This window comes from Punica granatum, chromosome 5, assembly GCF_007655135.1.
Source record: "Punica granatum isolate Tunisia-2019 chromosome 5, ASM765513v2, whole genome shotgun sequence".
In the NCBI taxonomy this organism is placed as follows: domain Eukaryota; kingdom Viridiplantae; phylum Streptophyta; class Magnoliopsida; order Myrtales; family Lythraceae; genus Punica; species Punica granatum.
In genome coordinates, this window is record NC_045131.1 from 17577895 (window position 1) to 17648446 (window position 70552).

The 70552-nt window shown below is 36.8% G+C and overlaps 6 protein-coding genes and 2 long non-coding RNA genes across 25 annotated transcripts; 4 read left to right on the forward strand and 4 right to left on the reverse strand.

Annotated features, from left to right (window-relative positions):
* Positions 1-10986: 10986 nt before the first annotated feature.
* LOC116206911 lies at positions 10987-13308 on the forward strand. 2 transcript variants are annotated; one of them, XR_004156819.1, is made up of 5 exons: positions 11003-11191; positions 11266-11490; positions 11797-11866; positions 12410-12483; positions 12576-13308. It is a non-coding gene; the product is annotated as an uncharacterized LOC116206911 (long non-coding RNA). The 2 variants fall into 2 exon arrangements; XR_004156818.1 differs by having other exon boundaries at positions 10987-11191; positions 11266-12483.
* Positions 13309-15798: 2490 nt separating this feature from the next.
* On the forward strand, positions 15799-18747 carry LOC116206602 (peroxisomal membrane protein PMP22). The gene is made up of 7 exons (XM_031539375.1): positions 15799-16125; positions 16305-16403; positions 17304-17405; positions 17548-17623; positions 18108-18178; positions 18265-18350; positions 18511-18747. Exons 1-7 carry the CDS (start codon positions 16054-16056, stop codon positions 18560-18562), a joined length of 558 nt encoding a protein of 185 aa, XP_031395235.1. The 5' UTR covers positions 15799-16053; the 3' UTR covers positions 18563-18747.
* On the reverse strand, positions 18272-19749 carry LOC116206605. 2 transcript variants are annotated; one of them, XR_004156749.1, is made up of 2 exons: positions 18874-19749; positions 18272-18473 (listed from the first exon to the last, which is right to left on the reverse strand). It is a non-coding gene; the product is annotated as an uncharacterized LOC116206605 (long non-coding RNA). The 2 variants fall into 2 exon arrangements; XR_004156748.1 differs by having other exon boundaries at positions 18272-18476.
* Positions 19750-26540: 6791 nt separating this feature from the next.
* LOC116207842 (protein NPGR2) lies at positions 26541-33245 on the forward strand. 6 transcript variants are annotated; one of them, XM_031540943.1, is made up of 6 exons: positions 26541-26807; positions 27719-28002; positions 28985-29237; positions 29925-31141; positions 31759-31912; positions 32512-33245. In XM_031540943.1, the coding sequence occupies exons 2-6, from the start codon at positions 27745-27747 to the stop codon at positions 32826-32828; spliced, it is 2199 nt and encodes a 732-aa protein (XP_031396803.1). In that variant the 5' UTR covers positions 26541-26807; positions 27719-27744; the 3' UTR covers positions 32829-33245. The 6 variants fall into 6 exon arrangements, with proteins under 6 accessions (XP_031396803.1, XP_031396802.1, XP_031396804.1 ...); XM_031540942.1 differs by having other exon boundaries at positions 26542-26807; positions 27722-28002; XM_031540944.1 differs by lacking the exon at positions 26541-26807 and adding an exon at positions 26897-27030 and having other exon boundaries at positions 27722-28002.
* A 124-nt stretch (positions 33246-33369) lies between these two features.
* Positions 33370-35174, reverse strand: LOC116207843 (50S ribosomal protein L28, chloroplastic). The gene is made up of 2 exons (XM_031540948.1): positions 34888-35174; positions 33370-33750 (listed from the first exon to the last, which is right to left on the reverse strand). The coding sequence occupies exons 1-2, from the start codon at positions 35108-35110 to the stop codon at positions 33518-33520; spliced, it is 456 nt and encodes a 151-aa protein (XP_031396808.1). The 5' UTR covers positions 35111-35174; the 3' UTR covers positions 33370-33517.
* A 2004-nt stretch (positions 35175-37178) lies between these two features.
* LOC116207840 lies at positions 37179-46961 on the reverse strand. Of its 7 annotated transcripts, none has more exons than XM_031540941.1 (10): positions 46802-46961; positions 44179-45994; positions 43951-44088; positions 41224-41301; positions 40174-40215; positions 39426-39542; positions 38863-38970; positions 38677-38709; positions 38512-38591; positions 37179-38417 (listed from the first exon to the last, which is right to left on the reverse strand). In XM_031540941.1, the coding sequence occupies exons 2-10, from the start codon at positions 45946-45948 to the stop codon at positions 37742-37744; spliced, it is 3042 nt and encodes a 1013-aa protein (XP_031396801.1). In that variant the 5' UTR covers positions 45949-45994; positions 46802-46961; the 3' UTR covers positions 37179-37741. The 7 variants fall into 7 exon arrangements, with proteins under 7 accessions (XP_031396801.1, XP_031396798.1, XP_031396795.1 ...); XM_031540938.1 differs by having other exon boundaries at positions 38677-38766; XM_031540935.1 differs by having other exon boundaries at positions 38677-38769; positions 44179-45991; positions 46802-46960.
* A 7328-nt stretch (positions 46962-54289) lies between these two features.
* LOC116209039 lies at positions 54290-55769 on the reverse strand. Its single transcript, XM_031542603.1, has 5 exons — positions 55678-55769; positions 55474-55563; positions 54852-55242; positions 54591-54767; positions 54290-54334 (listed from the first exon to the last, which is right to left on the reverse strand). The coding sequence occupies exons 1-5, from the start codon at positions 55767-55769 to the stop codon at positions 54290-54292; spliced, it is 795 nt and encodes a 264-aa protein (XP_031398463.1).
* Positions 55770-63825: 8056 nt separating this feature from the next.
* Positions 63826-67025, forward strand: LOC116208129 (heterogeneous nuclear ribonucleoprotein 1-like). 5 transcript variants are annotated; one of them, XR_004157010.1, is made up of 3 exons: positions 63826-64269; positions 64665-65869; positions 66046-67025. XR_004157010.1 is itself a non-coding variant. In XM_031541384.1 (2 exons), exons 1-2 carry the CDS (start codon positions 64048-64050, stop codon positions 65739-65741), a joined length of 1299 nt encoding a protein of 432 aa, XP_031397244.1. In that variant the 5' UTR covers positions 63827-64047; the 3' UTR covers positions 65742-66827. The 5 variants fall into 5 exon arrangements, 1 of the variants encoding a protein (XP_031397244.1); XR_004157012.1 differs by having other exon boundaries at positions 64665-65842; XR_004157013.1 differs by having other exon boundaries at positions 63827-64269; positions 66343-67025.
* Positions 67026-70552: the final 3527 nt, after the last annotated feature.

Here is a 70552-nt window from a genome sequence, read left to right on the forward strand (position 1 = left end):
AATAAACTATTTAAACAGTCGATTGCATGTGCATAATATTAGTTGCATCATATCATTTTGTACGTAAAGCAGCCAACAGTACGCACAAGAGTTTATAAATTAGAATACGACACAAATTAATTGGACCATATGGAGACATATTGTCCCACACGGAAAAACTAAAGAGAAATTTACGGATTTATACGTGATTAGGTACCACAATCTATCAGTTCGAGCTTTGGATTGGAGATGGACTCAATCGCTTATAGGCCCAGTGGTATTTTAAATGGTATCAAAGCTGGTTATACTTTCACGCGCACATGTAGGCTCACACCATGCCAAGTCTAGTTTCGAGGTGGCCAAATTGCGCCTCAGCTTAGTCCAATCCAAGTGTGCCCGAGGTGTAAGAAGAAGTCCACCTCGCGCTTAAGTACCAAGCAAGCATCAAAGCCACACGTTGCCACGTGAGAGCGGGTGTTGAGACATATTATCCCAAATGGAAAAATTAAAGAGAAATCTACGGGTTTATAAGTGATTGAGTACCACAACCTATCAGCTTGAGCTTTTGGGTTGGAAATGGACCTAAACGCTTATAGGCCCAGTGGTATTTTAAAAGGGAATATAAAAGTCAATTGGAAAATGTTAAACCACATCGAAAACATAAAAGAAAATAGAATGGTTTATATGGGATTGGATTTCACAACTTATCAGCTCAATTTTTTGAGTTGAAAGTTGAGTCTAACCCCATATAAGCCCAGTAGAATTTAAAATGGTATCAGAGCTCATGGTAATGATCCGAGGGGCGTGTATGCACAGGAGCCCACACCATGCCCGTGAAGTACAAGCTCGGAAGTAGAAGCTCGGTTCGTAATAGTTGATCCCCCTTGCCCGAGTGTGGAAGAAAAAGTCCACCTCGAGATAGTTAAGGCCCAAGTCCTGAATAGAGGAGAGACGGCTTGAAGTAAGTTGTTGAGGGCGGGCGGTTAAGGTTTATGTGGCGCGTGTAGGCAAATCGTGAGAAATACCACACGATACCACATGAGGACAGGTGTTGGGAATATAAAAGTCAATTGGGAAAAGTTAATCATACACCGGAAATATAAAAGAAAATATAATGATTTATATAAGATTGGGTCTTACAATTTATCAGCTCAAACTTTTGAGTTGAAAGTTGATCCAATCTCATATAAGCCCGATATAATTTAAGACCATGATACAAATACGATTATGGAGGTCCGTGAATGAAAATTTTTCGACTTTCTCATAATTTCTTGTGACATGTTCTTTTGTGGTCAACTTTAAGTTGATGCGTAGAAAGTCATGGGGACATGATTTCCTTTGTTGCATAAAAGGCGAAAGAAATGAGTGGTCATGTCGTGTAATCCAACATCTGGTGTTGCAAGATGAACGAAAAGGCCAAATAGAAATTGCAATTTTTTGCACATGTAAAGTAAGAAATTGCATTATTTCACTGAAATTGTTATATAGTTGGAAATTTCTTGAAAAGATATAATCATAAAATGGAGGTAAATAAGTGGGCCTAGTGGCGATACTTTAACAGCATTTTTTTTTCTTTCTTAACATGGTACAATCCTTCACCTGAATTTTTTTTTTCCGGTAAGGTTTACCTGAATTTTTTTAAAAGAATCGATTTGCCATGATCGATTTTTTTTTTTTACCTTGCAGTGGCTATATATATTAGTGGTTGCCTATCTTATACTCTCAAAGCTTGTCTAGGTTGCCGATTATGGATGTACATTGCCATTATACATAAGGGCATAGGACAAGATCAGTTACAGACCAAGAGAGAATGGTAATGAATCGACTGATCGTTCTATTTATATTTTTTAGACTATGATTTTATTTCCAAATTCCGTAAAAGTAGAACTTAAAAGTTCTTTTCCAGTTTTAAATATCTCTACCCGTTACCCCAGAGATTGACTAAAAATTCATATATTATCCCATGGATTTTTCTATTTGATTGTATAGACCCGTTGTGCACTTAACACAAAATGAACAGTTATTCTATTTTCATAGTAGAATGATTATTCGATTCATTTTCCATTTTTTATCAATTATAATTCAATCAAAACTTCTTTTTTTTGGTGAATAATCAAAAACTTCTTGAATTAGCTTAATCCCTAGGATAAATTCTTTGATACGCAGCTAATGGGTGCAACTAGAGGTATATAAATGGTCAGGTCAGATATTATTTAGCTTACTTGAGGCGATTTTTTCAAGCCTTAGAAAATCATCCGAGAACAATTAGAAGTGAGAAAAGATCGACCACTAATGGTTTGAATTTATTTCAGGTTGGTTTCTCGGAGCCTGGAATCGATCAAGCTTGAAATTTTCATTTTGCAATAACAAACTATAAATGCAAACAAAATAGAAATAAGTTGCTACAATATGAAATCAATATGAATTTATAGACTAATTTAAATAAAAAAATTCCAGCAAAACAATTTTCTTACATTATATTCTATAAGCAGGAAAGTCACAACACAAACAAATCTAAAAACTACTGTAACACAATTATCTCATGCAAATAAAACCATTTCATCAAAAGAACACAATATTCATGCCAAATAAACATTTGAATGAAAGTATAAAATTAAAATTATAGCATACCTGATATAATATAAAATCATATAATAATTATAAACTTGAATATAATTATAAATTATGATATATTGAAAAATCCTACAATTGAACCTCTTTGTGACACCAATTATATGTTCATTTTAAATAGAAACATTAAAAAAAATAGTGAAAGCTAATAAAAGGGTACGAGAAGTCTTGCAATCAAACCCATAATCTCTTGACTCTAGCAGAAAGTGTGTGTCACGGTATCATATACCCTTTTCTCGCAATTAAATACATATATTTATTTCAATTTAAAATCGATACACATATACAATTTACAATTTGCCTTATGCTCTAATTCTTTTAAAGGGAAAAATAAGCGGAAAAATATTCAACGATTTTGTGGGTGGAAGTGTTTGGTAAGTGGGGTTAGATGGAGCAGCATTAGCCCAAGAGCAAAAACAAAAACTTGGTTAGTATTTGCTTGGCTTTTCCTTATATGTGTTGACCATTGTTCTTCACTTTATTCAAGTCAGCTCCAATTCACCTAGACACTCCATAAAAGATTCTAAGCAAGTTCGTGCACCCTTATCATTCAACAAAGGACCTTCCTAGTTTATCGTATGGGATAATGGAGTCCTAAGTCTGCTGTTGCACTCCCGCTACGAGCTATCCCTCGATAACCGCCCCTATCCGGAAATCCAAGCTCAAAAGGATGCATTACAAAAGAGAGTTACAAATATATTTTTTTTTCTCTTTTTGATTGTAATTTTTGAGGAAATTTCATGATCCTAATATGTAGGAGATAATGAAAAGTAAATAAATGGAGATGAAAGATTTGTAGGTGAAAATTTAACTTAGAACTGGTTCATTTCAGGTGAATTTCAAGTTGACGTAGATATCAAAAATTTAAGTTAGCCCCAAAGGATCGGGTCCAGTAAAGGCCCAATAGGCCACATATCAAAGGCAATATATAAAATAAGCCCATCATTGGAATAGAGGGAAACAGTTAACAGGGGTAAGTACAAACATTGTTAGGTTCAATTTCCTCAAAGGGCTTAACGAATTCTTTCCGATTAATAAACATCTTTGTCAAACAGGATTGACAGAGGGATAAATTGGGAATTTAATTCCACTCTTTCCCTTGTGATTGCGGATTTGCTTATTACTCGTGAAGATCTCCGGTTTGTCAGAGAACTCCATTAGTTGCCGAAGATTTTCCACGGGAACATCAGTCGAGGGTGAGTTTCACCGCACAAAAATCTATTTTTTTCCTTGCGGAGATAGGAGTGAGCCAAATCCAACATTGATCGCGGTAGAAATTGGGATATAGAATTTTGGATCATGAAGATTACACTTTTAACGGAGCCCAGCCTTACGATCCCCGTGCCCCTAGTCCCATGGTGAGGCTTAAATTTTCAGTGCAAATTAGGTATTCGGAAACTCAGTCGAACCTTTCAGCGTGAATTTTTTCTATTAACAAGACTTAAACCTAAGAGATTGCTTGAAAGAAATGAGCGTCGAATCGCTTAAATCAACGTTGGTGAACTCTAAACCTTCGGCTAAGAGGAATATCTTGCCAGCAATACTCCGGCAATACATCCAGGGTATAAATATCGTGAATATCGTGGGAGGAGATATGCCCCTAGATACATCCTACGCAATGATAAATAATTGGAGATATGTATCCGAACCCTAAAAGGCTATTTGAAAGGCCAGATAAAGGGGGGAATAGGTATCGAAAATCGTAAATTCATGTTTAGTAACAACAGGATCGGGATTTGCTCTTTTATTCATTGGTATATAATTATTCTATTAGGATTTTTTATCCACAATCACATTATTAACCCCGCTTTTGTCTCGAATTTGCCAATAGGCTGAGAAGAAGAAGAAGAAATTAAATTAACTCAGAAAGACTCATTAAAATCTTATAAGGAACTGTTTTTAGCCCTATGCAGTGCGGGTTTATAGAAAATATATATATATATATATATATATTAAATAATTGAATTTATGAATATAAAATGAGAGATTGTATTCGAAAATAATTGAATTCAAATATCCATTATTCTCTTTTATGAATAAACTTATCGTATTAATATTTACAGTGGATAAGTGAGAAAGTTATATAAATTTTATAAAAATTTCTAGAAAAAAGGTATACATAATCAAATTGTATTATACTCCACCAACATGGATTAGTTTGAAATGTTCGGCGCTTGTTCCGCTTAACCAAAGTTTCGGGTTTGAGTCATTGTGAATACAGAAAATTCACTCTGGAAGAACTTTACTCTCTAATAGATCGACCTGGCTCGACTCGATTAGCCGAAGACCAATTAAACTTTCGAATACCAGGGTTTATACCGAACAAAAATTGTATCATACTCTTTTTAAGGATAAATTATATAAATAAAAGTAAAAAAATATTAAAAAAAATTACCTAATTTTGGGAGAAAAACCCGATTGGCTTGGTGGATTAGAATTCTGATTCATGATGTACTTGATAATATACTTCATTTTCTGTAGAGCAAATTACAAAAAAAAATCCAAATTTTGTAAAATGTCTCAGTTTATCCTAAATTTTATTTTGTAACAGAAAAAATCATAAGTTTTCAAAAATGTCTTAAAAATGACATCCGTTATAAATTCCGTCAATTTTTGCCTACGTGTGACCTACATGGACGGTTAAGGGACCCACAAAGTTTAGGTAAAATTTGACGGAATTTATAACGGATGTCATTTTTGAGACAATTTAGAAAATTTATGGTTTTTTCTGTTACAAAAAAAAATTTAGGATAAAAATGAGACTTTTTACAAAATTTGTGTTTTTTTTGTAATTTTCCCTTTTCTGTAGGCCATTGTGGAAATATGTCAATCGAGCTATATACTTAAAAAAGAGAAATTAAATTAGAATTATAAATTAATTGGAAGAAAATAGCTATTGTATCTATGGTATATCTTTTTAAAAAAATATAATTTTATTTAGCATCTATATTTTACAAAAGTTTCCTTTTTAGTGAATTTACGTATTTGAATAATCCTAATCTATCGATATAAATATGTTTATATATTTCTATAACATTTCTTTTTTTATTTTATTAATGTGAATTAACATATGTATATTTGTTTTATTATTTTATTTATTTATTTGATAAATATTTTGTTAATGTCAACTAATTATACATATTTACTATTACGCCACCATTAAATGCACTTGGATTGAACTTTATATATACCCTATATAAAAATTTTATTATAAAATTTAAATATGAAGACAATAATTTGTATAAAATTATAATTTATATCAAGGTCTAGAAGTTTAGCTTTATATTGTATAAAACTTTGACGTTGTGAATTCAGACTTGTGATAAAAGAACTTATATCAAGTACATATAAAAATTTCTTAAGTAGGGAATTCGTGTAATATGTACATATATATAATTGCAATTATGAATTTAATTTCTGGTAAAATTTATTTAAAATTTGAATACTTTTATATCAAATCATTGGTTTTATCTGATATAAGAATAATACTCTTAGAGTCAATCAAAACTTTTAAAATTCAATATTTGCTTTTCTTTATCATAACTGATATTTCATATATTAATTTTTATAAATTTAAATACTTTAAGATAAAATGATCCAATTAATTGAATGATAAATTTACTTAAAATTGAGCTTTTATAAATTATAATTCTTGGAGCTTTTTAATTAATTTTAAATTTATATAATTATAAATGACTCTGTTTTTCTTAGTTATAAATATATTTATTTATTAATGAAATGAAAATGAGTGATCAAAACTTTGAATTATTCTCTTCTTTGAATATTTTCTCTATATTCATATATTGTTATTGATTATAATATTAACTATTATCTTTTCATTTCTATATAATATACATATGAAATATTAATTGATTTACATATATTGTTATTGATTTAACTAGGGCAAATTACAAAAAAAAAACCCAAATTTTGTAAAATGTCTCAGTTTTGTTCTAAATTTTTTTTTGTAACAAAAAAAATCATAAGTTTTCTAAAATGTCTCAAAAATGACCTTCGTTATAACTTCCGTCAATTTTTGCCTACGTGTGATCTACGTGGACTGTTAAAGGGACCCACTAGCCTACGTGTGACCTACGTGAACTGTTAAAGGGACCCACCATCAGCAGCAAAAATTGACGGAAGTTATAACGGAGGTCATTTTTGAGACATTTTAAAAAACTTATGATTTTTTTTATTACAAAACAAAATTTAGGACAAAATTGAGACATTTTACAAAACTTGGGTTTTTTTTTGTAATTTACCCATTTAACTATTATATTTTAATTTTGACATAGTTCATGAGGAAGATAAATTCGGGAAATAGAAAAAGAAGAGGAAATCAATTGAGCTTCAAGTGGGAGGGAAGATTTTCGGGCGCCCATTGTTTTCTCCCCTTGCAAATTGGCTCAATTTGCTTTGACACATGCATACAAGTTGCAATTGTTTATTGAATTCTTTAGCCTATAAAGGGGAGGCTTATTCATCAGTTCAAGGCACCAACAGAATAGCTTCTGAAGTGAATATGAGAGAATGACAGGAAAATGTAGAGAGACAGGGAGTGTTGATGTACTACTGAAGCTCCCTAAAGCAATGTACTTGATGTACGTAAAATAAGCCCGATTTTTGTATCAATATTTGGCGTCGTCTCTGGGAACTCTCGAAAAGAAAGGTTATGGCTCCATTATAGCATCCAAGTAAGGATGCACTTTCTCCAATCAGTCGAGCTCCATTAAACCAAGTGGGGTCATCTGAGAAAATGCCGGAGCATCTTGAGTCCATGATCGAGCTATTTGAAGGATTCCTCAAAAATGGATTGCCGAACAAGATCGTGCTCCCTCGAGAAGCTAACCCACGGTAGCAGCATGCATAGATGGATATCAAAACGACAAGCCAATTCGCAGGAATGGAAAGATAGAAAAGTCAGGAGGTCCAACATGAGATGGTAAACAGAATATTTCAGAGGGCTTGAAAAATAAATGGATAAGTAAAATTTCATTTTGAGAAATCGATATTAGGGAATCACCTTTTACCAACAGCATTATCCAGGCATATCTACCAAACAAAAAGTACCCGCATTGAAACAATACAACAGGATCCATTGGGACATATGATGTTATAAGATGTTTGGGATGCCGTATTGTATCGACATTTCTTTCTACCTCAGAAAAAAAAATGCCCGAGCATGGTTTTGAAGTCTCAGGCCCAAATCAATCAACTCGTTCAAGGAACTAACTCAAGCATTCCTGAAACACTTTGTGAGCATTGATAACTCTATGAAAACACTTTTATTAATTATTTAGATAATTATGCTTATTAATTTATTAAATTATTTATTTCTAATAATTACAATTAAAAAAATATTATTATTAATTAATTATAAATAAACATTTAAATATTAATAATTCTACTATTTTTAATGAAAATAATTACTTTTATTAATAATCACAATTTTCATTGAATTTAATTAAAATAATTTATTTTTTACAAATATTTATTTTTAAATTATTTAAAATGTTTATTTTTTATTAATTATAAAAATTATCATTAAAGTTATCTATTTATCCTATTAAACCCTATTAGATTTGGCATGAAGGACATTTCTATCTTTTTGTCCTATTCATGTTCTTTCAATTCCTTATTCAAACCAACCAAATAAAAGAATTATAATTCACAGTTTTGTTATTCCTTCTAACCAAATAAAAGAATTTCTATTATATTCTCTATTTATTCTATTCTCTATTTATTATATTTTGTATCAATTAAATTCCAGTGAACCAAACGTAGCGTAAGTGGGAAGGAAGATTTTCGAGCGTCCATCGTTTTCTCTCCCATTGCAAATTGGCTTAATTTGCTCTGACACATGCATACAAGTTGCAATTATTTTATTGAATTCTTTAGCCTATCAAAGGAAGGCTTCTTCATCAGTTCAAGGCATAGAATGAATAGCTTCTCTAGTGAATATGAGAGAATGATAGGAAAATGTGGAGAGACAGGGAGTGTCGATGTATTAGGGAAGCTCCATAAAGAGATGTACTCGGTGTATGTAAAATAGAAGCCCGATTTTTGAATCAACAATAGTATATTAATATATGAATTATTAATGGATTTACTATTTTCCCTCCATTTATTAGGGTGTCATCAACTTTATATATATATTGGATTTTGTGTATGCGTTGCACGATACTTTTACTACAAATATATTTGTATTTACATAATTCAAACTTAATTTTTAGTTGAATTTAAAAGATTTCATGAAAAAATATTTTTTTTATAGTATATCATATCTAATAATTATATCCAAATATTTTTAGGAATTATGATTAATTCATATATTACTAATATATTGGAGAAGTAGAAGGAAAGTAGTGGTATAACTTTTTCAAAATTATCATTTTTCTAATTCGATAAAACAAATTAGTAACTATAAGTTTTGAGAATAATTTTGTAATTATCACATTTATGCATAATTTTTCAAAATATATTAAAATTAAAATATTTCATATCCAAATATATTTATATATATTTATAAAAATTACTGAGTGGTTTTAGTTATAAATTCTTAATTTATATGCATTTACTAATTTAGTTTTTAATGTAGTGATCATATTCATGCATAAGTTTCGAGGACAAAGTAAAATTAAAATGTTCCATGTTCAAATATATTTATGCATATATATCTAAATTACCAAGCATTTTTTATTTATAAATTCTTAATTTATATGCATTTACTAATTCAGTGCCATCTAATCCTAATTGTATAATATTTACAATTATATAGTAATTTATTCCGCTCTATATATTATTTATGTGTGTACCATTTTTACAATATAGTATTTTGATATTTACCTTTTTAATCCTATTTTGACATTTATCTTTTTAAACCCATATTGCATGGGTATAACTTTATATATATTGCACATTTTTATTTATAAATTCTTGATTTATATGCATTTACTAATTTAGTCCCATTAATTGTAAATCATAATTGTATGATATTATAATTATACCATTATTTATTGCACTGTACATATTTTTATATTTTTATAGTTTTACCCCTATAGTATTTTGACATTTACCTTTTTAACCATATTTATTTTGTGGGGTATAACTTTACATATATATATATATATATATTTATGGTATTAACCCTATAGTATTTTGACATTTATCTTTCTAATCTTATTGTATTGGCTACAACTTTATATATATACTAGTTATTTGCCCATGCTTTACACGGCTTGATTGGATAAAATTTGTTTCACAGGACCAATTTAATATTGAAAATTGATTCAATTTTTGCACTTCTTATTTATGTTGATAAATATGAGTACCGTACATTCTTTGGAATGTGTTTAACTAAAAGAAGTTTAAAGGAATGTATGATACATTGGGATTTATAATTAACTAATTATAATAATACGTCAATTAACAAATTAATATCCCACATTCGATTGGTCAAAACATTGAGACAGGAAGCATGCTGTAATAATTACAAATTATGATGATTTAATATATATATATATATATACATATTTGAAAAAATATATATAGATGAAATTAAGTTTATGATTGTATAGATATTTACCTCTATTAACCACATAAAAGTAAAACTTATATATGTTGACAGACATATAGATATAATAAAAATTTTAAAAACAACTGACTAACTTCATTTATTTAAATTTTATGGTTGAATCTCTTTAATATTTGCCCATATTAACTGCATGGGAGCAAAACTTATATATATATGTTGATAGATTTATAGATATGATGAATTTCTTTTAGAAACAATGGACTATATTTTGTTTGCTTATACTCTAAGAATGAATCTTTATTAATCGAATTTGTTTAAAAATAAAATTGAAGATTATATTAAAATTGTTTTTGATATATTTCTTTTCTTTCAATATTCTATTGAAGTTTTGCATTTAATGCATTATAAAGTGTAGAATTTATATTTTCCTTACAAATTATATTTATTAAGGCATTGACCTTTCTAACCCTACATATTACCACATTTATATTTCTATCCCTATTTATTGTCTTGTTGTCAAGTTTATCTATATATATATAGTTACATCCCACACATTAAATAGGATTAGAAAGGTAATTTTATAAATATTATAAAAATGTGTTAATAATATTCAGGACTAAAAAAATACTATTTCCAATAAAATAAATAATATACTAATGATATATTTGTGTGAAATAAATGCAAATAAATAGTGATATAATTGTGAATCTAACACTATTAATAAAGAGAATTTTGAAAGTTGTAACCGTTATATAGATTCTCCTAATTATTCTTCCAAAAATTACAAAAATTTCAAAACAACCCCTAACAAAAGATACAAATTGCAAAAATACCCCTTTCCTCCCTACGATTCTGAGCGACTGTTTTCCTAACTCTTTACCCAGCCAAAACCCCACACTCTCATGTCAGTTACTGGATATTCACTCGATGCAGCAATGGCGTGTCAAAATGGAAGAAGCATGGGAGGTTCTCCGAAATACAGGTAATCGCCTCTAAGAGGTAATCGCGGGAGAGGTGCAGTGTCGGTGGAGCCTCTGTGATTCGCAGGTAGTCGCTTCCATTTTTTTTTTTTTCAGTCAAATCTCTATCGTTTTGATTCAGTTGCTGTTGTTGTGATACAGGAGTTTTACTATAGGAGAAGCAGTGGGGGTTTTGCGAGCTTTAATGGTAGAACATCGTTGGAACTTCAGCGGTTTGGGTTCTGTGAGGTTTACGAGTGCAGAATTGTGTTTAGACCTATCCCGAATTACCTCCGATGGGTGTGTTGTTTTAAATTTCTGCTGACCCAATATTCTCACTATTTTCTTCACGGTTGAGTTGGGAGGAGAACTGGCCACCCTATCCAGGTAATCTTTGCTCTTGTTTCGTTGCCAATGGGAGGCTGTCTGTCCAAGGTTGATTTAATTTCATCAGCGTTGTATGTCCTAAATCTGTGATACCTAATCTGATCGAGAAGCTCTTCTTGTGCGTTTGCTTATGGATACTGTTTGTTTAAGATTATATTTGCATGAAATCCATCGGATCCGATGTGGGAGATTGTTTTATGCATCGAGATGACCTTGACTCAGTGCAAATCTACGTGTTTTAGTTGATTTTCAATTGATTGCTTTCAGATAATTTATTAATTGATCTCTTCGGTGTTATGTTGTCAGATCTATTATCCGTTTCATTTGTTGGTTATGAAGGTTAATAGACATATTATGGGGTGAATGTAAGGCTTAGGTAAGCAGCTTCCTATATTCATGAGGTATCGATTGCCTTTGTTTTCTTCCTATATTATGGCTCGCTTTCGACTTTGACATCTTAGGACCGCTTGAATTTTATACCTCTAACTTCGTGTTCTACGATTTCTGTCCATTTTCAAGAAGATTATGCCTTGATTATCTGATATTTGATTGAATTAAATATGTACTTATCAAAACTTTAGATGTTCATTTCCTTAATTAATTGTCTCTGAACTTTTCTTTCTATTTTCGCCATATACATTTTGGCCGTTCGCGAAAACTTGAAAAGAACAAGGAGCTTCTTATCGGAAATGGATATTTCATATCATCATTGTTTTGCACTCTCACTCAAGTTAACATATTTATGCTTATTTACTAGAAGACTCTTGACCATTTACTAAGCAGTGACTAACTTATTTCTTTTTCAGTCAAGTAAAAACATTCTAATTTTATGCTACCAACTTTGTATTTGAAATTGATTTACCGCACTCAGATCTTTTTGGTCTAGCATTTTCGATCAAACTGAATCTCTACCTTTCAGGTATGTCCACTTGATCCGATGCCCAAGGATTCCACGGTCAGTTTGCAGATAGGCGTGACCTCAATGATGAAAAGGTAACTGACAGATCAAGTTTGATTTTTTCATAATGATCTTTTGTGGAAAATGATTTTCATCAGCGATTTTAATTGAAATTATAATGTTCCAGGTCAAATTATCGACCATATAAGTCGAGGACCTGATACCATGTTGTCTGCCATATACTGCTAAATGGCCCAATCAGAGGAGGGGCTGTTCGGAAGGTTGGATTGGGAAAGGAACTTCTCAGCTTCCATCACCTGATACTCAACCCGTGGGAAAGGTTGGGATGTGCTCCCACCCTGAGCAGGACAGAATTCTTACAATCCGTTAATGTTCCTAATCTCAAGTAATCGATCTAGGTACTTCAGCTTTGTGTCAGCGAGTGGACTGCTGGACGCAATTGACTTTACCCTTTTCCTTTTGGGCTTTTTTTTTTGTTCGAACCTGATGTAAGGGTTTCCCGACGGGTATTGAAGCGGCAAAAGAGGTCTCAAATCGTTACCTCGAGAAAAAAAGGTTCTGACGACCCTATCTCAAGAGAAATGGCCTCTTGAGCACAACTCACAGCCTTTAGCTATGAAAATACGATATTTAGGCCGAATTCCATCGTTTAGAGCCTCAAACGGACATTTTTATGTTATTTGAGCGTTTTTATAATTTTAGAAAAAATTCACGTCTTTCGTGTAATTTAGGCGTTTTAATTCCTATTTAAGCATAACCCTAGGGTTTAACAGTTTTGTCTTTTGATCAATTAATAAAAATTGGAGCTTTTGTGCTCTTTGCCCATTCTCGGATTTGATTCGAGTTTGATGCTGGTTTCCTAGGAATTCGAAGAATCAATAAAGAGATTGAAGGTTGTAGTTCCGGTATTATGCGGAATCAACGGATCTGTGACGGTTACTCGTGTGTATGTTGCGTCAATTGGTATCAGAGCCGCATTCGTTCTTGGATCAGTGATGCCGCCCCGAAGAGTGATTAATCAACGTCGTGTTGCCGAGGAGGACGAGTTGGATCGGAGGATCGAGCAAATCATTGATACCCGGTTGGAGCGTAGGCTGGACATGATTGTGGATCAAGCCGAAAGGATGGGAACGCTGATAGAGGCCCAGCAGGAGGTCGACCCAAGGCGCAGACGAGTCCCTAATCCGACTGCTGACTTGGAGGATGTCGAATATGATTCCTATTCTGAAGGGGACGCGAATATATTTACCGAAGAGAATCCGTCTGATGACGCATTTTTTTTAGCGGGAGGAGATGGAGAGCCCGAGTTCGACGAGGAGAAAGAGATAGAAGGACAAGAGGATACAGTTTTGCCTAATGATGGTGAGTTTGTTGTTGACTCATTTGACAATGGGAGCAACTAGGGTTTCCATCAATATGATGATGCTAATATAGGTGATTGAGACACCATTTTGTGGATCCTGTTGTTCCCCGTCATATTGAGGAAAATGAAAATTTTGGTTTTCGTCAGCTTGAATCCGATGAAGATGATGATTTCGATGAAGCGGATTCGGGTGCAGGGTCCGACGACTTCGATTTGTTGGAATTATGGGAGACTGGTGTTGAGTTTTGTCAAGGGGGTAGCTTTACATGCAGTGTTCCTTTCAAGATTTATGATCTCCCAAACTTGGAAGATGTGTTATCTGTCAATGTGTGGAGTGAGTGCCTTACTGAGGAAGAAAGACTGGGTCTTACAAAGATCTTGCCTGATATGGACCAGGAAACGTATATGCGCACCATGATGGAGCTCTTCAAGGGCTGTAATTTTCATTTTGGCAACCCTCTGAAGAAGTTGTTTGATATGTTGAAGGGAGGACTATGCGAGCCCAGAGTTGGCTTTTTTCACGAGGGTCGGAATTCTTTTGACAAGCGGGAGCATTACCATTTTCTCAAAATGCATCAGAATGGGGGCTACAGTATCGATGAGAAGTTTCGTGTCCTGAATATCATGAAGAGTCAAAAGAGTTTGATGTGTAAGAAGGAGACTCTATGGGACTACAAAAAAAAATGTGATAGTTCGGACGATGACAATTCGATGGCGAATTCTCTCCATCCATGAAAGAATGATGCAGCAGAAGAGGTGTCAAATCGGTATCTCGAGAAAAAAAAGGTTCTAACGACCCTGTCTCAAGGGGAATAGCCTCCGAAACACAACTCACAACCTTTGGTGTGAAAATACGAGATTTAGGCCGAATTCCATCATTTAGAGTCTCAAACGAGCATTTTTAGGAAAAGTTTATGTCTTTCGTGTAATTTAGGCTTTTTAATTCCTATTTAAGCATTGTAAATACTTAGGGTTTAACAGTTTTGTCTTTTGATCAATTAATAAAATTTGGAGCTTTTATGCTCTTTTCCCATTCTCGGATTTAATTCGAGGTTGATGCCGGTTTCCTAGGAATTCGAAGAATTAATAGGAGATTGAAGGTCGTAGTTTCGGTATTCTGCGGAATTAACAAATCTGTGACGGTTACTCGCATGTACGATGCGTCAATTATCATTTTACTAGAAACAATCAACATAAGCACCGACAAATCGAGAATGAGGTGCCTCGTATCCTGTGGTTTACACTCTAAACTGGAAGCTGAAGGAGGTCTTTCACCCTAACAAGTGCTCTGCTTCTTGAACTATACCTTTTCAATGTATGGGTGGGACGGATATATGAGAATTAGGAAGAGAGGGTGATCTAGGGGAGTAAGTTAGTTATGTATAGTGTGAAAAAATTCAAAATTTGCGCAATAAAATTTGACTTAAATAGATATGCTATATACTTTAAATAAGAGAATCAATAGTAAAATCATTACTATAATAACTTAAATTAGTCTAATATATTAAAATTATTATTCAATTTTTTTTAATTATAATTAACTGGTTCAAGCGGTTCAATGTTTGTTCCGCTTAAGTAAGGTATCAAGTTCAAGTACTTGTGAATACATAAAATCTATACTATGATAGTTTTACCCCTTAGTAAGTCGTCCCGACTCGGCTAGATTAGTTGGGACCCAACTGGATTTCTGTATATCAGGATTTACAAAAAAAAAAAACTTTTTTCAATTATTAATGAAAATTCTTATTATTCTTCGAAAATAAATATATCTCTAAGCATTATGATGATTGCTATCGAAAATAATCTTACGGGTGAGAGAACTAGTGAAAAAAGTATTCCTTAATGTTGAATGTGCACGTAGCGCGAGCGTGCCACCTCGTACTTATTGAATTCGAAGATACCGAGGAAAACGTTGGTTGACTCCGGGATGGAAAAGTCTCCAACTCTCGGCACGAGGAGGAGAGGTCATATTATTTGAAGTCCCAAATCCTAATTTGATAGGAGAAGTCTTCCTTCTATTTCGCAGAAATTCAATTCAGATTCACTTTGCTATTCATCACCTAACTTCCCAAAAATGATTTCTTATTCATTCCGTCGTCGATCCCACGACACTGTTTTATGTTGTCTTGAAAAGTCGTCCTCCTCCCCATGGCCATGGCCTTTTATTAGATCCCCATCACTTCCGCCCCCCTCCCGTCTCTGCTCTCAACCTCGACCCATCAGTCTTCAGCAGTAGACGCAAACAGGGGAACGGTCTGCGCCTTTGATTCGACTGCTGAAAATGTCGGACATGGCCAAAGATGCGTGGAGGAAGTATCTGATACAGCTTCAAGCCCATCCTCTCAGAACCAAGGTTCGTTTGATTTTTATTTTTATTTTTTCAATTTTCTCAATTTTTTATGCTTCCCATGATTTTCTTTAGGTTCTGAATCGAACCCTCTTCACAAAATCGAACTTTTTATTTTGGTGCTGTACCTTTGTCTCGGTATTGATTGATGATCTGCGTGGTTTGTTTTTCTTGGGGGATTTTAGGCAATAACTGCCGGGGTTTTAGCTGGGTGCAGCGATGCCATTGCTCAGAAGATCTCGGGGATCAAGAAGCTCCAACTGAGAAGATTGCTACTCATCATGGTATGACGCTTCAATTTGATTGCAGTGAAATCCTGTTTGTCTCTTTGAAATGAATTGGTCTAGTTTAAAGTTGATGATCGGACTGTAAAATTTCTACTGCGCTTATAAGCGGAAGCTGGAGCTGATAGGATGTGCGACGGTGAGGCTAATCATCTTATATATTCCGATGTGCGATCGAAAATTTTCAATTTGTAGTGATCAGAAAGCACTAGGCCAGGTATGAGAAACGGAGTCGTGTTCCAACCTTGATTGCTTGCGCTGACTTGTCTTACTGTTGACTTTTCCACACAAAAAGAGACCACCTCAAGCAGTTGAAGTGGGACCTTGACATGAATAAATGGAGGAACTTTGAGATGAGACTCGTAGTACTGGGTCAGAACTGGGGGAGCCTAAAAGCCCGGTAATCATCATGAGCCATTTTCTTGCGAACCAGCCCAAATTTTTAGGTCACATGTTGTTTAGATGCTATCCATATAGTTAGCAATATGGCCATTGAAGAGCATAGCAACAGTAGTGTGGTGGCCCCGCAAAGCTGTGGTCCCGTGGAAACCCTGTACATGGCCCAGATTGCTTCATATGACAAAAATTAATAAGTCACCAACCATTTCACGCTGCATTTCTCTGGTTTCTATTGGCCTCTGCAATGCAAAAGCTTCATGCAGCAGAGTTTAAATCCTTATTCCTAAAACCAAATCGAGCCACCTTTCTGTTCAGCATGGCCAGGCAAACTGGTTTTTCATCGGTCAAAGAGTTCTTTTGAGCATAGATAAGTTGCAAACGAATGATGTGATATGATTTAAGGGATACTGGTTGTATTCTCATATCAATCCCCGATTAACATGTGCTGATAATATCCATGAATTTGACGAGTTACTTGGAAAACTACTTGAATGTCTGCAGCTGTATGGCTTTGCGTATGGAGGGCCATTTGGTCACTTTCTTCATAAATTGATGGATATCATTTTCAAGGGGAAGAAGGACAAAACAACTGTAGCAAAGAAGGTGAATTCCTTCGACTGATTTCTCAGGATATAAGGCATTTCTTTCGATCAAGAGGTCGCTAATCCCGGGCTCTGTATTTGTAATGTTTCCAGTCTTTGCATTTGGGAACTGGCATTTATATATTGAAATTACTTTTGTGTAGGTACTGTTGGAGCAGCTAACGAGTTCCCCATGGAACAACATGTTTTTCATGATGTACTATGGTTTAGTAGTTGAAGGTAAGCATAATTTGCACTGTCGAAATATTGTTCCTTACCCATAGATAACGTCAGACCTATGGTGATGGACAACTCCAAAAGGAATAACGATGTGGTCTGCCTCTTCTATTAGAGAAATAGGAATCCTGCTCCTGTAAACGAGAATGCAGATACATTGGTTTTTTTAATAAAAACAGTTTAGAATGCATAACTGTTCAGGCAGCTTTGCAAGTGACAGTAAGAGGCTTTTACCATAAGCTTCTGTCACTGCAAGTTTATTACTTCATGTTTCCCTGACATGCATGTGGTGTCAGCTCAGTGGTTTTCTCTTTGATTCTCAATTAGTCATATTAGACTAAATGAAATGTGTGATTCCCCAGTTATGCATGGCTTTTGCTTCAAAATATAGTAATCATAGACTTCGGAGTAATTGCAACAGAATGATTCACTTATTCCTGACATTCACTGGGACTTGCGTGATGATATGTGCTTTTGGTCAATACAGGAAGACCCTGGGGATTAGTGAAGAGCAAAGTACGGAAAGACTACCCTACTGTGCAGTTGACTGCTTGGAAAGTAAAAGCTCTTGTCTCCTACTCAGTTCTCGAACCAAAAATTATACATTGAATGGCAAGTTTCTGATGATTATAACCAAAATGCAGTTTTGGCCCATTGTCGGTTGGATCAATTATCAGTACATGCCCCTGCAATTTCGTGTTGTGTTCCACAGCTTCGTCGCCTCATGCTGGTGAGTTTTGTCGTTTTAACTCTGTTTCGCACTTCGTGTTGTGTTCCACTAGCCAGTTGAATATGTCTCCCCAAAGACTTTAGAGCCATCTCTTGTTGTTTGTGCACGTTGAAGATGTTGCTGCTGCTGGAATAATAAACACAATCACTTCTAATTTCAGGGCAATCTTTCTAAATCTGAAAGCAAGATCAGTCACGGTGAAGGCCGACTAGGAAACATGAAGAGTCTCTCCATAGATGAATCTCTATATAGATGCTCTATAAGCTGCTAATCTATAGTTATTAGTGCGTTTTTTCTTCCTGTTTCATTTGGTTTGGTGCTTGTATTTATCAGCATAATGATCTACTATTATTTTAGTTCTGAAGTACTTAGTAAATGTTTGGTATGTTATCTGTTTGCAAAATTTGTTCGGGGAAATGGCTTGCAGGCAAGCCACGGCCCGCTGTGGTTATGCTGTGCGATATATCATATAAGCTCAACCTCATCCCGAAAAGCATTCAATCCGCGATAAAAAGGCGGGCACCTTCTGTTCATCCAGCCACCACATCCATAGAGTGGTCTCTCGAACCCATGAGCACAGGTTTGTCGAAGTTTCCCTGCAATCAGTAGGACATTGCACATTTGCCGGGTGAACTCTCTCTCAAAAGAGCTTTAGCACGCCGGAAAAGAAATTTGTCTTTCGCTGCTGCGACTCTTCAATCACTGGCTTGGGTGAGAGTACAACCCCATCAAGACAAGGCTCTGAGATCTCTGCCCACTCCGTTTCTCCGTTAGATTTCGTTTTAACTTTATTACAAACTTTTTAAAATTTCAAAACGACTCAAATTTTTTAAAATTTTTCAATTTTGTCCCACTCCCTTCTCTCTCTCCTTGCGCGTTCACTGTTCATCTTCTTCTTCTTTACCCTCTCCACTGCTCATCGACTCAAACCAGCCTTCTCCTTCGATTCGGCGAGATCTGCCCCGACCCCGCCTTCTCGTTCGACAACCCCTACCCCACACCAAGGCCGTCTTCGTCCCCAACAAGGACACTCCTCTTGCTCCGACCTCCTTGCCACCTCTCGTTGAGCTCTGCAGCCTCCTCAACGCCAACAAGAACTTCGAGATCTACGGGGCCCTCACCTCCTCGCCACCTCACGTCAAGCTCCGGAGCCTCCTACATTGTCGGCCCCTTCCGTCCCATCCTCTTTCGTTTTTTTTTTTTTCCTCCCTCCCTCCTCGGAGGCTAGGAACAGGGGCTCCTTGTGCCCCGAATCGAAGCACCAAGGCTTTGATTGAAGCCTTGCTGCTGCCCTTCAAGGCATAGAGACCGATTGCGGGGGAGGCGGGGGAGGCATATTGATGTGTAGGTTTGATTTGAAGATCGCAGAGGCGGAGGTGAACTGAACGATGGGGAGAGGAGAGAGAAAGAATGCTGCAGAAGAGTCGAGAAGAGGGAGAGGGTGGGACTCATTTTGAAAATAAATGAAAGTTTTGGGTCGGTTGAAATTTTTAAAAAATTTAGGTTAAATCTAATAGTAGACATAAGAAAGAAAAAGATCATATTTAGTCCTCAACCTTTTTGCCCTTTTATATTTTAGTCTTTTTAACTTTTATTTGAGCTGAAACTTAACCCCAGCCTTTTTTCAATACGGTCACTTTTAGTCCTCCAGTCAACTTTTCATCAAAGGGCATACGACGCTATTTATACCTCGAAAAAATACAATATTTATCCTTAATATATTTCCGTTATATTTTTTTCAAGCGTCATGACGAAGCAACCGTAACATTTTTTTTGCTAAATTAACTTCTCAGCCTATTGCTTATCTTGTGGAGTTTGTATTACTTGAAACATAAAGTTGTTTCGACGATTTCTCAAATGTCGCATATCTTTTCAAAATGACCCAAAATTCATGTAGTTTTAATTTGGTTTCATTTCTAACGTAGTATCAACTTTCTGTTCAAATTGAAAGAAAATATCGCGTGATATCGAGTCGGGTTAGTCAACTACGGGAATAAAGCTCTGTAGCGTGAATTTTCTTCATTTATAAAAATTGAATCGAAGACCTTATTTAAAAGGAACAAACGTCGAATTGTTTGAACCAACTTATGTTGGTTAGTAGTGCAACATTTCGTTTCCAAAATAACCAAAGCAAAATATTCCTAATTACTAACCATCATTGAATTATAATTATAACAGTAGACTAACTTTTTTGCCCGTGCGATGCCGAGGTTATTGATTAGAATAATTATTTTTAGAGGGATTTTTAAAATTTTTTATATGAGGATTGAAATATACCTTAAGTTATATATAGTCTTAAATTGAAACCATTCAAATATTAGTGCATGCAATAACAAATTAAGGATAATTGAAAATGAATTATAAATACAAAATATGGATGAACAAAATGATATTACTTAGAAAACATATAACATTTTCTTGAATATCAAATCATTAAAAATTGTAATAGATAACTTTCATGCATTTTAAAAAAAAAAGAAGTAAAAATCATCTATTTGCACATCAATAGATTTTTCTTTTTGTTATTAATTATGTAGAAAAGTTTTTCTATAGAAATATGTAATTTAAGAAAATTGTATTTTTTCTAAATAAATTTTGAGATTACTTTTTTATTAAAATTAGAATGTGCTTCTATATTAAAATTATTAGATATTTAATAATTTATATGCATTTATTAATTTAATCATAATTGTATATATGTTTATAATGATTTACTTAAACATTTACCTTTATGACTTTACACTATATAAAAATTACTTTTCTAACCTTATTTATTATGTGGGATGTAAGTTTTTATATATACTAGTTATTTGCTCATACTTCACACGAGGTGGTTGGATAAAATTTGTCTCACGGGACCAAATTAAGATTGAAAATTAATTCAATTTTTGCACTTTTTTATTTATGCGCATTGAAGAATATGAGTATGGTACTTTCTTTGCTACATGCAGAATTCTATACTCAGCATATAGTTTCCTATCTCCTACGTATAAACACCTAGACATGTACAGAGGAGGGGAGAGCCCAACCGAACCCTTGTCATGGTATAGAGAAAAGGGGAGGCTAGTTGAGCCTCTCGAGAAGAGGGAGCTTGTCTGAGCCTCCCAAAACAAGGGAGGCTCGTCGAGCCTCTTGAAACAGTGGAGGCCCATCGAGCCTCCTATCTGGGAGGTTCGTCAAGCCTCAACACAAAATGGGGTGGCTCGACTGAGCCTCCCGACAAGCTCTTCCCTTGGAGGATAGCTCGCCGAGCCCTTCCCTCTATTGAGGTTGGTATGTGCCTTAAATGTAATATGTCATCTATTCTATATTATGACATTTACATATCATGAGGCATTTTTATTATCATGTAGTTGCGCTATTATTTTACACAATAACGTCCTAGGAATAGTATATTCGATAAGTATCGAGTATGACTTAACTGTGAGATCCTATCAATATGAACACTATTTCTAAACGTTTCTAGTTGAAGTATTATCGTTAATTAGAACGACGATAATACAGCGAGACTAGTGTGGTGATGATTGATGACTAAGCCTCACAGGCCATGAATGTAGAGACATCAAGCCATACCACAGGTACACATCAGCGATAATGTGTACTGAACTGACCAGGCATGAGAATGTTACAGAGGTCACTACGAGATTGTCATTCGCAAATCTCATAGTGACTATAGTGTAGAGGTCCTTTGACTTGAGGTTGTCATTGATTCTTACATGTTATACCGTATACTTTGATAATATCAAATGCCAACTGTAACATGATGGTTATAAAATGCAGTGATTGGATAATGCCGCAGAATAGGGCTGGCAATATTTCACACGACACGATAACACGACACGGATACGACACGGAGTTAAACGGGTTTGGGTTGGACATTTTTGATAATAGGTCTAAATGGGTCCAAACCTGTTTAAACACGATTAATAAGCGTGTCTTATCGGGTTGAACCCGTGTAACCCGATTATACACGATTAAATCTGTTTATTTAAATATGTTTAATCGTGTTACTATAATCATGTAACCGTTAACTCGTTTATATATTTGTATTTACCAAAATATCCTCATGTAATCCTAACTTTCTAAGTTCCTAATCTAATTTCTTTTCCTTTCTTTCACCCAATCTAACACATGTCATGTTAACGTGTTCGGATAAACGGGTTAATCGGATAAACATGTCGTGTTAATGTATCAGGGTAATTGAGTTGATCGGATAAACAAGTTGTGTTAACGTGTCCTGATAACGTTTATAATCGCGTCGTATATACGTGTACCTATTATAATACGTTTCGATAAACGGGTTTAAACGTGTCTAAACGGGTTGACACGGATATAAACGTGTCATGTATGGGTTTCCAAAACCTAACCCGTTTAATAATCGTGTCGGGTACGGGTTATGACTTCGATGACACGAATCCGTTTAGACACGACACGTATAAACACGACACGACACGAATTGCCACCCCTACCGCAGAACATGGTGAGGAATGTGATTGACCAAGATATGATTTGTTCCTCCATTGAAACGGGAGCTATATCTCATTAGGCCCCTTAGTGGATGAAGTCTGAAAGTGTATATGCCAAACAAGTCGATATATGGATATCGAGCTCATTTGTTATAATAGGCTTACCCATAATCAAGAAACGAGATTGAGCTATACAGGGATGACAATGACCATACCTTGGGCCCAATTGAGATGTAGAGGACAAAGGGAACATGTTGCACGGTAACATAGTCCATAGGTTCGTCAACAATGAATTTTTAATTACTTGAGTGGCAGTGATACATTGTTAGATGTCGCTCATAAACTGTAATATTGAAATTGAGATTTCAACATTACTGTCAATGTAATCAGGAACCTATAGGGTCACACACAACGATCGGATCAACATAAAATTATGAGAAAGATTGGATGATTTATGACACGAGTCAAATTAATCAGAAATTTAATCATATAAAATTTACTGATTAACTGGATTTCGATTATTGGATTTAATAAATCGAATTGGCGAACGAATTGGATGTTGACACATGGACCAATCATGTGATGACAAGTGGCCCCATCGACACATAAACCAATCATGTGACGACAAGTGGCAAATCGTGTGTTGACAAGTAGTCCAATTGTGCGATGACACTTGAACTAATGGGAATACGACAAATGGCACATGGAGGCCATCGTTTTGGCTAACCCACAATGATTTGGGAACCCATCTATGCTCTCTCCAAAGTCCTATAAATAGGTGCCTTGGTTCTTGATCTAGGCAAGTCAAGTTCGAATTAGAAATAACCCGATTTGAATTGAGCGACCTTGAGAATTTTTCTCGAGTACTCTATGGCCTTAATTCGGTCCATTTGTGTCAGGGTCTCCTTCATGCTTGGTTAGTAGCACAACCGAGTTCGAAGCTCTATCAATGCGGTCGGTGTGGATACTGGTAAATGCGTCAAACTTAAGGCACTTATTAGATGAGCCGTCGTTAGTTTTTGGGATTCATGTACGTCCTTATTCTTCTAGCATATCTTAGTTTTAGGTTTCGTGCGGTAAAAAATTTTAAATCTTCTTATTTCCGTTGCTTCTGTTGTTTTGTTAGGCACGCAATTCCTACACCCTCTGGGGAGGCGCTCGTTTGATGTAGGACTCGCTTTCATGAGTGCACCGTTGTAGGCCATCCCGAGTATATCTCGGGTTTGGTTTGGTGTGGTTCAGTCAACCCCGATGAAAGGATATTCTATCACATATTTAAGTAATAAACCTATCTAACAATAATCAAGTCGCAGTTGAAATTCTACCATGTACACTATTAATAAGATCGTCCTGTCACATCACTCGGAACAATATCATCTCTTACACATTGTCCTTCTCTATTAGACTGTTTCCACCGAGGGTGGAGACTTCGTCTCCCCGGGTCACCTGGCCAAGGGAGGCTCGTGTCCGGAGACACGCACCTCTAGAGAGCATTTCTAGATATCCACATAGCAGCTCCATATATATTTAATATACTGTTATCGAGAGGGCAATTCATATTCATCAACTTCAACAATAAGAACCTATTCTCATAAAAAAAAAATATATGCAAAATATAACATGCTAATATGAATGATTATACTGTCTCCACATCGCGTTGGGGCTCCGTTTCAGTTACAATGATAGGGAATCTCTCTTCTTCTTCTTCTTCTTCTTCTTCTTTTTTTTTGCACTCCAAAACTTTGTTCAATAACGTTTCATATGAAGATATATAAAAGTTTTTAAAGAGGAACTTCATAGATTAAGTTATGCATCTACAAGGATCAAGAACACAAAATTTGAACACGTTAGAATATATGAATTTTGTTAGGATTGATATATATATATATATATATATATATATATATATAAAAGTGGCAGACTTCCTCAGATTGTGAAAATATAATGGAAAAAATATGAAATAGATCAAAAGAATAAGGGTAGTGGCACATGTCCTCGCCTCTTAACATAGAGATTGCCGTGCGACTACTCGTACCATTTACTAGTTATGTAAAATTTTTCTTTCCAATGGTTAAGCATGCGTGCATGGCTGCTGGTAACATTGGATCAGAATCCACTATCTCACATGTCTATTCTTTTGTTTCTTTTTTTTTTTAAGTTTGGATTTTAAAATAAAAATTTAGTTTACTCCTTCCAATTAAATCGAACTCCGAGAAATCTTATTGATTTTGACATGATTCTAGATCTAATGCGAATCTTGCAATTTTTTTAAAATTAAGTTTAGTATCATTTTGATTCCAGAAGACGGAATTCAATTGGAGTCTAGTAAATTAAATTGAATTTATTGTATTTTCATGAATTACAAACAGACTATTAATAATGTCCATCTAAATCAGGTTTTTAGCATCCTTTCAAACACCTCAAAATCTCTTCCCTATGTAAAACCTTCTCAACCGTCTATAATTTGTTACGTTCATAACTTTCCCTTTTTTTCTAATTTGGGTCTTAATTTTTTAATTAATTAAAATTTCAAAATCGGATTTCATATATTTTGATTAATTAGAGGCTTATATGTGCTTCGACTCAAGCAACATGGCCTCGGTCAAAGCCCTTGGTTCTTTGAATCGAAGCAGAGAACGTTTGTTTGAAGCCACGCAGCTTCTAAAGAAGAAGAAAAAGAACGGCCAGGGTTCTTTGGTCGGTGATGGGACTGGCGGCGGCACTGGTGGCCAAAAGTGGTGGAAATGGCAGTGGTAGTGGCTGGTAATGGGCTTGCTAGGGCTATCGGAGGAGGAAGATGATGGGAATTCTCATCTACACCTTTCATGGAGCTAATCTACGTTATATAGATTGCCATGGCAATCCAAGTTAATGGTAATGTAATCCCACAAAAGTGGCACTGGCCCAGAAAATATAAACAAATATTACTGATAATCCAGATAGACTGCCGGCTACCAAATTCCACCTTAGTGTCAACGTTGATGCAAAAAAACAGAAAATTACAATGCCTTGTAAAACTTGAACCACATATAAAAGTAATTATTTAACAAAGTTTACGCGTGGCGTGGGAATTGCTTTAGCAGAATTAACTGCCGTTAAGACAATGAAAGGAGACTTCGGAGTTTGGACATTGGGAGTTCGAAGTGGGCCCTGACATTCCTCTACCAAATTGTTGACCAGTTCAAAGTGACTTGCCATAACTAATAATTAAAAGAAAAAATAAATTTAAAATAATACTGTCACTTAAATTGGAAATTTTAAAAAGAATACTAAAATTTGGACGGCGAAACCATCTCACAGACTCTAATAATTCGTTTAATTTATCAATCTGATTTTATAATTTTAACTCTAATTTTAACTTTACTCACTACATCAATAAAAGTCAACAACACAATTATTACTTTTTAATTTTTTTAAATTTTTAACCATTAAATTTAATTTTTAATAATAAATTCTTTCAATTATTCATTACTTCAACAATATAATCATTATTATTTTTAACTATTCATTACTTTTTCACATTTTTTCACATAATTCAACATCACAATCATTATAAATAAATTAAAATCAAAATTCAATACAATTTAACTCTAAAACCAAACATAGTACCCACCCCACACCAAAAAAAAAAAAAAAAAAGTCTGTTCCAATCGGACCTCCTCCACATGGAGTCCGGAGCATTGGATTTTGTTGATTATTATAACTGTCGAAAGCAACCTTAACTTCAGAGGCTGTTCATACCCTGCTAGCTGTTCCCCATTCAGTCATCAAACCAACCCTCTCCGGAAAAGTCAGAAGATAATAAATGATGAAAATGATTGAGGAGGTCCAATTCCACAGGAAAGGGCTTAGCTTTGGATTCTTTGCTTAACAGGAGCAAAAGGGTCAATCAATTTGGCAACTTCTCGGGTTGATGGAATTGTGGGAGATGAGTTGGGGTGTTGATGATGATGCCTTGTGGGCTCGGTCAATGCCTTTCCCTTGTCTAAAGGTATCATCTTTGCTTCTTTCCTTTTTGTGTGGGGTGTCTGTCTTCTTTGTCTTGATCACGGCACTGTTTGTCGAATTTCATCGGTGGGTGCTTTCGATTCTTCATGTGGGCTGTGATCGGAATTATGGGTTTTGGTTATTTTCCGGCCTTACCGCAAGCTGGCTGCGTTCCGGAGCTGTGGGGTTGCATAGCCTGAGATTGTTTCAGATGAAATTTTTGGTTGGTAGGGATTATAAGCCTGTAGAATTATGTCCCTGTTTTCAATTCTGAAGGAATTGGGAGAAAGAATTCGACGTCAGGCATTGAGGGTTTCGATTTATTGTTTTCTAATTAACCAATTTCTGCTCTAAAAGTTGTATTGATTCCCTTCCTGCCTATTCTTCCTGTTATTAAAATTATTCAGGAGGAGCAATATCCTATGGTGTTTTGTTATGTTCAAGCTGTGCCTTTGTTTAACAGAGTTACTCTGTTTGCTTATCAGGAAAGCGGGAGAACATTTCAAAGTTTTCATAAAATCGTTTAGAATTAGGGAAAACTGCATTGAATACAGTTGGGAAATAATGCTCTGCGTTTCCTTCTTATCTTTCTTTGTTCTCATTACCTTTTCTTTCACTGCAATGACTAAAATGGAAAACTAGGAATTAATTTCGGTTACCACACAAAGCCAGTTTTCAGCATTTTCGGTTGTTTCTTACAACTGAGGAACAATGAAAGAAAGGTAAGTGGTTTTCTGGGCGGCATTGCCAAGAAAAATATAATGTGAAAGATAAACACAGAAAATATTCTCCCTTCACTCTTGTTGGAACTGCAAACATTTTCCCATTAGAAGAGCACAAGTTTTTCTACTCGGGTAGTTGTTCTGAAGACTTCTGCATCAAGCTCAACTCTTGTTGTTCTGATTGTGATTTTAGCAGAATCTCAAGTCTAATGAAACATAATGAGAGCTAGAGATTGGCTGGACAAGCGGAGAGTTGGCATTAGAGAGAAATTGCAAAAGATGATGAAGTGCATTTTCTCTGGGGAGCAGCAGCTAAGGGCAGATGAAGCAATGGACTCCTCGGAGTCATTGGCCACTAGAGATTATTCAGCGAGTGGATACTCATCTCGGGCTGCTGAGGTGGAACCAAAGGTGGATACCAGTAACATCGAAGAAGCTGAGTCCTCCCTCCGGGAGAGTGGCTATCTAAACTATGAGGTTGGTTGATTGTGCTGTCATACAGATGTATATATATATAAAATGTTTTACATATTACTGAACTCAAGACACATGGAAACCATAAAGCCAAACGTCCTTAGCATCGTGGCTTCTCTTCATGAGACGTGTGCATGGATGTAGGCATCAAATGAGGAGCAAAGGACCCAAATCTGAGACATGTAGGCATGATCTGCAAACCTCGGAAATGGGTCTTCAGAAACCTCTTAAACAATTAATTCAGAAACCTCTCGAAATAATGATAGTCTGTAACTGTGAGCCCTCAGTGTAACTTGCCTATTGAAATGGTTCTTGAAATGGTTCTTGAAATGGGAATCACTTTGTCTCTGTTCAAGCCCCTATGATCGAGTACTGACGATTATTAGTCACTCATCATGACCATTAAATCTTCATGTTGCATAGTACACCTGATTTGTTCTTAAACTTTATCACTTCAAAAAACTTCGCTCATCTAGATTTTGAACTTTAACTACAATATATTCTAAAAGACTACCAATGTACTCTCAGGATATTCACTTAAATTTTCATATACGTGCATTTATGGAATGATGGAAAGATTTGTTAGTTGGCATTCATATATAGATAATAAGTCTCCACCCTTCACCTACTTTATTGAACCCCAAAGACAGAATGCATATGAAACCAGCCAGGCACTTCTATCCAATGAGCAAGATGAGCTTTTCTTTTGTCTTACTAAAAGAGAAAAGTTGGGATTTTTATTTTATCATTTTCGTTTTTACATTATAGTGTTCTTGACGTGTTGCTGATAAGTAGAACCAAAACAATTACTTTGACTTTGGTATGCTCCAATGAAGCAGAAATTTTAATGAAGTGAGAGGTTTAATTTTTTCCTATGTTATCTCAAGTGGCCTCACATATCCATCTTCTAATACGTCATATGATGGTCGAAGTTAGTAACAGCAGAAGTGGATTTGAAATTATAAGTTTGTTTTTCAAATGTCAGGAAGCTAGAGCATTGCTAGGGAGGCTGGAGTACCAGAAAGGCAACATCGAGGCTGCTCTTCATGTATTTGAAGGAATAGATATTGCTGCTGTCACTCCCAAGATGAGAATATCAATTGCTAGAAAATATGAGAATTCAAGGCGCCGCTCACAGAGCGAAGCAGCTCCCCTCATGTCTATGCATGCCGTCAGTCTGCTCTTTGAGGCTATCTTTCTCAAAGCAAAATCATTAGAGCGACTTGGAAGGTTTAGTGGTACTTTCTTTTATCTCCATACAATTAGATCCATCAGGTTCGGTCCCTTCTCTGTTGATTGGTTCTCTCAAGTTTGGAAAGAACCAACGCCAAGCTCAAGGAATATCAAAATCAAAACTGAAATGGAAAATCTGGTTAAAGAAATATCGTTTGGTTAATTTTTTTGAAAGAATTCTTTTTCTTAAGGATTGATTAATACTTTTCAGATTGAAAAACTGTAATTAACCAAATGAACTGATCTTTATATAAACTGAGAAATTGCTTTTCCATTTTCCAATACCTTACTCAAAACAACCCCTCTTAAATTCCTGATCTCGCCCTTCTCAAATCCCAAAAGAAAAAGGGGGCTGTTTGTGTTAGGTTTTATGTTTTTCTTTTTCTTTTACTCATTGTTTGGTCGGTTTTGTGATTGTACTTTTCTAAGTAGCTTTACATTTATGCATTATTATGTTTGCAATGATTTTCTTTTATAAATACAAATGTCATCACCAAGTCCTACACATGCAAGGAGGTTTCGAACTCATGACCTAGTGGACTATCCACCAGGTTTATGCACGTCCTACCTAGTTTTTGCATCTTTCAAATGCATAGCTGTACTAGATATTTCACAGATTTTGCTGTAATTTGGATTATTTCAATTTCTTCACTCTTTTACTGATTTTTCCCTTCTTCCATTAATCTTTCCAGAAGCTGCAAAAACGTGCAAAATCATATTGGATACCGTTGAATCTGCACTTCCAGAAGGTCTGCCTGAAAGCTTCATGACCGATTGTAAACTGCAGGAAACTTTAAACAAGGTTGTAGAATCGCTTCCAGAGTTGTGGAAGCTCTCAGGGGACTTCCAGGAAGCCATCTTATCGTACAGGAAGGGCCTGCTTTACCATTGGAACCTCGATGTAGAAACCAAGGCAAAAATTGAGAAGGAATTCGCCATCTTCCTTTTATACAGCGGAGTTGAGGCGAGTCCTCCTAATTTGCGGTGGCAAATTGATAGTTCCTTTGTGCCCAGGAACAACATTGAAGAGGCAGTACTCTTGTTGGTTATACTACTTAGGAAGTTCTCGCTTGGGAGAATGAAGTGGGATCCGTCGATCCTTGACCACCTCACATTTGCCCTCTCTGTCTCAGGGGGATCACGGGCCCTTGCCCATCAGGTCGAGGAATTGCTCCCAGGAATATTGGAACGAAATGACATGTACTGTATTTTAGCCCTCTGTTACTATGGGGAAGGTGAGGATATAGTTGCCTTAAATCTTCTTAAGAACATGTTGGATAATCAAGAAAATCCAGATTGTGCTTTTGTGCTCCTACTTGCTTCCAAAATTTGCGGAGAAAATGCATTTTCTGTGGAACAAGGCATAGATTATGCTCAGAAAGTGATAAAAAAGTTGACTGGAGGATGTGCCCAGAAGGCCAGTGTTGCGAATTGCATGCTTGGACTTCTATTATCGGCCAAATCTCTATTGGTTTCTTCAGATCTTGAGAGAATTTCATGCACGTCAAGAGCTCTTGAAGCATTTGAAGCAGCAGAGAGATTAATGACAGAACGGGATCCCATTGTTGTGTATCATCTCTCTATAGAGAATGCTGAGCAGAGGAAGTTGGATTTAGCACTTTATTATGCGAAGCAGCTGCTGAAGCTAGAGGCTGGGTCTAGTGTTAGAGTTTACGTTCTATTGGCTCGAATTTTGTCAGCTCAAAAACGGTTTTCTGATGCCGAGACCGTGATAAATGCCGCTTTGGATCAGATGGGAAAGTGGGACCAAGGTGAGCTGCTCAGGACGAAAGCAAAGCTTCAAATCGCTCAGGGACAGTTGAAGAAAGCTATAGAGACATATAGTCGGCTTCTTGCTATTCTACAGGTGCAGGCTAAGAATTCAGGATTGGCAAAAAATCTTCACAAGGTATCTCACCCTCATTTGCATCCACTAAACATTTAGTCATAGCTCTTTTGGATTGAGGGTTAGGCCAGTAACAGATTATATATTTTTATGCTTGACAATCAGCTGATTTGGCGATTGATTACTTGTACCTCACTAATTATTACTAGTCAAGAATGTAGATACGATAGATCTCTAAAACGTCATTAGTTCATGGAAGTTAGCTACTCTGGGCTTCTTTGGAGGCTGGTCAAGCGATTGAAGGAACAAAATGAAATGCGGGAATGTTTTAGGTTCAGACCCTACTATTTTTAAAAGTGGTGTAAATACCCTTGTAGATTGGTAGGCTTGTAAGAGGTTCACGACTTTTAAATGAGCTCAGCGAGGGGTGGCAGAGTTACATATACCCACGGGGTTTTTCGGGTGTTCACCAGCCCCAACTTGAGCCCATGAGAAGTTCCACATCAACAATAGAATGTGGCAAATTGGCCAATTGATATGTTATGACTCCTGCATCTGCAGCTTTTTATTGTTTGAATGGGGCTATGATGTTTCCTCCAAGCTGTTTCTTCCGTTTCTTTTTCTTCTTCTATGTAAATATTCATTAATATAGTAAATTTTCTGATCTTGTTTATGGATAGAGTGGGGGACTGCGTGATAGGAGTCTGGAAATGGAAACATGGAACGACCTTGCTGGTGTGTACACGAGCTTGTCCCAGTGGCGTGATGCTGAAGCCTGCCTTGTGAAATCAAAGGCTATTAGTCCTTTCTCAGCCTCTAGACTGCATAATACGGGTACTTTCCTTCTTCCTCTGTTCTTCTAGTCCATTTTCATTCTTTTGGCGGCCATCCCTTCATCACTTGTCCAGCTTACTTCATCATTCTGCTTACTTGAATTTCAACGCACAAGAAAAATGAAATATCATTGATATAGTACGTGTTCTGGAGAGCTTTTTTCTTCCCAAGTCACTCATCCTTAGCCTAGAACTTGATTTCCTTAAGAAACATTCTTGGCTTTTCATTTGCCCTTCTCAGAAAGACTTGGAAAATCACAATGTAAAGGTTCAACCTACAATGCTCACCAGGAGCAAGCCTTAAATGTTGATAGCTTGTAAATGTGCTTTTGGAATAGAGGTTGTTCAAGATTTGGGGCCTTCATTTAAATGATAACATTATGAACCCTTCCATAGCTAAATATTCCAAAATGCAAAGGATATTGTCCTGTTTCTGCTTTCTGAATTTGTCGGATCAGAACAAAGATGCACATATTAGTACGATTTCTAGAGTGAAGTTGGACTTCTTAGCTTGTGTACTTGCATTGAAAAAAACTGTTTCTCGTAGTCCGTGATTGGAAACATGGACTAAAATGGTATTTGAATCTGTTGCATTATTAGGTTTACTCTACCAAGCCAGAGGGCAGTACAAAGATGCCTTGAAGTCCTTCCAGGAGGCACTAAATCTCGAGCCTAACCATGTCCAGAGCTTGGTGTCCATGGCACGTGTCCTCAAGCAGCTTGGGACCCAATCCATGTCTGTCGTCCGAAGCCTTCTCACTGATGCACTTAGACTCGACCGGACCAATGCTTCAGCATGGTACAATCTCGGACTGCTCTACAAGGCTGATCCTGAAGCTTCGGCCCTAGAGGCTGCTGAATGTTTTGAGGCCGCCACTCTTTTAGAAGAATCTGCCCCCATCGAACCATTCCGATGACCTTGACAGGTGCCAGTGGCTCGTCTCACTCGTCTCTGTGGTTTTTTTAAGTTTTGGTCCTTTCTGGCTGGAAATTTTTTGCAGCAGAAATGTTGTTCCTCTCTGTCACTGATAAAATAGTATATATGGTTTCCCTTCTCGCACATCGTCCACTTGGGACCGATGTCTGGTATATAGTATAGGTTGGAAAGAAATTAAAGGGAATGAAGGTTCCTATTCCCTTCAGTCTCCGGCCACTTTAGGGCTATTGAAGAAAGGAATCCTGGCAGTGCCGGATCAGCTGCGTTGCATTATTGCCATTTCTGGGCTGAGCAGTTAGCCACATTATACCATTAGGGCAAATGTATTGTTCCATATCATAAAATGATCCACGACAGTGATCATGTATACTGCATGTCGAGACATTCTTCATCGACATTCTTTGAGCCTTAAGTTCTCTTGGTGGAGGAAAAAAGAACGTGAAGCACCTTCACGATTACGTTACTAAATTATGCAAAATCAGCGTCTTGAGTCCCCATAAAGAAACCTGGGCCACAAGGAGGGGAAAATAATGGGAAAGATATATTCATTCTAATATACCAGAAACTTCAGTTAAAACAGAGGTAGACAACGTAATAAAAGGAAAGAAGTTGGCCTCCAAGAAGAAACTGTGCTTGGATTTAGTTTACATGCTTTAACATCAATTCTAATTACTCCTTGCGCAAATCGATCCCGGCCTTTTTAGCAACAGCATCAAGTCCATTCTTCTCGATGGTCTTTAGTGCTTTTGTCGATAGGCGGAGCTTTACATACCGCTTTCCGGCTTCCCACCAGATCTTCTTGTATTGAAGGTTCACAAACTGCAACTTCTTTGTCTTGTGGTTTGAGAAGGACACCTTGTTTGCCTTGTTAGCCTTCTTCCCCGTGAAGGGGCATATGCGTCCTGAAAAGCCAAGCAGATTATTTAGCTCAATTAGAGCAATGGCTCAGATATCCGATGAGTGAATGATATGCCCATGTCAGAGCCAATTACGACTCCAAGTCAACAGTAAGGTTTCATGAACAAGAACATAGGCAAAGCAGAAAGATCGATTCCAGCTTAAGTTCTAGAATGGTTGCGCAACCAAATTACAGAGCAAAACTGCTTATGAATTAGCACGATAAGAAACATACAATTTACAAAATAACTGTATCGGAAAGGAAAGGAATTTCAGATGCCGCACAAAACCATTAGAGCAACTCTTCTTGCAGTTGGCTGTTCCTCCAATTCGCTGAAGTTCTTTGCTTAATTTTTTATTCTTATAAGAGGCCTCACCAACGGCCACCTGTAGAAAAGGTCAATAGAACCCACGACCTCGTGACTACCCACGGTGCATATGTGCATCCTATCCACTTGCACTAACCCTCAGGAGATCTCTTTCCCTATCGAGACAATGAGAACTCTTATTTCTCAATGCATGTCTTGGTTGCACAATGAGAACAAGAGTCGAGACCGAACTAGGAAGGAGTAGTAGTATCTTGCTAGTAAGAAAAAATCGCTCTTCCGAACGGAAAGCCTATAGTCGAACCCCCTGATCTAACATAACACTCACCAGCATGTTTCCCAAGACTACAAGCTACCTTCACTCGACCAAACAACAAGAAAAAAAGGAAATTCGGGACATAGCAAAGAAACTCAACGAACATAGCACAGTCAATTTTGAAACCCAAATTCAAACCAATAAACCTCGTATGTAAAGGGGCTTCCCGAACTAGAGTGGAATCAATCACACTTGAGAACTACTCAAGCAACTGTTTACGGCAACTTCTCTGAGCAAAATGCGGACGGGGAATGGCAAATTGAGCAAAACAGGGAATGTGATTCAGTCAGAGCAATTCATCCAAACCCAAAATGCAGCTCGGTTCAGCATTGCCGGTAAACGGGTTTCCAAATGCTTCATGACCAAACTTAAAGCACGACGGCAATTACCAAATCTCATTACTGATTGATTGCCCCACTGAACTCAGCAGGCAATCGACATCGAATTACTAATACAAGTCCTGGATAACAATAAGGAGAAGGACAAGAGGAGGGAATTACGGGCCACAGGCAGCAGCAGAGGTGCAGGAGTAGCGCGATAGGGCTGGGGGAAGACGCAGCGGTCGACTGAAATCCGTAGTCCGGTCAGCTGGGAAGTAACGAACCCTAGCTCCGTCGACGACGAAGACGCAGCACTCGCCCTCGGGGGAGCCGTTCTACTGAGCACCGCTCGGCGGAAGCACAAGCTCGCGGGGTTTCCTGACAGTAGTCCCGACGTCGCCATTGTCGAGTTTGTGAACGTTATCCTATTCTCTCCGCATAATAGGGAGGGAAGTGCAGAAGAAGAAGGAGAAGAAGATGAAAGAGGATAACGTGTCATTTTTAATTTAATTTTAATTAATTTATTTATTTTTTATTTTAATATTTTGAGTAAATTAACAATTTATCTTATTAACATTACATCAAATTGGACCTTGACATATCTGTCGTTCAATAGTGGACGAAAACATTTGATGTGGCATTATTTTTTACTTTTTTACGTCAATTTTAACCTTGACTTATTAAATGTACATCATATTGTCATTTTCATGAAATAGTTTCCTCGAGTTTTTAACGGCAGATAGACGAAAGAGTCAATATGATGTATATTTAATAGATCAAGGTCAAAATTGATGTAAAAATATTTTTAGATTAGATTTAATGTAACATCGATCTGGACAAATTGTTAGTTTATTCTAATATTTTATATCTAAAATTACTGAGGTTCAGTGATTGGGCCTTAACTTTAGTAATGGGGCCCAAAAAGCTGAAGCTGGGAACGAACGATGAACTCCATGAAGTCGTCCAAGCTCCACAGCAGCAGAAGCATTGATTGATGCTGATGTCTTCGATGTTTGGGGCTGTTTCCATCCCATTCCGATCCTCCAGTCCCACCTTCTCTCTGGGCTCCGAATCAGAAAAGAAGGGTTTCGAGGAAAGAAATGGATAGAGAGGAAAGGAGGCTGGTAGTGCTTCTTGATAAGGTAAATCGTCACGAGCAATAACCAGCTGCTTTGAATCATCACCACACTAAATAATGAGTGATAAAAATTAGTGTTCCGCCACTAAATAATAGAATTGTTTAGATAAAAAAAGGATAAGAAATGCATAAGGCAATTTCATTCAATATTCGAGTCTACCTTTCCTTGTTCAAACTAGAGCTTATAGATAATACTCTTACAGTAATTAGAGTCAAAAAGAAAAAAGAATACTATTGCTACTGGGCGCTAACTGATTTGCCCGAAAAAAAAAAAAAAAAAAAAAAAAAAATCGATATTCTCTTAGGCTGATTCTAGAGGTCCATATCTCTTTTCTTTTTTTTTTCCTCTCTTTTTTTACTGTCGATGGTATCTGGCGCCGTAAGATCCATCTCTCCTTATCAATATAACAATTGCTCCTCGACTCCTCATCGCCCCTGGGGCAAGAAGAGATATCAAAAGCAACCGCATTGCCGCCGTATTACATATGTTCACTTCAGAAGCTGAAGCCAGATATTATGGGGATGACGACGTAAATGATTGTCATGAGCTAATATGACAGCACGAAAAATTAGGAATCTTCATTAGGAATTAAAAATCGTCACTTCCATAAATGCTCACTGAGAAAAAAACGGAACTATGAAAACTCTCAGAAATTGACAATTTTTGAGATACGTGACTGAACTTTCAGTCATCTTCCAAGTACAAAACTCCAAAGCAAGTGTACAAAAAAATTGGGCTTTGTACCAAAAAAAAAAAACCTAATACGAAAACTAAAAATTTTTGTTCAACAAGTATTGAGGGATTGTACTTGGGAGTGATTGAATTTTTAGTCACGAGATCCAAAAATTTCCCCCATAAATTCACCACGGACAGTATATGAAGAATTAAAGAAATGGAGATCGCAGCCTTTTGTCGGGCAAATAATGTAGGGGTGAAGGGGAAAAAGATAAAAATTAACTTTGCGGTTCCTATAAATATGTCGACGAATCAAGTCCCCAAGGACACGACTCATTCACCCTTCTCTTCCATGTATTCCTCTCCTCCATCCTGTTCCGTCCTTGTTTTCCTTTGAGAATTCTATCTCTTTGTAAGTTTTCTATTCCATCCTGATTTTCCAGTTGTAATTTCATATATTGGATACAGCGACTTGAGAACACAACTCTGGCCCCATGCCACGAACGCAAATATCGCATTCCCGCACACTTCCAGTTTTAAGTATCCATCTCATTCTCAAACTCTAATCACGAAAAATGGACCATCAGTTTATGATTATTTGAAAACTCCATTGCATCTCCAAACTTTCCAGTCCCTGCAAAAGATAAGCTCGAGCTATAAACTCAAACCGCTGTCCAATCCAACCTGACATAGATAAAGGATAATGTCTAACTATAGTAGTTAGTATCAAGATTCAAATCTTGAATCAATTCGTGTACATCATGCCTGCCGCGATGCTAGTGTCCCTGTGCAATCAATGTAAACAAGGATTCTAGACAAAGGAAAGGCATTCCAGTGCAAAGAATTTGTATCATGAAATACTAGCCTAGTATTGTCTCAACAAACATTTTCACAAAGGCATGGCTAATTGAGAATGGATTCTACAGCGTTCCCCCTCGGTAACATATTTCAATTAAAAATTCTCTGTTCCCACCAAGTCTGCAAGGACGACCGAGATAGCAAGGACGACACTCACCCACAGTTCCCACTATCAGTCGAAATATCTCTCTTAGTAGGGTACACAAGCTAGCTAACAATACGACAACCTTTTGCCCTAAAGCCGAGGGCTTCAAGATACCGCAGGAACGTTCAACACCTGCCATGAGGTAGAACGCCCCAGCTCAGTTGCAGTTCTCGAGCAAAAGAACGTGCCTTTTACCAGCATCATGAGCCTGGTCATATTATCCTGGAAACTTTGCTAGGTAGTGCTCAAGAGGGACATATTCCACCATCACAACCCGCTCATCGAATATTCTCCCGTGCAAAGCATGTGCAGCGATGCAGGAGCCCTCCGTCCTTTTATACTCCACGAAAACAGAACCTAGCTCAAAAGTACGCCATAGCTCAAAATCCAGTTCCTCACTTTCTCCATCCTGAGCAGCTGAAAGACCCTCCATTGCTTCTCCCGAGCTCGACTTGCCTTCCTCTATCTGACTTGTCAAATTTCCCCTGCCCTCTGGACATTCAACATGATCAGCCAAAAGGCTTGGTCGGTCAAGGCTCCCTGGGGAAGGCAAATCAGGAGGATTCTTCGGATCCATTTTAATGTCAAGCTGCTCTGATGAATCATCCTCATTTCTATTAACATCATTTGTGTTTTCCTCATGACTGATGCTTTCAGTTTCCAAAGCTCCATCACTTTCCTCTCTGTCACCCACGTCCCTTTCAACCTCCACTTCCTTGATTTCTGCATTTTCTGTGTCAGTGACTTTTTCAGAAGTTTCTAAGAATATTTTGCCACCATGCCCTGCAGTTTCAACAGATTTCTCAGCATTGTGAACTCCACGAGCATCCTCCACATTATTAACAGGAAAAGCCTCCCGCTCGACAACATTCAAAGATTTAACAGTGCCAAACCTGCAGCAAGCATAATAATCGCGTCATCTTTTAATTTACAACTTCGAGGATCTAAAACCACAGGTGTTCAAAAAATAGCAGCTCGTTTTGGGACCTGGCACACTCTAACCGTAAATCTTCCAAAACTTCTCCGATTTCCAACTTGGAAAGCGACAACAAGTCCTCGGGAGTGAACTGATTCACATTTGAAAAGTACAATATTAAAGTGGGCCAGTTAACATACACGTGAATATAAAGTTAATAGCAGCAAGAGGCATACCACATTTTTTAGCTTTATTACTTGTGTAGGCTTCTGCAGAAGAGGCTTCGCATGGTCAGGTATCACATAAGTTGGTTGCTTTTCAGAAATCTCCTAAATATGTATTACCAAGTATGAACAGTTATTCCAAGTAAAAATTATAATAAAAAGAAATTTCATGTTTTAAGGCATAAAGTAACCAAATACCGAGGATGACTTATCAGGAAGAGCTTGAACTACAGTTAGTACTTGGCCCCCCAATTTCATGCCATTTAATCCCACACATGCTTTAGGAGTTACAGATAGATCTGCGTACTGCAAAGAGGGATCAGATTTAGTTATTTCAGGATATAAGAGATAGACTTAAAAATTATTATGCGGAAGAAAATAAATCAAACCCAATTGTACACAAATTCATTGTCCAGATATTTCGGAAAAGGAGTCATGATGTCTTAGAAATCCATTACCGAATTGAACAGAAAAATCACAATGGGGTTATACCATTGAACTCATGTTCTTTTCTAAAAGAGATGCCATGTGACAATACCTACAAATAAACACTATAGAAATCACATAAATTAAGAAAACTAAGTGAACTAATGCATTGGCAAAGGTTGGTGCCTCCTCGAGTGAGGGGGGAGAACAAATAATGCGATTCCTGACAAAAGGTGATTTCTCCAGAGGACGTTTATGATCAACAAAGAATCACACAGAAGAAAATCCAGTATACGCCAATGAATATATAAGAGGAAAACAGTCTGCATGTGTACCTCAAGAAAAGCATATCGATTCAAAGTGTCCTGCTTGGCATCAAAGTAGAATGCCTTCAGTGGTCCAAATGCACTAGCAATCTCTATGAGCTGAAGCAACATGAAGAATTCAGATCTCTACAGAATCACACAACTCACATTATTCACAAAAGAAAAAATCAGAGAATTTAGCCCTTTTAAACTTCGGTGATATTAGGACCATACCACATATACTGAGATAACAGCACTGACACTATCTACACACCTAAGCGTAAGTGTCAGTTCTGTCAAACACTTTTTAGTTATATTGGATATTCTATTACTTTCCCATGAACAATATTGGACATGGGTTTCATGGTCAGATGCGTCTAATTAAGAATTGCAGAAAATAAAATATGGGATTTGGCAGGCAGATGAATCAATGAATTAGTCAACCACATTTTCTTCATATTTTCTTGATAAAAATTGAAATTGTATGGTGCGTTTGGATTCAGAGTTAAAGTAATTTTGATTTTGATTTTGATTTTGATTGTGGAAAAGGACAAATGAGATGGGAGTATAAATTTGACTTGGAAAACGTGTGTTTTTGTTGTGTAATGTGTTGAGTTAAAAGTTAAAGTTCAAATTTTTGACTTGGGAAATGTGTGTTTTTGTTGTGTAGTGTGTTGAGTTAAAGTTAAAAGTTAAAGTTTTTTAACTTATAATCCAAACAATGCCGTAACAACACATCATAGTAATTTAAGATGCACAAACTCTTAAATCATATTACCATTTCAGCAGAAAGAACCTCAGATATTCCACCAATAAAGACCTGCAGCAATAACTCAGGATAAAATAATATTAGAGTGAACAAATATTTCAAAGTAGAGCAAAGACTAAGAGCAAGCAACATCAACACCGAGAGGCGCAAGTGTGAGACATCAATTAGCCTTCTTTTGTACTACATCTATACATATTTATGGATGTTTAGAGATTTTCCATTTCAAACCACGAAAATCAATGAAGACCAACAGCAGCAACTCAGGTAAAAAAGTATAAGAACAAACAAATATTTTAAAGTAGAGCAAAGACTAAGACCAACCAATATCAAAACTTCAGAACCAGTAGCAAATATAGAAAATGAAAAAGGGAAAGATTGATGGATTTACAGAGATTTTTGGATGATTGGAGATTGATTTCCAACCACTGGAAGACCAAATAGGGTCGTTTAGGATTTAATGTTCCAGATAAGCTCTTTCCATATAAGAAACAGATCATAAGCGGTAAAAAAATAGAAGCCTTCACAAGACTTGTAACCCTGGAACTTTCTTTGTTTATTTATTGTCTATCATACTGATAAAAAATGCTATTAATCAAGTACATAATATACTTACATCAGAATAGGCTCAGAAAAAGAGGCAGGAAAAAGTACAGAAATAATCTTATTCTTCCCGCTAAATTTTGTATCACTAGGAGGGAAAGCCCTGAGCAAAATAATTTTTTATTGAAATACCTATCTGGTGGTTGAACTAAAAAAAAAGAAAAGCAAGTGGAATGAAAATCTATGATGCACTTGATTGACTACTTTACGGTGTTATAAATACTTGCAAAAATTCATTTAAATAATCTATTCATAAAAAGATTTACCAGCATAGTTATCTACTCTCCTAATTTCACACAAAAACATACAAAATCCCCTTTCTACGCCATCGATGGGCATTGCATGGATTTACCCATTAAAACTATGGGTCCACATTATCTTTTTTACATGACAAACCAGCATAATCCACAGAAAAGCCAATAACAAATGACAACAGCATCATCATCACTAGGACATTACCTTATGAGGCGAGTCCTTTACAATATTGCTCAAGGGAACTATAGGTGCTGATTTGGCTGCCTCAACAATATCACCAGTCTGCATGAAAACAGGAACTGTCTGAATACCTACAACATGAATAATAACCACAATTGCACCTCAGAAACTGCAGGTAAATTAGTTACTGTATCAGCCAAGGCAAACTCATATGCAAAGAACAAGGAAATGGGGTTGAGCAATAAATCTAACTGGCATTCAAAAAAAAAAAAAAGAAAGAGGGGGGGGGGGGGGGGGGGGGGGGGGGGGGGGGGGGGGGGGGGTTGAGAGAGAAAGGAAAGTAAGCAGTGGAATACACATAGCATTTCAGCAAATGCCCTGCTGCTTTATGAAATGTATTTTCATACAGCATGTCAGGACCTCCTTCAGGACAGTCTTGACTCATTAAACCTAGAGATGAAACAATTCTTCAGCATGGATAGGAGTCTGACAATTCTATGAAAATAGAGCATGCTTCAGGGCTGTACAATTAAGTTGGAAATAGAAAGAAAACAAAGTTCACTAGTTTAAGCAAAAAACTGAGATCTGTACCCATAAGAAGTTAAAAACATTGACGATAAGAAGCAGTAAGTCAATTTGGTTTACTGGTTCCTGCTTCTTGCAATGTGCCAAATGCAAAATGCTCTCAAGTTCATTAAAAAGTAGTAGCACAACCAGAAAACAAACAATTAAAAACCAGAAATAGAGCTTTCGAAGTCTAGCTTCTACAGAATTGGCTGAAATTCACCACGCTATCTTGATATTGCTTTTCCTTTTGGTATTAGTAGAACATAATTGTCCTTTCCAATAGAGAAACTTAACTAGATTAGAAGATATGGTGAGGATACAGCTCAGTCTGGCGGCAACAGAATTACTTTTAGTTTGCTGGCTGGGAGACAATAATTTTACCATTACTAAATGGAATTCATGAGAAAAGTTAAATCATTATATCTGCTCCCAATCTACATCATGTACAAAATAGAATGGTAAATATTCCACTTAATAGTCAAATGTTTTATATGCAACAGGAACAAATCTGGAGGAAGATACATGAGCAAGGTTGAGAGTGCATAATCTCTAGCAATGCATGAATATCCTACCAATTCCTGCCTATAACCGAATTTTACAACTCCAGTGAACCTTCTACAAATACAAGGATGAGTTCAAAGTCCTAGGGGAAGAACTATAATGAACAAGAAAATATGATAGTTTAATTGGTGTTTGATAAAAGGTATTCTAAAAGAAAGGCATGCGTTTCTTTAGCACCAATTTCCTTATTGTTGTAAGAGGGTCCTATCTTTCTCAGCTTAAATCACTGTGCACCACCACAAAAAAGAAAAAAGAAAAAAGAAGCTATGAATCTGAATAGATCAGTTTCACAGATTGAACAACCATATAATCAAGGTGGGGAAATGCAAAATGGGGACTTCAGTTATCACCAGAAGTATTAAATGACAGATTGCATACAAGATACAATGGAATCTTAATCAATTTACATTTACGCATGCAATATGATCTAACTATGGATGATATATCAATTCAAGATTCTAATTTGAAAAAAAAAAAGTATGCCTTTGAAATCTTTTCCAAATCTTTGACGTTACTTGTGAATTTTCATGGCAAGGTCCTACAGTAATTGCATTCCACCACCTTAGCACAGAAAAAAGTAAAGGATCGAGGGCATGTATTCCCCCCAAAAGTTTCAGCTATCAGATACTATTAAAGAGAATGCCGTTTATAACAACGTCAAAGAGGCTTATCCAAAAAAAGAAAAGGAAAAAAAAAAAGATGGCAGGTTTCACTATCAAATCAAGCAACAGACACAAATATGACATGAAAATAACTACATTGCTAAAGAAGAAGGCCCAACACTAATATTACATTAAACACAAGAGCATCAAATTTGCCACTACACCTGAAGATCTTCTTAGTTAGGAATGAGCTTCATCACCATCCAGAATGTGAATTATCATAGACCCGAAATAGTTACCCTATTTCAGAGATTGCAGCGTGGAAGTCAGAAACTTATTGCATGTGTCTAAGCAAAGTAATGAATTAGACAAATTTGGGCATTCTACAACTAGTCTCTGCGGGCACAAGTCCATAAAGAAGCATGATTCTGTCTATATGTGTGATTAAGGCAAAGCAATCGACCAGACCCTCAAATTTATCTCTTAAATAAATGTCTCAGGAATCCCCAACCCCCTACTTTATAAAATCAAGCCAATTGGCTCTTGCTCCACTGAAGCGTTAGTTAAGCACATAAATGTGATGATAAAGAACATCAAAAAAGTAATAAACTAATGGCAAGTTTTAATCTTATTCAACTGCTTAACCACCATTGGACAAAAGATAAATATAGCCACATTATTTATCCCAAAAAAAAAAAAATATATATATATATATATATATAGCCACATTTCACCACATTATAAAATCAATAAACTAAAAGTAAGTTCTAATTTAATTCAACTGCTTTACAACTTATGGATAGATACTTGTAGTCACATTTCACTCGTCACTCTGATTGTGTATCACAGATATTTCAGATAATTGTCAAATCTGACCAAAGATATAAACCCATTTCAAAATAAAATGCAGCATTGACATCATTATAAAGTGAAGGTAACGCAGAGGTTTAACAAGATCATACAACATATAAAGAAGTAGAATGTAGGGTCAGAAAGATGAGAAAGGAACGATCATTCTTACAACCACTTCAACAAAATCTTTGGGCCGTCTGATCTTTAGCATACAACCAGAGAAGGAAGATCCATCAAATGAGAGAGCTGCTGAAGCATCCTCAGGAGTAAGAAACTCAACTAGAGCTTGGCACTTCTCCTTATGAATCTGCGATTCAGATTAATAGAGTTTTAAAATCCTCGAGAAAATACACACCTTACAGGGCTCAGAAACACAAACAAAATCATAAGCACTCACGATACAGCTAATACACGGTTGCTTCCCCTGAATATAATTAACACCTGAAGACAGCAAATGATTATTGAGAAATTCCATCACATCTTTCTCCGAGGCTGAAGCTGGTACATTCTCTATGTAGAGCCGTCTCATAGGCCGTGTAGATTCAGTTAGTTGAATAGAATCAATGGAGGCATTAGTTTTTGCAGGAAGGAAACTGGAAGCCCCTGGAAGAGGTTTTGATGCATTTAAAGCAGCAGTAACAGCACTCACTAACTCGTGTACATTCAATGACACAGCTTGGTGGTTTGGTAGCTGAGGGCCATCCGCAACTGAACCAGATGAAGAGTCTTTGACCCCCGTGGGTGGAATATCCCACCCAGCATTTTTCCTCTCCGGCGATCGATTTGTTGGGGAAGGAGTCTTAATAGCATTCTCGGTTTTCCTTTTTCTTGGTGAATATCCACCCAGCCCACTAGTCAATCCACCATGTCCACGGTAGTGACTGCCCAAACCATTACTTGCAAACTTTCTCCTCTCGATATCCTTATGATGTTGCTTTGCAGGCCTATCCTTATGAGAATGCGAGGTTGAATCTCCAGGTTTCCTTCCATTAGAAGACACACCTTTGTGAGGTGAAAGAGAAAGTGACCTCCTCACCCTATCCTTCCCTCGATCCTGACTCCTTGACCTTTTCCTCTTCATCTTGGTTTCCTCATGACGAGATCCTGACAGTTGTTGTTTTTGCCCCTTCTTCTCTGCAACTTCAGAGTCACGTGGTCTCCCAAGATCAGGTTTCTTTATAGCATATTTGTCTCTGATGTCCCTATCATTGGCATTCTGATATTTCTTCTTGTTTTCTTTATCCAATTTTCCCTCATTCCTGTCAGTATATCTGTCATTAACCATTGAATCTCTAGAATATGCCTTTCTAGCTCTATCATCAGAATCATTTCTAGGCCGTTCATCATCTTTGCTCCTTTTATTAATTCTCTTGTCAGTTTCACTCTGTTCATTGCCTGGCCCCCTGTGGTTATGCCTAGGCCGTTCACTGTTCTTACTTCTACTATTAATTTTCTTGTCAGGTTCACCTCTGTTACCTGTATTCCCCGGTTCATTTCTCTGGCCCCTCTCTTCTCGAGAATTCCTAGGCCGTTCATCATTCTTGGCCCTAGTATTGAGTTTCTGCTCAGTTTCATCTCTATAACCTGTATTCCTTATTTCCCTCCTTAGACGTCTGTCTTCTGTATCACCTCCATGCCAGTCATCATTCTTGATCCTGCTATGAGTTTCACCTCTATTATCTCTACTCCATGATTCATTCATTAAATTAGTCCGTAATCCAGCTCTAGACTCACGGTTTTTCATATTTCCTGTCACATGTGAACTTTCCTTCATGGAAGCATGCTCTTCTTTATAGCGAAGTTCCTTCAAACCATGACCAGTTCCACCATTAATGCCCCGTAAAGGTTTTTCTTCCCTAGCGCTTCCTCTCATATTGTCCTCTAAAACAGGCCGCTCTATAACTGAAGAAAGCCTTTTAGTTTCTCTACCCACTCTAAGAGATCCAAGACGAGCAGAAGAATCCTGAATGGTGTCATTCCTCGGAATAATCTCCACCCCTCTAGCTTCTTCTTTCATATTCTGAGACAACTCCTTATTTATCCTTCTTTTCATAATCTCCTCATAGCTCAAAGGCCTCGTTCTAGCAGCAGTACTTTCATCCATGCTATCTCGCAGTGGGTCAGAACTACTTGCATGGTTTTCTTTTTGTCCACCCGATCTGCTCATTTGAGTTGAAGACAACACCAGCTATGGTCCACCAGCTTCAGGCCTGCTAAACATATAGAACATACATAGGGCTGGTTAGTCCACTAAATAATAGTACAATCACAACACCACACTCATAGCTTCTCTATGACTACAAGAAGTTCGACAAAAAGTTGGAAAACGTGAACACTAGCGAGTCGTTATGACATGACCAGAGACTCGTGATTGGAAATTAAATAGGAAAGATGAAATATCACAAGCACCAACTGCAACTGCTGAAAAATCAGCTGATCAAGCTGTAAAACCACAAGAACTAGACTAACTTTCAGGAGAAGCGAATGAGCGGTGACACACAGACGCGACAGTCATCTTTATTCAGCTCAAACAAGCTTCACAGCCGTGCTTAACGAAACAATTCTCACCAAAAACATAGTAAGAAAGCATCGGCAGTTCATTAATTGGAGCAGCCAATCATCAGATTCATTAATACACCTTAAACTACCATTACGGATCAATAAGGACACGGCACCACCAATAAAAACCAATGCGCCATAGAAGTTGGCCTGGAAATGACCTTTAAAAGCTGAGAACGTTATCAGAGTCAATCCAGATAAAAGCATATATATGTCAATTTCAGCACTGGTTTTGTCCGGAGGCCGGATAATGCACGGAAGCTAGACTGATTCAGATTCCGACAAAGAAATGTAGACCGAGAACGCGAACAAATTTCAGTGACAGGCAGCAAGGGCAAATTCCGTAAGGATGTCAACTGCTACTTCCCCTGTGAACCCTTAACTGTTTTCCATCGTTGTTGCAGCGATTGAGAGAGCATTTGCAGTGCGAGTGGGGAGAGCGTGAAACAGAGAAATTGTACCTCTCGGCCGGAACGTTGCCGGCGAGGTTTAGCTCCAGGAGGGGATAGAGAGGGCGGCTCCGGGCAGCGCAGAACGGTGCCGAGAAGAAAAGAAAACCTAACAGCAAGAGGGAGTGCAAAATCCGGGGATTTGTATTTGCATTCTTCTCTCCTTCCTTCTGTTTCTGTCGCAATTTTAGTCGCCCGCAGCCCGCAAGGGTCACCTCCGACAGTGCATCCAGACGACACGTGTCACATAGGTTAGCAACTGTAGATTACTAGTTATGGGAAATCCACTGTCCACTGGTTGAATATTTTCATATTCGGAGAATAACAGTAAACACACGTACGAATTAATCAAATGATATTTTGTATGAAATGTTTTGGTACTTGCAAAATTACATTTTGTATTAGGAGAATAACGTTTTATGCAAAAGTCAGCCAAATATTCAACCACTAGATCTAATGATTGCCCGTCTAGTTATACCTGCTATTTTGCCTAATAACTTTCTATCAATTTTTGTATGACCAAAAGTAGATAATTAACACATATAATATACAATTAAATATAGATATGACAAAAACATACGTTAAAGCTACATATTTAAGTGCGACCAAATATGGCATCTAGCCTTATAGAGACACAATAATCTTGCAATATAAATTCAATAGGTTAGCCAGATGGTTAGAGGAAGTAATTTCATCGGTGGAGACCCAAGTTTTCATCCTTGTATTTATTGGCATATGGCACATTGAACTTGAACAAAATCACATGTATCGATGAATTCTTCCCAATTATCAAGAAAACTTTTAATTTTTCAAGAAATTTAATTATTTATTATTATATATAAATGATATGGACACACAAATAAAATATGTCGAATATGGCATTGGACAGAAATCGAAAAGTCAATCCAACATGGAGCTGCGTGTTTGTGATTGTGCTTATATGGCATTTTCTCTTCTACATGGCCCGACTTTTATATATTATAATTGATGATGATGATGATATTATTATTATTATTATTATTATTAAAAGTCTTGAAACCCGCGCATTGTGTAGGCACCAGTAGTCGTTCGAATTTTTAACAACATTAATTACAAAAAATGTTTTAAAATTAATTAAATTTTTAAATTTTTAAATTTTTAAATTTTTTTCTTAATAAAAGTATTTAATATGCATAATTATTTAATTAAACATTAATTACAAAAAATGTTTAATTTTTAAAATTTTTTAATTAATTAATTTTTAAAATTTTTTCCTTAATAAAATTATTTAATATGCATAATTATTAATTAAACATTAATTACAAAAAATATTTTAAAATTAATTAAATTTTTTTCTTAATAAATGTATTAAATATGCATAATTATTTAATTAAACATTAATTACAAAAATGTTTTAAAATTAATTAATTTTTAAAATATTTTACTTTAGAATTATTTAAAATGTTTTTAATTAAAAAAATATTACCATTAAAGTTATTTATTTATCTTATAAAACCCATTAAATTTAGCATCAAGGGTATTCTTGTCATTTCACCATATTTCTATTCTTTTCCATTCCTCATTCAATCCAACCAAACATCAGAATTTTAAATCTCTGTCATCCTATTCCCTCCAACCAAACACAAAAATTTCATCAGAATTTCTATTATATTCCCTGTCTATTCTGATACTGCGAACCAAACATGCCCTTAGTATTTCTTTTAACCACCCACTCTCAACTCCTTCCACAATTCTCTCTTCTCCTCTCTTTCCTTTCTTTCCTTTCTTTCCGGCATTAGCCCATCCATTCTCTGTTCTTTCTCTATCCTCATGAAACCGATTAGTATACGATAATTTTTTCCTTAATATATTTTTACCATAAAACTTTAAAATTTGTACTATAGACAAACTTAATATATATTGTATCATATAACAAAGAAATATTCAACAAATATAAAACAATTTTACAAATAGATCAAACTTAACGTGGGCGTGAGTGTAATTTTTAAATTGAATTTTCGTAGGTGTAATTTTTTTATAAAAAGGTGGGTAGTGTAGAGTATATGTGGATAGTTTTTTTCTTGAAAGTGGTTGGTACTTTAATTTTTTTTTAAATCAAAGTTTGATAATTCGTTTATATATTTTTAGTTTCTTGAAATTTTTTATGGGCTTTTTTGGAAATTTACTTTGAGGTGAGACTTTCTCTTTGTAATAGTAATAGATACTAGATAATGATAATTAATAGGTAAACTATTCCTAAGTCAGCTTAAGTTAGAGCTTCATCCCACGTTACAACGGCCGATAAATTAAGCAAAATTGTATTACAAATTTTCAAGTAAAAAAATTATATTAAAATGAAATTAGATTAATTAGAAAACTAAAAGGGAATGGAAGGTGGGTGGAAGAAACGGAAGAGGAACGGCGATGTGAGAAACGTGGCGCAATGAGAGAAAAAAAAAGTTGGGGGAAGTGATAGGAATAAATGCTTTTACAATTTTGTCCATACAATTAACATGTTATTTTTCTTGTTTTAAATATAATTACAGTAGTTAAGGGCGATTTGGTAAAATTATAGCTAAAATAACTACATGCTACACCAAAAATTTCCATATTATATAGCAGAATAGAAATATAGATGAAAAAAAGAAGAAGATGTATTTATTAATCATAGACTCGACTTACCTCTAAGCAGCTAATTCCTCTTCAAAAGACCAACCCAACTATTTTAGAATGACTATAATGCTAGACAAGTCAAATGACCTATTAAATAGGGGATACATACCATAATTCAGAAAATTAACAACATATATACTTAACAGATAAAAAAAATAGTATTCACATTGTGTCTATAAATTTTTTTAATGAATTAGTTCGAAAATCTATCATGTATAACGGGAAGTGTAATGTAAATAATTATTTGAAAATTAATTACTTCAAAAGTAATTTCCAGTATATAATTCCTTTTGTACTGAAAATTTTAATTCAACAAAGTCTCTCACAAAAAAAAAAGACAGTTTAGAAACCAAAATTAATATTTTTCAAAAACTCTGAAAAGCAATTTAGTAAATTTTTACTGATTTTAGCTTTAATAACAATATAAGAAAATAAAAAATTAACATTATGAAGGAATATATATATATATATATATACCGATTGGTGGCCATCCAGGCAGAGGCTAGAATCCCTCCAAGCGCAACGGTGGTGAGGGTAGGAAGGCCAGCGCGGGGGGCACGCCAAGGGCAAAGCTTGGCTGAATATCGCATGGGAGAGGAAAAATAATAATAATAATAATAATAATAATAAAGGAGAGTTTGGTAATGGCTGTATAAATTTTGAATAACAACAAAAATTTCAGCGAAAGTCCACTACCGACAACGCCATTGCTCTTTCTCAATTAATATAACTTTCGGGATGGAATTTTCCTCCTGAAATTACTTTTACTTCTTAGTAATTTATGCCGAAACTTTTATTTGAAAGTGATAATTTTAGTTTTAAAAATTTTAAATATTTTCCCAAGGTTTTCCGATGGAATTCAATCGGAAATAATTCCGTCATTAAGTTCTTTCGGACTTATCAATGAGGTTTTCAATTGATTTTTATCAATTTTATTGACCGAATGTTTATACCAATTGTATTCCATTCTTAATTTGATTTTTTTTTGTTACAATGGATGTTCATAGGCTTAGTACAATGGAATACAAATTTTAATATTTGATGAGATTACCGTGCCCCTTCATTAGTATTCAGATTTCTTAATTTGATTATTTCTTGTAGTGTATATTGATGATAAATTTCTTACTAATTGGATATTTTTTCAATGTTATTTAAAGATTTACATACTAATTCATACTGATTCAAAAACATCTAAAATTGCGTGACCGATTTGGCAATTTAACAAAGGTCGTTGGGTTCGTCATCAAATACACAAGTATTCGTGTCACACGAAGAGCGTTGCTTCGAGTGGGAAGCAAGCTCAAGTTATGTATTCCATTTCCATCAAAGTGCAAACTAAATCCATGATCACGAACCACCACCATAAGCATCAATGCCGTCGAATAGCCACATACAAAAATCAAATATCTTTGCCCGAAAATAAAGTTTAATTATTTCCCATCTGCATAATAAAAGGGAATAGGAAAAGGTAATTACCAATTCGAGATCGATAATGAATATCTTTGCACTGAATCTCTTTTCTCTGTATTTCAGTGCGACGAAGCTTTAATTGCTGGCTCTAATTACTGACTAATAAAACCTTGCAGCGCCGGGTATGTATATTGTCCCTCTTCCTCGCTAATCCAGTAATTAAGGCAGCACAAGGCAATACGCATACGCCAGGTAGGATCTGACCATTATAACGTGATTAACGAACGAGAGTTAAGAGTTCTGCCTCGACCGCCGCCAAAGCGATCCTCTGCCGTTGGATCTCAATTTTCATCTCATCGCCGACGTGCCACGTCAGCGCCCCCCGCAGTCCTTCCTCCCCCGTGTCTCCCCTGCTCCTCCTCTCTCCGCTACCCTTCCATCCATCTCAAAGACAAACCCCATCAAAAACCTCAACTTGATCGCTTTCCTGCTCAATTCTCTCTGCGCTTCTCGATTTGTTTCCCGCCGGGCAGAAACCCAATTCCTCCCAATCATTGCTCAGCTCAGTTCTGTTGCCCATTTGCCTATTTGGGAATTTTTCTTTTGTGATTTTGATGGTGTCTGGGCTGATTGACAGAGCATGTTCGAGCTCCATCTGAATCTATGTCTGCTTCCCCATTTCTGCTGTTGCTGTTCTCTTGATTTCCCAACTGGGTCATGGCTCATGAGCTGTGAGTGAATCCTTGATCTGGTCAAGCAAGTAGGCGTTGACTTCGTTATGTACTTGTAAGTGAGCGTTAAGTTCTCTTGGCACTTACCTGCAGGGGCTGAATTCAGCAGTAGATGAGTTTGATTTCTGGCACTTTCCTAAGTCAAGAGAATGGGGTTTGATAGGAGTAAATAAGTCTCCTCTGACCTCTCCTCTGATCTCAATCCAAATCTGGTGTCAAGCTTCGATTTTTCCGAGAACTTGTTATACTTGTGCTGCTCCTGCTCGTGATGATGGATAAGAGTGATGAGGAGACAAATGGGTCGAATGTGAAGCCTGTGTTCGGCATAGGCTCCGATGATATTGAGGGTCACGATCAAGGAAAAGAGAATAGGGAGACGACTGCTTTATTGCCGCCAAAAGGAAGTTTGATGTCGAGGAGCATTGAGAAGACGCCAAGGAAGGTGCAGTGGAATGATATTAATGGAGACAAGCTTGAAGAGGTCTTGGAATTCCAACCGAGGTAATTCGTTCTTCTTTTAACTAATCAGGTTAGCTGTTCCCGCTTTTGGCTTTGTTAAGCAGCTCAGGGATTGATTTACAGTCTTTGTGGCGCACCGATGAAGTTCGGTGTCAAATTTCATACTGAATACACAGTTGTATCATTTGATTTGCAGGCTAACCATCTGTTGCTACTCATTGGATTTTGTTGCACTTTCAGTCTCATTTATTTAGCTCAGCTTGTGCTCCACTTACAGTACAAAGAAGCGGAAGTGACCCTGTCATAATATAAGATGGTCGGATTTTACACAGTGGTTTGCACCCAGATATCTTTCTATCGTATCAAACCTAGTCTTGTGGATTAGGGTTAATTAGGAGAGCCGAATTCATGCAATTATAAAAGCCTTTGCAGCACCACTCACATCAAGTGACCTGGTTGATAACATTTAGCTTCTGAATGATGGTTTAGGCAGATATTATAGTAGCCTCATACGGCCAAAACTGTAGGAGTTCAGCAGTTCAATGGTGTTGAATGGAAACAGAACAAATTATTCGGACCTACTGCAGTAGCTTTCATGTCATTTGATGTTACAGGACAGACTGCATGTAGAGTAACGAAACTTATCGTAGAATTCAATTGCGGTCCCTACTAAATCTACTGCAGTCAAATGCAGGGGGACCAAGATCAAATTATGATAGAGTTGGACAACATTTTTTGACAACACTATCACAAACTTGGAATCAAATCATTCCCCTCTAAACTAGAAGCGTCTAGTGAAATATGAACAAGAGTTAAATTGCATCTGTTTACATATAAACATTCGAATGCCCCAACAATAGTAATAATCAATATGTTATGCACAGCGGTTTTAGATTTCTCCTTTGTTTATTAATTGCCTCCAGTCAAATATTGAGGCCCCTTGTTCTCCAGGGATTTAATTTAAGAAAAATGAAAATCCAGAAAGAACCTCAGTCCTGTTAAACAGGATCAGGTAATTTGATCTTTTTGTCTTATAAAATTTGATCCTGGTATGTTTTCTTATCTTTTATTTGCCACTGTAAGTAAATTGATACCAAACTTCCTGATATGGGTTGTCGTTCTAGTTGCAGTGAAGCAGGGGACAGTGACGAAGAAAAGGATGCTTGTATATGTACCATAATGTAGACATCAAGAAACATGGTAGCTGGCTGGTTGCTCAGAGGTCCTTTGTCTGGTTTATACAAATCGATATTTATTCCCCCATCATCCTACCATTATTTTCATAGTCAATAGACTCAATTAAGAAAGGTGGTGCCCGGAAATTAAGCAAAGCTTTGGGTCATTCATCGACGATTCAACAATAACTGAAGTGCAAGAGAAGGTGCCTTGCCATTAGAGGATTTCAGGTGGTATAGCACATCCCAGGTTTTCTTTGCGAGTGGCAACTCGGGGATTTGATTTTATTGACAATATGATCAAAGACAAGATTTTCTATTTCAATTGTTGTAAAGGTGGTTCTGAGTTATTGGATGTTATAGTTGACATAGTTTGTGACAAGAGATAGCGTACATGCTTTTGCTACGCATGATATAAGTTAGCTTGGTTGCTTTGTAGATAACTTGTACATGCCCGAAATTTCTGCTGCTGCAGATCTCTAAACTATATGATGATGAAATAGATTTATGGGCCTGAGTTCCCTCGGTTTTATGCGGACCTTTGATGGTTAGTATGCTTGACTTTAGAGGGATTTATCCTGGCAGATTGAGATGAGAGTTCAATGACCAATCGATGAGACTATCTTTAAAGAACAGATTCTACTCATCAGAAACAGTGTTAGTCATCACAAACTCAACCAGTGCCACCTCAGCAAGCAACAAGATGTTCTTCATACTGAGGGATGGCTAATGGACGGTTCTAATCCTTTCAGAAATTATTTCCAGGATAGCAATTTTATAACATAAGGTGTTCCTGATACAACTAATAATGCTGTCTAAACATATCTAACCAGAGTAACATATTTAGATACATTTGGACATGCATAACATTTCAATCTTTCAATGCACTTTATAACATGAAACATACTGAGCAAATATAGAACTCAAAGGGCTATCAAGACTTCCATACTAAGTGATTGACAAAAAGAATCAATTCAACAATATATAATCCAAGCGAATTCCATGTGCATCATCACCGGCGATGTAAATTGAAGGACGGAGGCTCGAAAGGTACATCACAAATGGCTAAGATGTTACTTGCCTTGGGAGACAGTGAAGTTAAACACCCCAAGTTTCAACTTCACAGCACAACCAAAAGATATGACAAAGGAATCAAGACAGACACAAAGAAGCCTTTCCGAAATGTTTCTCACCTCACGAAACATGCGGTGGCTGATCAAATCTAACCTTAACCCCAAATTATCCACTGTTCTAAACTTTGTGTTCCACTTCCGTGAGAGACACATGCCAACATCAAATCGTTCTTAATAAACTGGCTGCTGAATTGGAATCTGTTGGAGGCAGAGTCAACCAACTCGAGAGACTCGAGTTTACCATGACATCCATGGACGTAACCTTGGAGCATTTTGAGTTCAATCCTGAGGATAATGGCAAACCATTTTCTCGCTCCACATTTTCTTCAAGTTTTTGCCTCGAAGGCGGCACTTCCTTTGCCTTCATCATCTTCCATTGCACAATATTCTCCACTGGTGTCAGCACATAGTGAATGTACTTGCTCCTGTACCGAGCATTTTCGCTAGATTCAAGTGTTGTCCGCTCATGAACCGGATTGTCCATTAGGTGCATTAATGGGGCTTGCTCTTCCCTTTTTGAATCATCAAAACCAATTTCATTTTCATCATCGAGGTCGTCTAGACTGTCGACCTCATCATCCAACTCGATCTCATCTTCAAAGTCGCTATCCTGGTACACTAGCTCATCATCTTCATCATAACTGTCGATACAATTTTGATACCTATAGTTCAAGGGCTGACATTGAGCTCCACCAACTGAACCGATTTGGTCCCTCTCTGCCACTACTATCTTAGTATCTGTAGTTTCTCCACCGCCGCCCTTCCCCTTGTTTTCCTCTTCATCGCTCTCCGATAAATGGGGACTTATCTCTACTATGGGAATAGGCTCGTAGGCTCGGACGTTCAAGTCGAACCGGACTTTCTTCTTGATCTTAACATTCAACTGCTTGTTGCTGTGGCATTAATTAACAAACATACGACACGAATTCAACCACACACTGAGATTAAGGAATTAATCAAAAGTACAAAGGCTCTTCTATGCTATTTCTAGATCTACTTATTCAATCTTGGTCCCTTCGAACATTTTATGCAGATTATATTTCCTGATTTTTTATTTCCTTCATTCCAATTACCAGATGAGTCTAGAATTAGACGGAGCTCGGGAAAAGATTTCGCGCTGATACCTGGGAGGAGGAGGAGTGGAGGGGTCGGCGAAACTTCTATTTTCGGGGACATCGAGATTGACACAGACATAACAGTCTAAGGGCTCGTAACTGCCATGGCTTTGAAACAGAATAACACAATAAGTTGGTTCCGGTGGGAAAGGAAAGAAAGAGAGAGAGACACGACAAAAGAGGGTGGAAATTGATCGAAATTCAGGATTTCACCTAACCTTGTCTCCGATTAGGACTGTCTTGGGAGGTTTTCTCCGCTTCTTCTTCTTCGATGAGAAGCCAAAGCATGCCAGGAAGCACCCCATTGATGAGAAGCACAAGTCCCCTTCAACTCAAGAGAGAAAGATAGAGAGAGAGAGAGAGAGAGAGAGTTGGATTGCTTCAAATTAGTTTCAGACAAAGAGAGAGAGAGAGAGAGATTTCAAACGCAATTGGCTCCAAGTAGGACGAGGAATGGGAATAGGATGGCTTTTTGAAAAAAGGGAACGTTGGATTTGCAATAATAATGATAGGGCCGGTGGATAACACGAGTTCACATGAACCCGAGATGGAGCCGTCCCGTGTCCTAAGACCAAGTCCAATGCTTGGCACTAAGTTGGGCGCCAATGTCGACCCAATGCTTGCCATATCAAAAAGCATGACACTCACATTCAATTTTGAAAATCCTCTTCAATGCTTGGCACTTTATTTGGGTGTTAATGGGAGACTCACGCACTATTTAAATTATATACATATATATATAAATAATTATGTATAATATAATTGTTAATTAGTTAAATTATGTAATTAATTAAACTTAAAAACCAATTAAGTTAATTAATTACATTAGTTAAATTAGTTAAAATTAACTAATTTCATTAATTAATTAATTAATGACATAAGGAATTACACAATTAAATAAACAAATGAGAATTTACATTAATAAAATTTAAAAATTTCATAACAACGATCTAATTCAATTATACTAAAAAAATTACATCACGAACGGTTATTGTGGAATTGTCATATATGCTCCACCAAATCTGCTTGTAGTTGTCGATGCATTTGTCTATCGCGAATTCTCACATGATTTCGAACATATGTCTCTTACGAAGCAGGAAGTTCCTCCCCCAATTGCGGTCCTAAGCCAGGCCTCAAATCGCCGTACAAGCGCATTGGATCGCAATCAACGGTATACATGTCCCTCTCATCCTCAATAATCATATTATGCAATATAATGCATGCTCGCATAATTTTTCCAAGTGTTTCTTTATACCATCCTCGAGTAGGGCCACATATAATTGCGACCGAGCTTACAACACAACAAATGTGAGGTCCACATCTTTATATGCTGATTCTTGGTATGTGCAAATAACTGCCTCTTCTCTCTCTACGGTCAGGGGATTGTTTTCACAGATGTCGCCCGTTCAGGATATATACCATTAGTTAGATAATGTCCCATTGTATAATTTTTGCCATTGATAATGAAATTTACCTCCGGAGTGCGACCTTTCATCGCATCATCAAATAACGGTGAGTAGTCTAAAATATTGATGTCGTTGTTAGACCCAGACACTCGTAAAAATGCATGCCATATCTAAAGGTCATGTGAAGCCACTACTTCAAGTATTATAGCTAGCACCCCATGATAACCACTCATGTACATACCTTTCCAAGCTATTGGACAATTCTTCCACTGCCAATGCATGCATATAATGTTTCCCATCATTCCAGGGAAGCGATGGGCCTCCCCCATCCGTAGTAAGCATTGGACATCGTTTGCATTTGGCTTAGGCAAGTATTCAACCTTGAAGACCAAAATGGCATCTTTCCTAAGCATTCAATTGCGGTGCTTTTGGCTATACGCACGTAGTCATCAACCGTGTCAGCTGAAGCTCCGTATGCTAACATACAGATTACAGCTGTACATATTTACAATGGGGATAAAGAGGGTCGGCCAACCGCATCAACTCTCTGTTGGAAATAGGCATCGACACTTACGTTCCACAATGCATAGGAAGACATACGTTTGCATTCGAAACCTCCACCGAAAATCTCAGGAGGGACACCGGCTCGTCAGCAAAGTAGTCGATCCATAGGCGTTCGTGTTCGCTTACACGGTCTCTGTCTAGCACCTTATGGGAACTGGAAGATGTACTTGCTTTGTACTTTTGCTGGAGGAGTTCGATGCGATGATCAATCATTGCGCAAAATTTGTTCCATTCAATCCATGGGATGGCAAGAGATACCATCAGGTAGAGTTGGGTTTGGAATTGGGGGACTCTCAGGAATCGGGGAATTCTTAGGGTTTGGATCTTAGGAATCGACCGGGTTAGAGAAGTTATTATTTTGCAAGTAATCGAGATATTCGTCAAGATTGACTTGACTTGGGTCTAGTTTTTTGGGAGAGAGGAGAAAGTGTATTGAGAGTTTGGAGGAATAGAAATGGTGTAAGAAAAACTTTGTGTACGTGTGATATCTATAGATTTGGGAAGATAACTCTTTTATTGTTTTAAAAAAAAATTACAACCAACGGCTAAAATTTAGCGGCTGGTTCAAAGAGCCATTGCACGACAACGGCTCTTTCAAATAAAAAAATTATAAAAATTATCATTTCCATTATATTATTTTATAAAACTAATTATAAAAATTAGCAAATTAAATTTGTAAAACTAATTATCATTTTCATTAATTATACATACCTTGGCAAATTAAATTTTTTATTATTACAGTATTTTTAATTATATTTTTGCAAAAAAAAAATTTATGTTTTATTAAAAAAAATTAAAATTGGTCAAAGAGCCCTAACAGCTCTTTGACCAATTTTTTCTTAACAAAAGGAACAGCTCGCGTAGGATCGATAGGCCACACGACCTACTGCAATTGGCTCGGCACTCCCCTGGCAGTGCCAAGGAGAGTGCTAAGCAGGCAGCATTGCCAAGGTAGTGCCGCCACACTGGCACCGGGTCTAGCGGGCGACACCGACACCCATTTTTTTGCCCCCTGGACTTGCTCTAATGTTTTTATCTTATTTTATCTAATTATATCATATAAAAGCCCGCGATATTGGCGAGTTAATAATTTAGTTAATTGCTGAAAAATAATATATATTATATATATATATATATATATATATATATATATGAGGAAAATGTGGTTTGGCACCTGACCTTTGTACCTAGTTGCATTGCGTAACCCAAACTTTGAAAAGTTGCAACTTGCTACCTGACCTATTTAAAAATAAGCACGGTGAAACCTAAATGTATTTTTCGGCCAAGCCAAGTCACATGCATGTCTTGTGAGAGTGAGAATTTTAAAGGGCAAAAAAAGGAGAAGGAAAGGAGGAAGGAGGGGAAAGAGGACAGTGGCGATCCCCCCTTTCGATCAATGCCACACCGGCGATGTCTCCCCCCAACTATCAACGACATGTGTCGCCGCTACCACATTGCCAATGTCTCGTCACTTACAAACTAGTCCCCCAACCTTAAGCTGCTGCTTCAAGTGCTCCAATGACGGTCGCGGCTCCTCCGCGTGGTCTAGCCTTTCATGGCGGGCTTCTCCTTAATGACATCAGTTCATTACCGTGCCCCTCTTTTCAAGCTCCGACATTGCTCACTCCGATGTGTCTCGGCCGAGCTACCTCCCCCAGAACTAAGCGTTGATCCCTCTTTTCTCGTTCCCTTTCTCTCTCCGTGTTCCTCTATCTGTTCCCGTTTGCTTCTGTCTCTATCTCTACTTGCAGATGCCCGGAAGAGGGCCACACTCATGCTCAGCTTCGAGCACGGAAGAATATAGTAGAGTGGTAGGTGGTGCTTGTCAGTGTGCTCTGCCCCTTTGTCTTTCCCTGTTGATATGTGTGCGCTATCGAGGTTGAGCTCTTTTTTCCTTTTTTCCTTTTTACATTTTTTTTAGTCTATTTTCAATTAGTAAGTGTAGGACCATTTTGCCCTTTAAAATTCTCACATGACATGCATGTGACTTAGCTTGACCGGAAAAGTGACCGGAAAGTACAATTAGGTTGCGTCGTGCTTATTTTTAAATAAATCAGGTGGCAAGTTGCAAATTTTCAAAGTTCAGATTGCATAATGCAATTGAGTTCAAAGGTTGGGTGGCAAATTGCATTTTCCTCTATATATATATATATAAAGATGATGCAGTAGATGAAGTCAATTGGTTTGAAGAGGGATCAGACTTGACTTTAATTTAGGTAACCCCCAGATGTTATACTAAAAAAATGTGATAATATATTTTTTAGGCGTTTGACTGGCATAAATGATTATTGGAAAAAAAAATTCATCACCGAAAAAAGTGATTTTTCGGAAAGCATTTTTAATTTTAGGTGTTTGGATTGATATAGGGAAAATGAATTTTATTTGTCTCGCTGCGCTATGAAAAATAAACTCCCTAACTAGGTTCTTCAAGAAAAAAGAAAAAAGAAAAAAGAAAAAAGAAAAAGAGATTATTATTATTACTAAAAAAAAAGAGAGAGAGAACATGTGACAGTGGGAGCTGGGGACTGGGTGCGGTGTCGCCAAACCAACTTGCTGGCTCCAATTCGGCGGCGAGAACTAATGGGTGCAAACTGTTATCGGGATAATTTATAATTTCCTAATAATAGTAGATATTTCACTTCTTGACAAAATTCCTTTTTATAGGCTTTCCTTTCATTTAGTTTAGTAAATTATTATTGTGTGTTTGGTTTTAGAGTTAAGTAGAATTGATTTTTGATTTTAATTTGGTTATAATGATTGTGTTGTTGAATTATAAGAAAAAAGTGTGAAAAAGTAATGAATAGTTAAGAGAATTTAGTATTAAAAATTAAATTGAAGAGTTAAAAAATTGAAGAAAATAGAAAAAGTAATAATTGTGTTGTTGATTTTTGTTGTATAGTGAGTAGAGTTAACGTTAGAGTTAAAATTTTAAAAACCAACCCTAAAACCAAACGGGTTGTTATAATCTTTACTGCATTATGTGGAATTTTCTATCATATTTTAATTATTATTAATTTGATACCAATTTTTAATTATAGAAAATCTATTGTTTTGATTATGTTAGTCTCATTTCTATTTCCTTAATAATTTTTTTTTGTAGATAGTATTTATTTAATGCTTCTATTGTTAACTAGGTAGGTAACCTTACAATCTATTAATCCATATATATAAAAAGTTGAAGCGGAGTTTATGGTGATGTCACATAGGTCAAAGCTGCATTACAGTGGAGTGACTTTTCAAGTCATGACTAATGAAGACACTGCAAATGGCACAAAATTATGGTGCCATCTCACTCATAGAATTTCAAATTAAGTCCCTCATTCAATGAAATACTAGAGTTTCTAACTCATGGAAACACGAAAGCTTCTAACTTATTGGAGTTTAGAATTAAACTTACAGGATTCCAAAAGCCAAAGCCTTCGGCTGCTAAACCAAAATAAGGTTTTGCATAAAAATAAGGATATGTAAAAATAAGGATATAGCGATGGTGGATATCTGGACGAATTTAAATTGATAAGGATGTGATATATCATCCTCATTTTGTTGGTTGTCGACCTCTGTTGCTGATATACATTCAAATGATAGTTGAATTTATTGTAGTTGCTGTTAAGTTTAAAATTTTGAATTTATGCAATTTTAATGCAATTTAAAATTGCACGCTCATTTCCAGCCACTTCCATCACTTCCGACGGCCAGCGCTGCCGCCAGTCCCGCCACCACTGTCACTGCCATTCTCGACAAAGAACCCTAACCCTTTTTTTCTTCTTTACAAGCTGAGCGGCTTCAAGTCGAAGAAGAGGGGCTCCGATTGAAGCCTCTGTGCTTCAAATCAAAGCAACAAAGCGTCGATCGAAGCTCCTCCGCTTCGATTTGAAGCACCAGGGGCTTCAAACAAAGGCTCTCTGCTTCAATTCGAAGAAATGCCATGTTGCTTGAGTCGAGCACAGAGCTCTTTGCTTTTAAAAAAATAAAAAAAGGAAAAAAAGAAAAAGAAAATGAAGGTCTGGGCATGGTGGAGATTGGTGAGGGCTGAGTTGACCTCGGCAAGATGGAAGCAAGGTGGAGGCTGCCGGTGGCAGTAATAACGGCAAGGGCTTCGTGGAGGAAGAAGAAAAGCCCGGAGAGTGTGGGGGTATTTCAGGAAGTTTATTTTTGTTATTTGTAATTATTATAATATTAAATATAATAAAAGAAGATTACCGGTAACGTCGATTGAAATACCAAACATGACAATAATGAATTACGGGTAATTTAAATAGTAGCAATCTATCTCGTGACGATGTGGATTACCAGCAATTTAATTAATGGTAATGTACGAAACGCAACCTAAGTAAAGTATAATATCATTGCATTATTTTACATAAAAATTTAAAAGAAAAATTTTCTAATTCTATATACTAAAAGCAAAAAAAATGCATAATTAAATGAAATCGAGCTGTGAACGTACTTATTATTATTATTATTATTTTTTACTTATCGAAAGTTGAATGTAATATATTATAAATAAAATAAATTTATTAAAATATAATAAAAAATGAAAACGAAAACGAAAACAAATAACAGTCGCGACAATACGGAATTCGATTTATACCCTCTCCGACAATCTCCAAAAACTCGCAGCTTTCATGTGTGTATATATAGATTTGCTAACACGGAATTATTCATGAGCTAAAGATAGACATTAATAATTAATAAATAATAGGAGGAGAACGACAACCTGGAATAGGTGGGAGGTTTGTCCAGCTACTCTCTTGACGAGATCGCGTAGAACACTAGTTGGTAGCAACCGCGGGGTTTTGGGTTTTTAGGGGATGTTGTTTGGCGGGCTCGGGGACAAACCATCCAATATTGAAAATAAGAACAAACAAAAAAGGAAAGAAAAAAAAAGAATATAGTGTAACTAAAAGAAATTTTCAAGGTTAGAGACCAGTGTTGTGTTTAGTAATCGACTAGAATTTGATTTAGTTTAATTTCACGGGATGAAAACAAAAGTAGTTAAATAATTTATTATTATAATTGAAAAAAAGATAAAAAAATGATTGTGTTGTTAAATTGAGAAAAAAGTAATTAATAGTTGGAAAAATTTTAATGTTAAAAAATTAGTTGTAATGTAGATAAGAAAAAATATATGGGAGAATTTGCTATTAAATTGAAAAAAAAATAATAATTGTATGATTGAATTAAGGGAAAAATAAAGTGAAGTTAAGTTAAATTCAACTCCATTTTCAAATGGATTTTTTAATTGATATGGTAAATGGGATGTAGCGTTATTTTTATTAAGAATTGCGCAAAATATCATGAACTAAATTCCGAGGGAGAACTCATTTTATCCTTATATATTTATTTTATTTTTCAAAGATCTCTACCATATCGGCAAATTAATAAAAAAAATCTGAAGATATGAAATTAAAACGAAAAATTTGTAATTTACCTAAAAGAAAATGTACACGATAAATGTAATCTAAACTAAAAAGGGTTAATTTTAAAAAAAAACGATACTTTACTCTCTTTCCTAATAAAGTAAAAAAAAATTTTGAAAATAAAAAACACGTACTTTCAAAATAATGACATCCATATACAATTATGTATATTTTTGTCAAAAAAAAATTTCGCATTAAATTTTCCCTAGTTTTCCATATGCTTTTCATTAATTTCTTTAAAAAAAATTAAAAGTTAAAATAACATTAAAAATAAAAAATAAAAAACAATATTAGAGGTAGAGCACATTGAGGCTAGTGGGGGGCACGACATTGTCATAAGTTGTCATCACTCAGATTTTATCCTCCCTTTCACCTTTAAGACAAATTGTCAAATTACGATGTGAGTGGCAGATTACGGGCCCCATGCCTCCATCAATGTCTCTTCTCCGAACATCTTCCTTTTCCATTTTATTCACTTTGTATTTTGTAGATCATTTTTTTTTATTTTCTTAAAATGAAAAAGGTTAATTCTGTAAAGAAAAAATTAACTCGGTTTACAGTAGATATAAACAAAACGTTTTAAAAATACTTATTTGAATTTCTAACAACTATCGTTTTGGCTATATATTTAGTAAACAAAGTATAATTGGGGCTTTATTTTGAAACTAACCCAACTTTTTTTTTTGGTCACTGAAATTAACCCAATTGAAAATTGATTATCTGCTGTATGCATTTTCAAAACTCCCCTTGTAGTTCGACCCGATTGTAATGGTGCGTTTGGTTTCAAAGTTAAAGTAACTTTGATTTTGATTGTGAAAAATTACAAATGATTGTGTAGTGTGTTGAGTTAAAATTAAAGTTTTGTGATTTTAATTACGAAATCAAATGGAGTATAAATATTTGGCAAGACCCTCTTAAGCCATGCCCGGGTCAGACCGATCCCTCCAAAACCCCTAATCAATCTCGCCCGTCCATCTCACATCAAGCCTTATCTCCACCGTTGGAGCGGAACAGTCCCCTATTTCCCTCCGCTCTCTCAAGCTTCCGAGCCCTCACTCTCTCTGCTCTCAGTGAGTCAGAGTCGCTCCAGAAGCCCTAATTCCCAAACGGCAAAGCAAATATTTCCTCCATTGGAAGGGAGAGAAAGAGCAGCAGCAAGCAAGCAAAGCTTCGAACTCGGAAGCTGATCTGAGATGGATTCGGATCAGGGGAAGCTGTTCATTGGTGGGATTTCATGGGAGACCAACGAGGACAAGCTCACGGACTACTTCAGCCAGTACGGCGACGTCCTCCAGACCGCCGTCATGAAGGACAAGACCACTGGCCGCCCCCGTGGGTTCGGGTTCGTCGTCTTCTCCGACCCGGATGTCCTAGACAAGGTCCTTGAGGATAAGCACACCATCGATGGGAGAACGGTGAGCAGATCCGCTAGGGTTTCTGTTTTTTTCGGCCTTGACATTTTCTGTAATTGGACTTAGAGGGTCAATTGATTATTCGGAGAATTGTTGTTGGGGCTTCTCCAGTTGAATCAAGTTTGAATTTTTTCCTTTTTATTTTTATTTTTTGGTGATTCATTGAGGAATAATTGACATATGCATTTATGCTGCTACTCATCAGAACGACATTTTCATCGATCAGATAACTTTCTTCGGGAAAATGAATCCTAGTCCTAGTTACAATTGTTCAAGGTTGTGTTGCTGGCCACTCTTGTTATGAGCGTATCTTTATAGTTCATTGGGCATTAGGCTTGATGGAAACATTGTTCTCTCACTATCTCTCATACAGAGTGCCCTGTTCTACTGGTTACCAGGTTGAAGCTAAGAGGGCTCTATCAAGGGAGGAGCAGCAAACCAACGTGAGATCTGGAGTTGCTAATGCTGGTCGGAGTGCAGGAGTTGGTGGAACTATTCGAACCAAAAAGATTTTTGTGGGCGGCCTGCCTTCAACACTTACAGAGGAAGAATTCCGTCAGTATTTTGAAACCTATGGCACTGTGACTGATGTAGTAGTAATGTACGATCAGAACACCCAACGGCCTCGGGGATTTGGTTTCATATCTTTTGAAAGTGAGGATGCTGTCGACAGAGTTCTACACAAGACGTTCCACGACTTGAGTGGAAAGAAAGTGGAAGTTAAGCGTGCTCTTCCAAAAGACGCCAATCCTGGTGGAGGTAACCGTACAATGATCAGTGGTGGCGGCTATCAGGGTTATGGCAGTTCCGTTGGCAACGGAAGCTCTATTGATGGGAGAATGGATTCTTCGAGGTACATGCAGCCCCATGGTTCTGCTGGTGGCTTCCCACCCTATGGTTCTTCTGGGTATGGTACACCTGGCTATGGGTATGGTCCCACCAATGGTGGAATCGGTTATACTGGTTATGGAAGTTATGGTAGTCCCAGTGCTAGAGCTTATGGGAACCCAAATGTCCCTACTCCAGGTTTTGGTGTTGGTCCACAAGGGGGTGCCAGAGCTCCATGGAGCTCTCAATCTTCTGGGTTTGGAGCTATGGGATATGGAGGTGCTGCTCCCTGGGGCGCTACCTCTGCTGGTTCTGGGGCTGTTGGTGGCGGTCCTGTCTCCACTCCTTCAGTTCAATCTCCAGGAGGAGTTGTGGGCTATGGCAGTCAGGCTTATGGATATGGTGGTTATGCTGGAGCTGAGGCTGGATATGGCATTGGAGGGCGATATGGTAGTTCACCAGGCAATGGGGTTCGTGGTCCTGGAGTAGGAGAGATGCAAGGGAGCAATATGGGATACATGGGAGGTGGTTATGGAGATGTGAATGGGAGCGCAGCATGGAGATCTGACCTGTTGCATGTGTCTGGAAATTATGGGAATAACCCTAATGCTCCTCATGGGACTTACAGGCAGGCTCAGCAACAATGACTTTTCTAAAGTTTACTATCTCCGGCTTAACAATTTTCCCGGTGAGGTCATTGAATCTTTGCTGCGATTCTGGTCCGTCGGCAAAGGAAGCAGATCTCCAGGTTGGATGTCGCTATGCATTGGAACTGGTTGGGTTGCCTAAATCTCTGTAGATGCAAAATCTATTTTGGTAGCATAATATAGATAGTAGGCCAGAAAGATGCCTAGTTATGAATCTTCATCTGGTATTTGCTTGAGTGTAGTTTTATAATTGGTGTGCTTATATTTATCTGCTTCTTCATTATGAACTTGTTTTTTTTTGCAGATTTAGAATTTGAGGGAGAGTAACAGTAACTTGTCTGTGGTGGTTTGAGTTCTGATAAAATACTTTCAAGTTTCTCCGATATGATTCAGACGTAGGGAAGATTGAGTACCACATTTCTTGATTTGATCCGTGATAAGTAGAAATTGTGGGGTCTCAATCTGGTAGCAGCGAGTTATGGGCAACTAGCGGTTGCTTGATAGTGGGTTATGTAATGTAGTGGTAATCGTAAAGGTAGTTGACAGATTGAGAATGGAATAATCATTTCCTCCTGTATTTTGCCGTTGTGTTGTTATACAGGGGAAGAGATGCTTGGGGCTGAACATTGGGCATCATAGTGGGCGTTTGTGCTCTTCGTGGAATGGAATGTGGGAAGAGGTCTTTGAGCTTTATGATTTAACCTGAGACAGTCCATTCCTGAAGCCTCTCGAATCTTTGTCCTTACCACTCTGGACAGATCCTTCCCGGCATCTGAAGTCTATGGCTTGATCTGGTTTGATTACAAAGTCTGTCTGGTAGTTATTGTGGTGAGATGATGAAGTTCTATGAGGTTGAAGGTATGTGATACAGTCATGGTGGCCTTTTATGGGAGAGTGTTTCATTTGGCTAGGCTTTGTTATGCTTATATGTGGTTAGCTCTGAGACAGTATCCCACTAGGATTTACACTCTGGAATCTGAAGTGAATTAATCAGATATAGTTGAGCCTCTAAAAAGTCAGGTGTTCAGGGCTCTCTTTGAAATATGATCTTACCGTGATTTTTTTAATCAGTATTTATTAATAGCTCATGTCGTGTTACCATGGCCAAGTCAGTTTACGCTGAGGAAGGAAAAGGAGTCTGCATTCTATGATCTGATGCAAATGATCATGATCTTATTTGATGGTATGTTGCATTGGCAGTGGCATAGTTTGTTGATATGATCCGGTGGAGAAATGACAGTCATTTCTTTTCTATAAGCAATAAAATGCCATCTCCATTCTTCATTTTCTGTTGCACCCAGTCGTCTTTCCTTAAACTGTGTTGAGTTTGTTAAATTCGGGTTTAGTATCATAGATATTGTACTGTCACAAAACATATATTTTTGTTTATCGTGTAATTTTAAAGCGTGAACGGCTTACAATTGTGGATGACCATCAGAAAACTCTTTCCTTAAGACTTCTTTTACCATGCAGAAACCGGTTTAGTAAGCAGATGCATTATACTTAGGGGTGGCAATTCGTGTCGTGTCGTGTTTATACGTGTCGTGTCTAAACGGGTTCGTGTCATCAAAGTCATAACCCGTACACGACACGATTATTAAACGGGTTAGGTTTTGGAAACCCATACACGACACGTTTATATCCGTGTCAACCCGTTTAGACACGTTTAAACACGTTTATCGAAACGTGTCATAATAGGTACACGTATATACGACTCGATTATAAACGTTATCAGGACACGTTAACACAACTTGTTTATCCGATCAACTCAGTTACTCGGATACATTAACAAGACATGTTTATCCGATTAACTCGTTTATCCGAACACGTTAACATGGCATGTTTACACGTTAACACGATATGTGTTGGATTGGATGAAAGAAAGGAAAATAAATTAGGTTAGGGACTTAGGAAGTTAGGATTACATGAGGATATTTTGGTAAATCCAAATACATAAACGAACGGGTTACATGATTATAGTAACACGATTAAACATGTTTAAATAAACAGGTTTAATCGTGTATAATCGGGTTACACAGGTTCAACCCGATAAGACACGCTTATTAATCGTGTTTAAACGGGTTGGACCCGTTTAGACCGATTATCAAAAATGTCCAACCCAAACCCGTTTAACTTCGTGTCGTATCCGTGTCGTATTATCGTGTCGTGTGAAATATTGACAGCCCTAATTATACTGCTTATAAAACGAACATCGACAGCAAAGGGTAAAAGATTATGTACCGAGGCACCTTTACGGATTATGTAATACCAAATGCGTGCACGCTAAAGAACAGTGTTAAAAAAACTGATCAAATGCAGTTGACTTCAGTGATGAAACTCCTTAGGAAAATACTAACACGAGAAAACAAATGAGTGATAAAAACTAGAATAAATAGGCGATTTAGTCCTTGAGATATCGATTTTACATCACTTGGGTTTTGAACCTTTTTTATTTACTTGGATACTAGATGAAATTTGCATTAATTGGGTTCTTTTTACATCATTTGGATCTTTTGGCATCATCAAATTGGTCATTTGAAGATCATTCAGATCTTTTACTACATCACTAGGATCCTTTGCAACACCATATAAGTTTTTTGCTACATCAGGGAGGTTCCAGGCGTATCAGTTCGGTCCTTTTGTCACATCAGTTAAGTCCATTGCTACTTCAAGTAGGTCAATGCCGTTGAACTTTAGAGACTAATGGTGTTAAATGGGGTGAGATGCAATATCAATTAGGTCTCTACGTCCGCTTTTTCTTTTATTTTTTACTAGTTTTTTTTGTATTTATTTTGCCTTTTGTTTTTTATTATTTCCCCCCTTTTTTCCCTTCTATTTGAAAGGAATAGCTCATCCCTGTCCCCAAATCCATACCATCTCTCTCTCCTCCCCTTCACCCTCTCATTCCCTCAGCATTTCGTTCTCTGCTACTCTCTTTTCGGGCCTCTCCTCTGCTCATCTCAACCTAAACTTTCAAGGACATATAAACTATAGATTTAAGTAGAAATTTCAAGAACAAGTTTAATACTGGCAAAGAATAAGGAAAAACCAAAATAATTGCATTAGGAACTTCACTAGAGTTTTACGTAAGAGTTTACCGGTTATCATGCCAAAGTAATTTCACAGAAGAACATGCTTTGGAGCTTTGGTAAAGTAACCTGTATACGACCAAAAGAGTCTAACAAAAACTATCCTTGAATCCTTGGACATGTTATCATGCCAAAGTAACTTCACATAAGAACATGCTTTAGAGCTTTGGTAAAGTTACCTTGTATACGACCAAAAGAGTTTAACAAAAACTATCCTTGAATCCTTGAACATGGTATTGTTCATTGCTTTAGAGCTTTGGTAACGTTACCTGTATCCTTGATGTACTCGCTTACTCCTTCACACAAAGTTATCATGGGTTCGCCCCCGACTCTCATCATTTTCTTGTTGAATTGTTCACACATGTTGCTGGTTAATGCATCATTCTTTGTGTCTATTTCAAATGCCGATCTTCTCCATTTCTACATGGACATTCTGCCAAGCCACTTTTCAGCTTCTAGGTTCAGCGTCTTTACAACTTTCTTGTGGTCCTTGAATCTCTATGATATTGTTGTGCGAGCACATTTCCAAAAGGCCGCCTTTTATCTCCTTACCTCTCCAATGCTTACTCAAGTTAGCTCATATATGCCTATAGCAAAATATGTGTCGTGGCCATGGCAAACATCCTCTAGAGTAGCTTCCACACCCTGCAATGCAGAAGCAGTCTTACTGAGGAGCCAAATTGTTGTAATTATCATAACAACCAAAATGATGTATCGGTGTGTCACTCATGGCCCAAAAAGATTTACACAAACCAAAATGGGAAAAAAAACGAATATAACTCAGCCTTTTTGCATGTAGTTCTTACGCACTGGATCTCCTACGTCCTCCATCAGATTCTTTAAAATCCAGGTCCAATTTTTTTTTTTTGTTCTCTACCTCAACAATTGCATAAGCAATCACGTAGAATGAATTGTTCTCATCCTGGCTACCCACAGCTAGTAGTTATTCCCACAGTAACCCTTTAGGAAACAATTATCTAGGTAAGCGAGAGGCCTGCACCATTCCAAGAAACCTCTCTTACAAGCTTCCAAGCATACGTACAGTCTCTCAAAGTGATGAGTGTCAGGCAACACCTGCAAGTACACACTTGAATCAAGGTTAAATCTAAGCAGCTCATGTGTGTAATCCCTAAACTTAGCATACTCCTCTTCACCTTCACAGATCTGACGAGCCAATTGTACATCCTTGAAAATCATTGCATCATGAAGCTTAACTCTATGTTGTTGTATGAAGAAGTAATACACATGTTGTGAAGTCATGTCGAGTTGGGTCCTTAGCCTAGGGACCAGCTTCTTAGCTACCCTATCCTGTAATTAATCGATTCTACATCTTTCTAGAACATGTATGCTCACTGTAAATCTAGAACATGTATGCTCACTGTAAAATCATCTCACTCGAAAGGAGTTTGTTTTAGGATTCCTAACACAATAAATCCTCCATGTGCATGCATTCTTATCATTATAATTCTTCTTAACATAGTAGGCCCTGGCTCTGTCCTTATCAGTTTTATCATATTCAAACTCCATCCTCATAGCAATGTTCATATCTCTAATTGCATTGTTGAACACTTTAAAACTCCATCCCAAGAGTTATCACCACATCTTCGTTCTATATTGCATCAAATGTTATGAGTTTGCATCCTTTTGTTTCCATAAAATTGTAAACTTTTATGTGTTTGGTTTTATAGTTAAGCAGAGTTTAGTTTTGATTTTAATTGGGTT

Bases quoted from the DNA above. Each gene is read 5' to 3' on its own strand.
- LOC116206602 (XM_031539375.1), top strand. From the start codon at position 16,054: ATGTCGGACATGGCCAAAGATGCGTGGAGGAAGTATCTGATACAGCTT. The intron at 17,406-17,547 runs GTGAATTCCTTC...ACTTTTGTGTAG, and splicing joins AAACAACTGTAGCAAAGAAG to GTACTGTTGGAGCAGCTAAC. The intron at 18,179-18,264 runs GTAAAAGCTCTT...ACCAAAATGCAG, and splicing joins TGCAGTTGACTGCTTGGAAA to TTTTGGCCCATTGTCGGTTG.
- LOC116207842 (XM_031540943.1), top strand. From the start codon at position 27,745: ATGAGAGCTAGAGATTGGCTGGACAAGCGGAGAGTTGGCATTAGAGAG. The intron at 29,238-29,924 runs GTACTTTCTTTT...TAATCTTTCCAG, and splicing joins GCGACTTGGAAGGTTTAGTG to AAGCTGCAAAAACGTGCAAA. The intron at 31,142-31,758 runs GTATCTCACCCT...GTTTATGGATAG, and splicing joins TGGCAAAAAATCTTCACAAG to AGTGGGGGACTGCGTGATAG.
- LOC116207843 (XM_031540948.1), bottom strand. From the start codon at position 35,110: ATGGCGACGTCGGGACTACTGTCAGGAAACCCCGCGAGCTTGTGCTTC. The intron at 33,751-34,887 runs GTAATTCCCTCC...TTGGCTTTTCAG, and splicing joins TCTGCTGCTGCCTGTGGCCC to GACGCATATGCCCCTTCACG.
- LOC116207840 (XM_031540935.1), bottom strand. From the start codon at position 45,948: ATGAGCAGATCGGGTGGACAAAAAGAAAACCATGCAAGTAGTTCTGAC. The intron at 38,770-38,862 runs GTATTTGGTTAC...ATACATATTTAG, and splicing joins TTCCTGATAAGTCATCCTCG to GAGATTTCTGAAAAGCAACC. The intron at 38,592-38,676 runs GTATGCCTCTTG...AATGTGAATCAG, and splicing joins TAATAAAGCTAAAAAATGTG to TTCACTCCCGAGGACTTGTT.
- LOC116209039 (XM_031542603.1), bottom strand. From the start codon at position 55,769: ATGGGGTGCTTCCTGGCATGCTTTGGCTTCTCATCGAAGAAGAAGAAG. The intron at 54,768-54,851 runs GCCCCATTAATG...TACAGGAGCAAG, and splicing joins ATTCAAAAAGGGAAGAGCAA to TACATTCACTATGTGCTGAC. The intron at 54,335-54,590 runs GTAAACTCGAGT...TGTGCTGTGAAG, and splicing joins TTACGTCCATGGATGTCATG to TTGAAACTTGGGGTGTTTAA.
- LOC116208129 (XM_031541384.1), top strand. From the start codon at position 64,048: ATGGATTCGGATCAGGGGAAGCTGTTCATTGGTGGGATTTCATGGGAG. The intron at 64,270-64,664 runs GTGAGCAGATCC...ACTGGTTACCAG, and splicing joins ACACCATCGATGGGAGAACG to GTTGAAGCTAAGAGGGCTCT.